Source organism: Phaseolus vulgaris, chromosome 3, assembly GCF_051622355.1.
Source record: "Phaseolus vulgaris cultivar YP4 chromosome 3, ASM5162235v1, whole genome shotgun sequence".
NCBI lineage: Eukaryota > Viridiplantae > Streptophyta > Magnoliopsida > Fabales > Fabaceae > Phaseolus > Phaseolus vulgaris.
This window is the reverse complement of record NC_143500.1, coordinates 10,487,734-10,559,822: the sequence shown is the minus strand read 5'-3', so window position 1 is coordinate 10,559,822 and position 72,089 is coordinate 10,487,734. Positions and strand designations below refer to the sequence as shown.

The window sequence follows — 72,089 nt, the reverse complement described above, 5'->3', positions numbered from 1 at the left end:
GTGCCTCTCGTCGAGGATCCTATTCTTTGGTAAGGCTCCTATATCTCGTTAATACCTTTGAATATTGTCTATTTTATCAGTATTTACTAAATTTTCTTTGTGGGTAAAGATTTTGATTACAAGAAGCTTTTTTCTAAGGTTGGTGCTGACTTCCAAAAACCTTAAAAAAAGATGAAGGGTGAAACAATTACGAGTGATGAATGTTCGCTAGTTGTTATTAAGAAGAAAATTGTTACATGTACAACAATTGTCGACCCTTTGTTGCCCTATAAGCTTAAAAATATGAACATTTTGTAACAAGTTCGCAAAGAGGTACGAATTCTAAAAGAAAATTAATTAATTTTCTTTTTGTGAGAACTTTATGAAGTTTTGAGTTATAATAAGAACTCAAATATGATCTTATTAGGGTAACCTATGGTAATCAACCCCATGATTTATTAAAGTTGGTGATGACTAATACTTAATTTAAGTTTCTACGTCTTCCTCGAACTGGAGACAAGTTAGGTGAGACTCGAAGTCAAGTCCCTTGAGAAATGTTCAAAGAAGCTTTAACCATTATACCAATCAAATTTTGTTGTCATGTTATGATTATTATATATACTTATTAGTATGATTATCAATATTAATATAATTAAATATTATTAATATTATTAATATAATTAAATATAATTAATATTATTTATTATTATTATTTATGAATATTAATTATGATTTTATAATTATTTATATTATTATAATATTTTTAATATTATATGTATATGATCATTATGATAATAGTTGGTAGGTAATAGAAATCTGTAGGTGATAGTTCGTAGGTAATAGAGATTCGTGGGTAATAGTTGGTATGTAATAGAGATTAGTGGGTAAAAGTTGTTAGGTAATAAGATTCGTTAGTAATAGTCGGTAGGTAATGTTGAATTTACCTACGAATTCAGATATGTGAATTAAAATTCGTAGATAATACTGATTTTTTTTAGTGAAATATCAACTTATGGATTATCAAATCACAAAAAAATTAAATAAAGAAGCAAAAATACTAACACTAAATGAAAGACATATATAAAAAATAAACAATACTAATTACGTGAGACTTTAGCTAGTTACATCTAACCTAACAAAATAGGTTAACTCATCATTGTCACGAAGATCCCAAAAAGCAAAGATGAACAATGGAGGAGGATGAAAAATGAAAGGGAAGAAAGGAGAACTCCAAACATAAGACCTTTAAACCTATTTTAAGAAAATGAAGTTATGAGTATATAATAATAATAATAATAATAATAATAATAATAATAATAATAATAATAATAATAATAATTAGAGATTTAAAAAAAAAGAAATCTTTCTAAAATGAACAAACAAATTAAATAATTGCATAAGTAAAATAAAATTTCAAGACTAAAGTTAGTATGAACACGTTTCAACTTCATTGTACATATACTATATCGTCACTAATTTATTTTTATTATTGAAATTATTTATTTATCAATAGAGAATAAAATAAATAAAATTGGAATATCAGGAAAAGATGCTTCAACCTTTATATAAAATATAATTAATTATAGACTAGTTGATATAATCTTCATTCTCAATCTTACAAAGACGAATGTACTAACGATTAAAGCAATCTCCCATAATCATATCCCACTGGTGTAGAAACACACAACGAGTGCGACTATTTTGAATATATAAATGTGGTTATATAGCCGCATTTGATCAACACACACTTGTAAATCGAAGAGATACAAATGCGGTTATATAGCCGCATTTATAAATACCATTTACAAGTGCGGCTATTTCTTTTAGCCGCACTTGTATATGCTTTAAATTAAAAAAAATAATAAATATGTTTAAATGTAACCCACAATGTACAAATTATTTATAAATAATATACAAATTATAATACATAAAAAATAAATTCAAAATATTAAAGAAAAATTTTAAAAATTTAAAACAGAACACTAACCTTGTGTGTGAACCAACGTTGGTGGTGAAGAGTGGCAGGGGAGCGCCAACAACGACGACGACAACGGAAGCGGTGGCAGAGAAACGAAGCAGCAATGAAGATGAGAATGTCAATGGAACAGTTCGACCACAATGCAAGGAGAAAAAACAAATATAAGGAAAACGAAAAAATTGTATACATAGTGAAGATGCAGAGGAAGAAAGCGATTCAAGAAACTCACAATGTCATAAATTAATGAAGATGCAGAAGAAGAGATGAACTGCAAACGTACGCAAGCGCAGGAACAGTGAAAACGAAAGGTAAAGTGGAGAAGAAAATATGAAAGTGGTGTTGTACTATTCAAATTTTAGGGTAAAAAAGGATTTACAAATGCGATTATTTGTATAACCGCACTTGTAAATAAAAACGTTTGATTTACAAATGCGATTATACAAATAGCTGCATTTGTAAATCAAATTAATTTAAAAAATGCCACTGCGTTTTTTACGAATGCATTTGAGCGCAAAACCACACTTAATAAAGAGTATTATTTTCATATTTTGTACTAGTGCACATAATGATTATTGAAAGCATGAAATTCTTAATATCTTTAAGTCATTGTTAAAAGCATGAACTTCTTAAGATTGTATAATGACTGATTAAATATAATGACAAAATCTCATTGCATCAACAATCTGCATTTTCATTTACTTAGGTATTTGGGAGGGGAAAATGAGATGCAATTAAATTTACAAAGTAAATCAACGGATTAAAATATTTTTTTTGTTTCTAATAAAAAGAAAAGATGTTTTTAATTTATAATTACGATGTAACTAAAAAAAATTATATCAACAATAAATTAATCAATTTATTCATTCTTTAAGGAAATAAAATCTCTTCTTTGTTTTAAAGATAAAAAAAAAAGCATCCCAAAACAGTACTTTTGATGCAAACATCAAGTTCTATGCATCGATTCCATGTCTTAAAAGTAAAATTTATCACAAGCTATGACTAATACGAAAATATTGAATCAGGAAATTAAAAAGGGTTAATGTTCCTACTAAATCCATTCATGTTTACAAAGAACCCAATCAAGTTTTGTCTATAAGGTAAGAATGTTTTTCGCCTTGTAGTTTCATTCCTCCTTTTATTCATTATGTAAACCTTCTCGTGAGGTGAAAACGTTGTTTTGCATTTGCTGGTTTTTCCTTTCTTTGTAACAGCGTTGTCTTTGTTCGTCTTAGTGGACCTCAATGGCATTACCCTTGAAGGATTGAAGTGAACAAACGTGTCTTTGCCATCACTATTGCTTCGAAGCCTAAAGCTTTCTCGTAATCTCCACGTCTTCGAGAAACCTGTGGATTTGCTTTTCTTGCATTTCTTGTTCGAAGCCTCGATTTCAACCACTACGTGATTCTGCGAAACGTCACTGCATGATCCTTTCAACATCTCCTTTGATTGAGTGCAAGATTTGTCAAGTTGTTGAACAACAAAAAGCCTCCTCAACGGTGGTTGAAGAGAGAACGTGTTGTTGTCATGGACGATGGGTGAAACAATACACTGTTCGAAATTAGTGGATGCTGTTCGAATCATTCCATTTTCAAAGATCTCATCCGAAAATGGAAGTGCTATTTGGTCATCAAAGGGAGCAAAACTGAACTCTTCTTCTTCGAAACTTTCTTCATTCTCGAAATGGATTTGATTTTCACTGGTTGAATATGGATCGAGTATTGGCGGAATGGGAACAAAGTCGTTGGATTTTGGTAATGAATGAGACAATCGGAGAACAGATAGAACCTGCATTATTGATGTCTTGAACCTTGAGGTTCTATTTTCCATATTTTTTGCTTTAGTTTGAGCTTATGAATGCGAAATGAGATGAAGTTAATAATGGAAGTTATAAAATGAAAAAGGAAAGGAGATTTATTTATATAAGTGATGTAACAAGAGGTTATTTTTAGCATTTAAATAAGAACTGCAATTTGTTTATGGGTTTTAGGGAGATGTTTCTGAGAGCAAATGTGAGGGAAGCCATTGTAAATGTAGTTGGGTAATAACTTTTCATCGTTTATTTTGTTTATATAACAAATAGATTGTAATATTTTGTAAGAGTAACGATATCTTAATACCAATTATATTCCTTTATTATTCCAATATGATTATCCATTTGACAGTTAAACAAATTATTATTTTATTATAATATAATATTTTATTTGAGCAGTTGTAAATTACTTTCCTTCTTTACTCACATTTTGCTGAAGTTATGCCATGCAATTAACCTATACATTACAATAACAACCTAACCAAAAGAGGAAAGTCTTGTTGCTACTCACAAAGAATTCGAATGAAATTTGTTTCTTAAATATAAAGTTTTACGCATTAGTTTAAAATGAAAGAGATCCATAATTGGAATAACCTAGGTTGGATATACAATAAATACTGAAAAGTTTATACCATGTTAAAGTGTAAACGTTGTAAAGTAATGTGAAAATATAAAAGAGTGTGTGTGTAATATTTGTTTACTTTTATGGTCACTTTTTTATTAATTAAATTGATAAATCTTTGTTAATTAAAAGAATAATCTTTGCTAAAAAATAATACGTTTTTAATTAAAAGGATTAACGTATTGAAAAAGTGAAAAAAAAGAGTGTGTGTGTAATGTGTTCCATTTGTCTTTATGGTCACTTCTGTTCAAGCGTTTTACATGATTTCTTCCTTTTGATGTAAAAAGTGTAACATTATACTTTAAAATAAAAATCACTAATTTGCATCTTTGACTAATACTGAAAATGATTAGAGGTATTGTATGCAGGTCTCAACGCCTTTGGAAAACCAAAAATATTGATTTCAAAAGGAAATGATTAAAAGTTGTGTCTAATACCATTTAAGATTAGTAGGATTAACTTGAAATAGTAATGATTATTAACTTTTGTTTAATTTTTTATGGATGAACAAAAACTCTAAGAACCTTAAATTTAATTTAAGATGATTAATTATATAAGTGTAAATTTTTTCTTCTAAAAAATAACAAGAATTAAACACACAACACAAATTCATGGAATCAAAAACTATTGACCATCAATGATGTAATTTTTAGAGATTTTTCTTCATATGACACTATTTTTACTTTTATTTCCTTATTTAATATTTTTTTTGTTTTATTTTCTATCATCCTTTTATTTTTATTTTCCTATTTAGCACATTTTTTTTTAGAGAGGTTGATTTATGACTTTTCAAAGTGGTGCAATTTAGAATCAAAATATCGATTTGGGCAAAAATAAGTTATTATTGATTTGGTCAAGTCGTGTGGGAGGGAAACAATTTGAAAGAATAAGTCGTGGAGGTGCCAAAGGATTTCTGTGTTGGGCGAGGTCAAAGATGAAGTTGTGCTCATGGTCCACAATTGTTTTTAAGGTTGTATAGAAATTGTATTACAACTACACGACTTTGCTTAATCTTTTATTTAAAGTCATGCTAACGTGACAAAACTTCATTGTAAAATAATACATTTGAAGTTGTGTTACCCATGCACGACTTCAGTTGTATTATTTACACTGAAGTTGTGTCATGCACAACTTCAATTTGGGTTAATTTGTTTATGTATTTTAAAAAAAATAGGTTGAGCTTTTTTTTTTAAAAAAAAAAAGAATAAAGATTTGGATTTTTTATAGAGTTTATGGTTGAATGATTTGATGACACGAAGTGGTTAGGTTTTTTGAAATATATTATTTGTGTAATTAAGTTGTCTTTTGTTCCCGTATGCCAATATAGTCCTACATCGCTCAAGAGTCGAGGTCAAGGGCAGTTTATATACTCCCTCCTCTCTCAACCCATCGAGGCGTCTTTTAAGGACAAAACCGTGACGGAGCACCAACCTCCAAAGCGGACAATACCTCGGATGCGGTGATTGACCCTAGCGATGCTACCCAACGAACTTGAGGTCGGAACAATGACACCCACCGTGGGGCCGAAGAGGCTCCTTAGCCCCTCAGCTAGGCGGAATCCACTTCCCTTAGACCTCGACTGAGGGTTTGTTCCCGTATGCCAATATAGTCCCACATCGCTCAGGAGTCGAGACCAAGGGTAGTTTATATACTCCCTCCTCCCTCAACCCACCGAGACGTCTTTTAAGGACAAAATCATGACGGAGCACCGACCTCCAAAATGAACAATACCTCAAATGTAGTGAATGACCATAAAATATCCTAAACTGAAATTGTTCATGAATGACACAACTTTAGTGTAAAATAATAAATGAAGTGGTACATAAATGACACAACTTTAATTAATAGATTAGTAAAGTCGTTCGAGTGGCACATAACTTCTATACAACCTTTAAAAAGATTGAGGAGGATGAACACAAATTCATCTTTGACCCCGCTCACTGCATAAATCAGTAATAGTTTTTTTTATCCGAATCGGTAATATTGATTCTAAATTGCAACATTTTGATTGAAAAGCTTTGACTTACTCCTCCATATTATAATGACAACCTAACTAAAATTGCAACATACTTAGTCAACTTCCTAATTTCTTCTCACTGAATATGTGAATGATTTTTTCCCCCTCAATTATAAACATTCATGCAATGATTTCCATGAAAGAAAGCCATAATTGGAAAAACCTAGGTCAAAGATACCATAAATACTCAAAAGTTTATACCCAATCATAGAAATCATAATGTTGTGAATAATATGAAAATATTAATTTAAATTTGAAAAATAAATTTTCTTATTCAACTTTTAAAATAGTAGAAAAATTAATAATTTATAACCAAATTAGATATCAACAAATACTTAAAAAAAAGTGGTAAATGAGATAGTATGTGTTATGTTTGCCTTAGTAGTTGCTTCTATTCAATTTTTTCCTATTGATGCAAAATGTTTAAGATTATAGTTTCAAATAAAAACCATTAATTTGCATATTCAAAATAGTAACCATAATGACTAGTAGTGTTAGATGTAGATCTCAATGCCTTCGGTACAAAAAATTGATTTCAAAAGGAAAAGCTTGAAAATTTTAATTCTCAAAACCATTAATGAAATATAGACTTCCGATATGTAATTTTTAAATATACGTTAAGAATATTATTAATGTATGATTTTCAAACCTATTACAAGAAAAAGAAGTTGAGTTCGTATATAAAGTGAGATTAATAGTGATTAAAAAAAGAACAGTTTGAATAATTTTTTTTCTATACAATGAATGAAAAAGTTAAATTATTACCTGTATAAAAAAATAAAGAGATAAACTTAGAATAAAAATTACAGTGAACATGTTTTCATCTCAAATTTGTTCAAGAGTGAATATAGTCTCTATTTAATAGTTACATGAGTGCACTCATCTTAGAAGTATTTATTTGTTAGTTGTCTTAAAAGCTTTAATTTAATAATAATTTAATCAAAAGATATTAAATAATATAATATTTCTAATACACTTACATAAATGCATGCAATTTTTATAATTATTTTGATGTAATTTTTAACTATATAATTTTATCTTTTATTCAACTTAAAATTTAAATAAAATAATTTCATTATTAATAAATTACATAATAAACAATCTACTTAACTAAAGTTAATTATATAACCCACAACTAAAAGAATACTTAACATATAATATCTGATCTAATTTCATTAGCCTGTTCCGCATAAGAATTAACCCGCATAAGAAATATTTTTTTAAAAAATAAGTAAAAAATAAATTTTAAATAAATAAATTTTTTATTTAGATGCATTTGATAAATGGTCTTAAAATATTATTCTCACAATACATGTGTAATAAAATATGAGTAAAAATTCTAGAATGTAAAATATGAGACTGCATGAAGAAAATATAGGAGTGCAGAAAAAAATATAAATTTTTAAATTATGTGAATCATGCGGGTCAGCCTGCCTCGCTCCCGCACTTGACTCGCACAGATTGCGGGTTATGCAGAACGTACCTAAGCGAACCAGCGGATTGGAATAGACCGTCTGTCCCGCATTTTCTCAGCGGACCGTGGACCGGTCCACATGACCTGGTTTGCTTTGTCATTCCTATAAAAATTTTATATTCTATTTTTTATATATATATTTAATTAGTATAAAGGGACTATATAGTTAAAGAATACAAATTCCTAACATATATATAACTATTTATATTTTGCAAGCTGTCATAAGTTTAAAAAAACATAAATATCAATACTTTCAGAAAATTTAAATTATATTCAAAAAGTAAATTTTTTATCCAAAACAATTAAAATAGATGAAAAAATCTTTATTTGTAAACAACCTAAAAAAACCTTTATTTTAGAATTGAAAAATAATTATTGTACAAAAATTAAATAAGCCATAATTTTCACACTATGCCAATTATAATTTATAATTTTAGCTTCTATTTTTTTTTCAAGTGTGATTAAACAATATTATCATAATCCAGCTGGTTATTATCGTAATGAAAAAAATAAATATGCTTATGCATGTGTATCAAACTTTTCTTTTATGATAATAAAAAATATAATTATTAAATTAAATATTATGATAGTTATTAAAATAAAAAATAATTAATTGAATTTATATAAAAATTATAAAAATAAATATTTTTTATTAAATTTTATAATAATAAATTATTTATGATGGATATATTTTTTAACAATAATAAAAATCACTTAAATGAGTTGTATTGTATCAATAAAGATAAGATCCATAATATAGTATGTGTAGACTAAAAAGTGGTAAAAAAAATCATCTTTTATTATTAGTTATAGATAACTTTATTTAATAGATATTGTGCAATAATCACTTTTGGTGCTTAAGTTGGATAAAATTTATTCCCTGGCATGGTGGTAGTTTGGTGCCTGAATTCCTAAAAATAACTTGGATCAATTTGCTCTTACACCCAAAATTTGTAATTATGATTGGCATTGGATTTTAACTTTCTTTCATTGTTCTTTGTTTTTGAATTTTGAATTTTACAATGTATGGAGACCCCATGAAAATGTATCCAACACACAGAGATATAAGAAAGTAAAATAGTAAATGTTAATAAAAGGAATCTAATGATTGTTCGGTTATGGGTTGCTTTCAATGCAACTTGTTGAAAATGGTTATATTGTATTACTAGCCACGGTTAGTTAGTCAAAAACTGCTTCTGCTCTTGTTCACTGGCAGGTACAAGATTCCCACTGTCAGAGATATGCTACTGATAACAATGATACGCCACTCTGCAATTGATAAGAAATTGTCTGGTACCATGTGCTTCAATTTGGAAGATTGTTATAAAGGTGACACGAAATGGTCCATGTAACAAAAACATAAGTCTCAAGAAAAGTTGCATTCTTAGGTGAAAATGAGTGGTTTGGGTGTAGTAGAGTGGCTTAGACCCCTTGTTGAGACCAATATTTGGGACTATGTAGTTGTTTGGAAATATGGGGATGATCCAACCAGGTACTTTTAAAGATGCCATTTTTGCTCTCATTATATTTTTCACAATTTTTCATCCATGTGGGAATCAGATGTTTTATGCATTTTGATCCCTGTGCAGGTTTATTGAGTGGATAGGTTGCTGTTGCAGAGGAAGTTGCAGCGTGAACCTTGGTGTTATGTCCAAAGAGGAAAAGGGTGAAGTATGTCACTTAGCTCCCATTTGCAGGGATAAGTATCTTCAGCATCATGTTAGAACAAAGGCTTGTGAGGCTCTTGCTCAGCTTCCTTTTGCATTGTCTCTCTATTCCGGGTCTCTCTCTCACTCATTCTGACTGTTATAACTTGTGATCATCTCTCTATGTTTTTGTGTGCGTCTGTTGTAATTATACACACACTATGTACACTACACATGTATATAAGAGTATGAATCTATGGTAATTTCAGTTTTCTGTTTATAAATTTTGGCCAAGGTAAGGAAACACTAATCATAATTATCTGCCGCAGTGTGCATGGAGAGGTTGCCATATCACAACAATCAAGATGGCTTACCAAGGTATTCATTATTTTCTACCTGTTAAAAGTTTATGATCTTATGTTTTTTTCTTAACTTGGTCACTTTCATTATAGCTTGAAACTTGGTCCCATTAGACAGTAGATACGGTTTTACATTTGTGAAGTCCTTGTAAAGCCACAACAACAGTAGTATCTCTTATCTTTTATGATGGCTATTGCAAATTTTGTTCTTCCCTTAAAATATATCACAACCCTGATAAAATTTTATGCCGAAACAATCACCTTCTTCTCAAAATAACTACATAAAATGTGTCAAGGATACTAGCAGATAAATTGGCCATTGGTTGTCAATTTGTCATGGATATTTGCAGATATATGACATTTTAACCGAGACAGTTAATGGTTTGCTCACCATAAATAATAAGATCATAAACTAAAAATCTCACTGTTTTTGACAGGATTCAATTGGAACCCAAGTTTTGATCCCTATTGTTGGTGGTCTTATTGAGCTCTTCACTGAAAAGCTGGTAGAATATAAATTTTGATACTTGTTGACAACACCTCAGATTGAAAACTCTTGTGTTAATAAAGTATCCATCTTTGTCAGATTCCAATGGATATGAATATCATAGAACTCATAACAGCACATGGCTGTGTCTCTTTAAAGCAAGAAGCCATATCTGCACAGAGCTACACCTGTCTCAACATCATCGAACATCTGCCATTAACGGAACAGTACTCACATAGGTGGCTACCACACATGTCAGCAACTTTAACTCCTAGTATCCATCAGCCTGCAACAAAACAGTGCACCTCCCATCCTAGCATTGAAGGACCCCCCAGTGGGTCTAATCCTTCAATTGAAGAACCATCATTTGATTCAAAATTTGTTGGTTTGATTCCAGATGAGCATCTTAAACAATCAGCTAAAATGTCTCCCATCCCCAAAACTAAAATGTCCAAGTACAATAAAACTTCAGGGAAACAGCAGAGAGGTTTGAGTTCTCATTGCAGCGATGGGGAAGAAGATAAATCAAAACTGGTCAAGGAGCCTCAGAAGGAAGGGTACCAAGCCAAAAATCTTGTCACAGAGAGGAATAGGAGGAAAAAGATTAAAAATGGGCTTTTTACTCTGCGGTCTCTAGTCCCAAAGATAACCAAGGTAGATAAACCTGCATAACTTAAAAAGGAATATTTCTAATGGTTGTCATCCTCAATTTTGACTAGTATCTGACCCATCAAATTTTGGCAGATGGACAGAGCTGCAATTCTTGCAGACGCAGTTGACTATATAAAGGAATTACAAACTCAAATGAAAGAACTCAAAGATGAGGTCAGGGCTTTGGAAGTACAGGACCGTGAGAAGAACACACCACAACCGAGGAAAGCAGCTGTGAATGAACAAGAAGGAACCAGAAGTAGCACTCTTAATCAAAGTTCTTCTGACTGCACTAAAAAGATGCCGATGGAGGTAGAAAGACTTTCCATAACTTACTGTTTTCTCCTAATCTTAGATAAAACTAAATTTCTATACGTCCTGTCAGTGACTTGATATAATTTGCTAACCTGTTAGAAGGTTCAAGTAGAAGTGCACCACATTAGCAAGAAAGATTTCTTAGTTAAGTTATACTGTGAGCAGAAGCAAGGTAGATTCTCAAAGTTGATGGAAGCTATACATTCAATTGGACTGCAGGTGGCTAGTGCCAATATAATGACATTTGATGCTAAAGTCCTGAACATTCTGACGGTTAAGGTAAGAATATAAGAATTCATAGAAAAGCCCATTACTTTGCTTAATATATGGATCCCCATAAGCTAATGTTTTTGGTAATTTGGTTCAGGACTCCCAGTTCCACTCCAAACACTTATCACATTACAGTTTGGGTTTATAAATTAGACATGGATCTACAACTACTATCTTAATTTCAAAGAGGAATGAGACAAATATGGGAGGGACTAAAGAGTAGAAAAGATTTAATTCATGGGAAAAAATGTAACCTGCATCATTTTGAAAAATTAGGTCGATTAGAACTATAGAACTATTATTATCTGAAAGCATTCATCCTTCTATCTCACCACCTTAATTGCAGTCTCTCATAGTTCCCCTTCACTACATTAGTTCATAGGATACCCTTTATAATGCAATGATGAGATTAAATTTTGTTCTACAGGCAACCAATAAGGATATTCACCCAACTAAACTGAAAGAGTATTTAATACAGAAGACAAGTGATGATAGACAAAGTAGGTAACAAGCTCAGCAAAATGGTGGGGATATGAATGAGTTCAAGAAAGAAAGAGCACCCTCTCAAAGTTTGCACACCTGGTACATGGAAATTTTATTTATCGGTTGAGAAATAAAGCACTTGAATGACAAATATCAGCAAAGCCATTAATTCAGAGCACAGGTTGAAAGTTCACTTGTTAACTAAGGACTTAGTTATTATTGTCTGTAAATAAATAACGTGAAGTTGCACTGGAAGCATAAATTGTATTTCCAAATTTTGTTGGCAACGGCAATAGCAATTTACAAATTCTTGACTATGATTATCCCACAAAGGTATATTATGTATGTAGTAACGAGTCATATTTTCAAGATAGTGGTAGCTCATATGCTTGCAGAAATATTTTCAATTTCCAAATACTGTAAATTTTGACTAGTTGTTTTTAAATACTATCTTAGCACAAATGTGCAGGAAGAAACCAACATGAATAAGAAACATCTACTGATAGTTATTATTAAACTTATCCTTTTACAAGCTGCCAACATCCCCCCATATTAAAAAAGGGGGAAACAAAATAGAACAAAAATTAGAGAGAGAAAAGGGTTTAGTGAAGCTCCTATACAGGAATGGATACAGGCCACAGTTCAAATTCATGTAAAACCAGAAACATTCACTACTTGTGGTATGATGATCATGCAATGTCATGGTCCCTTAGGAGAATTGGGAAACTAATTGAGTTAAAAGCAGCCTCTAACTCCATTATGTCCATGCTCATTATTCATCAGTGGACTGCTATGTGTACTTTCCCTCGATCACTGTTTTCATTCAGTACTGTTCCTATGTTCTAGGTTCTGACTCGCCACTAGAACTATACCGAATCAATTCTTGTTGGGATCCTCTCGAGGTCTGTCTTGAAAGACTGTATTCTCTACTATCAAAATCAGAATCAACAAAGGTGCCATTTGCCAACCTTTTGAATAGCATTATTTCTTTATCATACTGGCCAGAATCATAATTTGTGCTCTGACCATATTTCACCCCGTTAGATAGATCAGAACTTTCATCAACAGTATCCAAGGCTCTTACCACCTAACAACCACCATGATAAACATTAGTAAATATGGTCGATGTATCAAATGTTCAAAAGAACAAAAACTCAACATCACATTAACGTTTCATGCATTACAACTGTCATAACCTTAGGTGTAGAATCTAATAGTACATGGCTTAAACGAGGTGAGATAGAATTGTTAGAAAGATGGACATGTTAAATGAAAACAAGCACAAACTTAAACAGTAGAGGGAGGCACAACATAGCTGTTTCGTATTGTTATCACCTGAACCATACGAGGCCGTTTAGGAGCTGAGTGGCGAACACAAGCTGCAGCTGCCTCAACCATTCTGGACATTTCACTCTCCACAAACTGGTTTTCGAGTCTTGGATCTACCAGTTCACTAAAATTACGTGTCTCCATTGCACGAATGAGAAGTGGACGAGCCTGTAGACAGAGGACAATCTCATAAGAAATAGAATAACCAGAGTCATCAGTAAATTGTGACAAATCACATAGTGTGGACTGTTATAATTAGTAAATTCATTCCTAAACATATGACTGCTTTTTTATAATACGGTCTCTAGTACTCTTCATAAGTAAGGGAAGGAACAAGAGAAATGAGTGTTTCATGCTCTATAGGGATTACACCTATTTGTATTGGCTCATATATGTTTTAGAACAATTAATTTTGTGGAAATATTGTTTTTTTCTAAGTTTTTTTTTCAAGAAATTAATAAAAGTACGTTTTTTCATAATAAAAAGAATAAAATGCTTTTTTGTAACTCCAGAAACAGAAATTCTATACAAAACTTTAATCTTCCGGAATTTGAGATAACACTCTCTCAGCAAGAACACACAAAAACAGAAACGAGAGAGAAACAACACCAGAAGTTTCACATGGTTCAGTTAGAGCAATGCACTCTAATCTACATCCATGGCTGCCAGTATTATTGACATCAGTTTCCCTTTTTTGAATACAACCACTCTTCAACTCAGTTTCAGGTTTTACACTCACTGTACAAGAGAAACCAGAGATAGGGAAGAGAGTGGGATCTATATATAAACATTTTATGAAAAAAAAAGTGCAAGATTACATTTAAAAAATAAGTAGAAGGTATCTTCTTACCCACTCAACCAAACTCTCATCTCCAATTGGCTGAGTTTGATCAACGGGTTTCCTTCCCGTAACAAGCTCAAGAAGGACAACCCCAAATGAGTAAACATCTGATCTGTCCGTTAATTTTCCACTTGTTGCATATTCTGGAGCCATGTACCTGCAAATTCAAGCCAGAAACGAGTTGGTGTTATCATTGAATTGGGTGGATTCCAGATAAGGCATTTCCTAGTAGAACAAAACCTTCAAATTTCAAAACCATGTTTTTATTTTATTTTATTTTTCTTACAAGTATCACTCTTCGGATACAAATAAACAAAGTACATTTGGACACTAAATATAAGCATCTATTCCATGGATATTCAAATCTTGGTTGGTACTAATCCCTTTCACTAAATTCAACCGGTTGTGAATAAAATGTTTTCAAAACTTTCCAAATCAGTTGCATTTAACTAGAAATCAACCTTTTCTCTAGAGTAACACCAATGAATGGTGAAGTTGTAATCACTAACCAACAAAATCAACTGAGGAGGATTTTTTCCACGAGGTGAAGGACCAAAACCCAAATTTTGATGAAATATTTAGGGCAAGGTATTTTTCAAGCAAATTTTGTCTCTTCATAATAGAAATGTATTTCATTTGACGGCAAGTCTCATCTCAATCCCCCATGATTATATACATACATTAGTATCATTTGTTTATGTTAAGGAATAGGAAACACACCCAAAGGTCCCCATAACCCTAGTTGATACATGGGTATTGGCAGCATCAGATAGCCTAGCAAGCCCAAAGTCTGCAACCTATATCAGAACAAGGGAATTAGCGTCCCAACTTTGCACTTAGAGAGAATTAATGTGTCACGATTAACAAGTTAATTTCATAATAGCTCAAGCCAACAAAATGTATGCATACCTTTGCCTCAAAAGCATCATCCAAGAGTATGTTTGCTGACTTAATATCTCGGTGAATTATCTTTTGGCTGCCTAGAGATAGATAAAATACTTTAGTTATTCATAGAAATGAAAAATTGATATTGACAAAGTATGAAATAAAAGAGGCCCATTAGTGGATTGAAGGCAGTTAATTCCCTTGTTATGCACACAAAAAGGTTAAATATGCTTCCTCTTCTAAAGTTCTACTTTGTATCTGTTAGAATTTGTATAGTTGTAAACTTCCCACCTAAAATTTAGCTCTGCTTCTATTTTTCACCACATTGGTGCTTGGAGATTATGTTAAAAAAGGCAAAGCATAGTCAATATTATAGTCTCCTTAAAATAATAAAGCATAAATAGATATAGTTACTCAGTAGTAAGACAGATTTTTTTGAAGCATGAAATGATCTTGATAACGTTAGCATGATTTTAAAGTACTTTTGTATGGTAACTTGTAATTTAGGACAGTTCTCTGCTTCAGATAAAATTTCTACATCGTGCATCCCTTATCTTCTGGTAACTTTCATTATACATCACAGGCAAGGTTTAGGGATGAGAGGATAACAACATAATTAAGAACAATAATAAATTGGTAGCCGAGAATGACATGAAAAAGGGGTTGCTAGAAATGTCTTCAGATAACAGAAAATTATGACTCAGATGACAATGATATCAGATATATTCAACTGTGTATCATGCCATTGCTCACACTTCTTTCTACACATCACTTGAAAACCTACACACTTCATTTAATCAGTTTAGCTGAGCCCACTTAAACCATTAGGGTCCCCCTCAAATTAAACAAAGCTGGAAGAATATATAGTTCCTATTTACATAAACTTCTCTATACATAAGTACTTATAACATGAAGATAAGTGCAGATATACTTACAGTCCTCATGAAGATATGCCAGGCCCTTTGCAGCGCCTATTGCAATCTTTAGCCTTTTGAACCAATCCAACACTGGCATTCCCCTTCCTTTAATAATACACATAATGAGAACCAAATGAAACACAGAGAAAACATGAACTCCATCATTATATTTTTCAATGAAAAATCTAGGGAAACTCACGTTACCATGCAAGTGATGATGGAGTGTTCCATTAGGAACATACTCATAGATAAGGATTCTTTGCTGTTCGGATACGCAATAACCAACTAATGACACCAAATATCGATGATGTACTCGGCTAATGATCTCCACTTCAGCCTTGAATTCCCTTTCTCCCTGCCCACCGCCAGCCCTAAGCTGTTTTACTGCAACTCCTGTTCCATCTGGCAGCAAACCTTTGTAAACACACCCAAATCCTCCTTCTCCTATAACATTTTGACTAGAAAATGAGTTTGTTATTTCCATAACCATTTCATAGGTAAAAATTATCGGAGCACTTTTGAGCTGGGGTGAGTTTAAAGGAGATCCAAAATGCTTCACGTTCGCATTCCCATTTCCAATGGTGTTTACAAGGGAAGGCTGCTGTTCATAGTAATGCCCATTAGCACCTGATGGCCAAAACAATCAGCATCAAATGTAGGAACGCCATGAATAAGTAAAGAGGAATGCTGATTGGTATGCAAAGTCTTAGTAAAGGACATGCAAGTGGAATCTCTCTCTCTCTCAAAACCATCTTTCCCTACTCATTGGTGTTGTTATATTAGAAAAAAAATCTGCATTTTATCTTCATTAATCAGATTCAACATTAGTTAAGATAAAACATGACAACTCTTACAAAGAACGGCAGCAACAACACCTGTTAAATTGAATCATTTTTATCCCGACTACAAATATTTTACCTGATTTGACTTGAATATCAAGGGGTGGCATGTAGGGTGCACCATTAGCATCATCTCTTGGTTTCTTCCTCTTAAACACCAAAGCAAAGGCTACAGCTACTGCTACAGCAACGAAGGCAAAAGCTAAAAGTCCGGCGACTGCATAGGCAGCATGTTTTTCTGAATTATCACCGGGCGCGGGAGGAGAAACCGTTGAGTTTTCTTGGGAAATAACGCCACGCTTGACCTGGGGGCTTGATCCTGTTGCTTGTGAGTTCCAAGAGCTTCCCGTTGTTGAGTCATTGGAGACTGCATCACGCAAACTATTCGTAGAAGGGTTATCAAGGGGAGGTGGAGCATGGAACTGTGGTGATGGTGGTGGCGAATTTTTACGTGGTGATGGGGAGGAATTATCATTTCGCGATGGCAGTATATATGACAGCATCGAAAAAGGTGGTGGCGGGGAAGGGGGTGGCGAAGGGGGTGGCGGGGAACGTGGGGATGAAGGTGGTGGCGGGGAATATGAGGGCGAAGGTCGTGGCGGGGAAGGTAGGGGCGGGGAAGGTAGGGGCGGGGAAGGTGGGGGCGGGGAAGGTGGGGGCGGGGAAGGTGCGGGCGAAGGTGATGGTAGTGAAGATGGCAATGGCGAGGGTGGTGGAGGCGATTGTAACAGTGGAAGTGGCGGTGGTGCACTTGAATCTTTAGATGGTGGTGATGGTGGTGATGGACTTGAATATTTAGATGACGGTGATGGACTTAAATTTTTAGATGATGGCCGTGATGATGATGGACTTTTAGATGTCGGCGACGGCGATGGCGAGGTGGATGGAGGTTTTGAAGGAGGGGGCGGTGACGGTGGTGAGTCAGACGGAGGACTCTCTGGAGAATCTGAATCCGGGGAATCTGAATCCGGAGATTCTGAATCTGGGGAATCTGGAGAATCTGGAGACTCTGAATCCGGAGATTCTGAATCTGGAGACTCTGAATCCGGAGAATCAGAAGACTTTGGTGATGGAGCAGAATCCTTGTCTTGAAGATGTTTTTTTTTGTTTTTATCTTGCTTAGGTGAGGGAGAAGAAGAAGCATCGTCCATTTTGGTTTGTTTTGTACTCATCTTAATATCTATCTATCTATCTATATACAATATGTGTGTGTATTTTCAGAATGGCAAGAAAATTGAAACCCCTTCTCTTCCCTTCTTCTCAGGAAAACGGAGGTGAAGTGAACGAAATCGAAACAGGTTCTGGAAAACCAAACTTAGGTTTTGAGAATACGAAGAGGAAACAAGAACATGGATTGTGCTATGGTGCAACATTGAAAGGTGAACCTGGATTCGTCGAACTGCGCAAGTTCTGCGAAGAATTGCCAGCTCGATGCAACGCATTGAGATGGATGAGAGAGAGAGAAAAATGTTGGCCATTAGAAAATCATCCATCATGAGCCCTACTATCTCTCTGTTGCATGGTTTTTTAGGAAAAGAGACAATTAGATTGTGTTGTTTCGTATTTACGTAGATTCTTGTTTCCGTGGTTCCATGTGTTTTTCTTCTCCCTCAATCTCGGGTTACCGCGCAATTTTAAATCACTTCATTCACATATCTCTTATTTGACTCCAGTCCATCAGCATTATAAACACAAATTTTGTATTCAATGTTTATCATTGCTGAAAAATATTAATAAAGCTCATTAAGTTTAGAGTGGAATGTGGCGGTTGATAAAATACTAAGCAATTCAAATAAGAACTATCGATTACATGATGCTCTAAATTCAAGTATATTCATTTTAGAAATCAACTTAAGCGTAACTTAATCTTATAAAATTGAATTTAAGATGAGGTTTACACTTACAATATGAAATGTTTTTATCAAGTCAGTGTGGAATCTTTAACACATCTCCCTCTTCTCGAGACGGTCAACTCGTGCATAAGACTATATATTATGGATGATCCAATAGTGACCTCATAAGCACAACAAACTCTCGTTAGAATATGCTTAAAATGGTTATGATGTCATATTATAAAAACAACTGAGATGAACAAAAGAGAAAAAGGAAGACAAATGATATGAGAAATAATATTTCTTCTATTCTCTTTTTCTTACTTAAATCAAAGCAAAGAGTCTTAAATATATAAAAGTAGTACACTCATTTTAGGTCTAGTTAAAGAGACAAAATGTAAAATAAAGAGTCAATAAATGTTAGAATAAGAAAAGAAAACATGCTAGACATATATACAAAGAGAAACAACTGAGAGTTAGAAAAGATAAAATTAATTTTAACTTCCTTCTAGAAGTCTTGTATACGTATCCTTTGTTAGCCCTCGCAAGTTGGGGAACAAATATTGATGACCCAACTTGGAACAAATACTCTTGAAAGATTAAGGACTTAAGGCTTTAATATAAATGCCAGGCAATTGCTCTGTGGTATAAATGAGAAGCAAAAATGTATGAGACCCTTCTTCAATTATTCCCTAACAATGTGACAATTTATTTCAATGTGTTTTGTTCGAAACGCTGGATTTGTTGCAATGTATCTTGTTGAGTCATTTTCGGAGAATAAAAGAGATTGTTGCTCAAAAGAAACTTTGAAATCTTGAAGAAGATAAGTTAGTCATTGAAGTTCACATGTAACAGTGTCGTTGCCCTGTATTCAGCTTCGTGGGAACTCTTTAATATTGTTCATTACTTCTTTGATTGCCAAGATATGAGGGAATTCCCAATATACACACTAAAACCAGTCACTGGTTGTCTTGAATCATTACAGGTGCCCCCATCACTATCATAAAAGGTTTTTGTAGCGTCCCGGGAGGTTGGTAGGAATTAGGCCAACCTGCTTAGCCAATCTTGCAATTAGGTCGACCGACTTGATGACCCATGACATGGTGGGTCAAGCTCAAATTTGTTAATACACGCCAAGGGGATTGGGAGAAGGAATCCACGTCAAGTCCAATCAACGTAACTTTCACATAGCTTGGCCATGAGCTGACACCTGAAGCGGAGTCCCAAAAAACTAAGCTTGGTTAGTGTTTGACTAATGTGTGCCACCAAGGAAGTTCGCTCGAAAACAAGTGTCGATGTGTATCGACGTGTGCCGACGTATGTTGCCAAGGAAGTTCACTCGGAAACAAGTGTCAACGTGTGCCGACGTGCACCGACGTGTGTCGCCAAGGAACTTCGCTCAGAAAAGCAAGAAAGCGCTTAAGCCTTTGTGCCTCGTTGACTCCACTCAAGGCTGGGGGTTGTGTACTGTCCTGTATCTAGTAGGCATTTTGCCGAGCTCACTGAAGGCCCATACGGGAAGAGCAACAACACGAGCTGCTGACATGGGCCATAAACTGACCTCACAGACCTAAAAGCACAGCCATTTGGGCCTCAGCCCAGTACCACATGACACTAGCAATAAACGAACCGCTTAAGGAAAGCTTAACGTTTTTTCCTGCTCACACATGTCCCCGATAACGTAATAAATATTGATACCATGTCCCCGATAACGTAATAAATATTACCTTCAATATCCCTGATTATGTTGTTTACATGCTCCGATTTATATACATGATATTCAAATTTTATGGAAAGTTACCGTAATATGACACATTAACGCTTGGAAGAACCAGAGTAAAAGATCCAATCCCATGAAGGCTTATAAATATACAACTACTCATAGGGAGTAACTCAACTTGCATTTTTGCAGTATATTTCACTATATACACTATATTTTGTGTTCTCACTGACTTGACCCTCGGAGTGTAATCACAGATGGAGCCCCCTCGTCCCTAGAAGATCGGCTTGCTACAGCCCGGAGACAATTACTAACGCCTCATCCAGTTTGTCGACCGAGTAGCAGAAGGGAAATCGAGAAGAGCTCATTCGTACTCCGACCGACTTCGAGCCGACGAAAACATTTGGCCCCACCGTGGGGTTGGGTAAAACTGTTCCCACAACCAACTTCATTACAGAGCAAGAACCAAAAACCAAGATCACGAGGACCAGACAAACACCGATGCCAGAGGGCGGAGAAGCGGTCACTTTACAACAAGTAGTAGAAGCCATGCAAATTTTGCAGCGCAAAAATGAAGAGTCAAGAAGGCAAGCTCAAAAGTTCCTAGAAGAGCAAGAACACCTCTGTGCGGAATCTCTGACTGAGCATCAAAGGCTAAGGGACGAATTCCTGACTGAGCAGTAGAGGCTAAGGGATAACGCCGAGACCTTGAGGCAAATGATGGAGGAAGCCCCCAGAAGGAACGAAGACTTACAAAAAGTCAATGAAGATCTAAGGAGGACATTTCAAGAACAACCAAGACAGGTGTCTGACGGTTCAGCCGGAAGAAGGAGAAGGGCGGATCCCTGACCATTCAGCTAGGCCATCATGGATGAGCCCATCCCGCAGCCCACTGTAATGCCCAAAATGCCCCCTTCTCGGGGATTGAAGATCCGGAAACCCACCTCGAGGTTTTCCAAGCCCAGATGCTGATTTCAAGGGGCTCGAACGCGATTAGGTGCAAAATGTTGCTAGCAACTTTTACTGGAATGGCCTTGAGATGGTTTAGTAGAGTCCTGGACGGAGCGATAAACTCATTCTAGGAGTTTTCCCATCTGTTCGAGGAGCAATTCACGGCCAACATCGTTAGACCACCGAGGATTTCCAACCTTTTTTACATCAAGCAGAAGGAGGGTGAGTCGCTGAAGAAGTAGCTAAACCGTTTTTACAAAGTATCAGTATGCTTCCAGAACCCTTAGGACGATATGGTGGTGGACGCGTTCGTAAAAGGTTTGCGGGCGAATCCTTTCAGCGACTCCCTACTCAGAGAGAGACCGATGTCAATGACGGAAGTCAAGAAACGAGTCTCAATTCACACAATAACCGAAGAGGCCATCCGACAAAAGAAGTCGAATGAGTAGCAAAACGAAGGGAGATACAAGGAGCGGATTCGAGAAGCTCAACCGAGATTGACCGAGACAACTGTCAAGCAGTTAGATAATAGGTACGTGCCCTATGTGGCCCAAAAGGATGACAGACGAAGAGATACACCGCGATTACCACCGCCTCCACCCTCCCTACCATAGACAGTGAAATCATCCCACGGACTTGGAATGCTTCAAATCGAAAATTTACTTCAGTTAATTGTTTAATGTTTTCCATCTATATATACTCTTGTAATAGCAGTTCGACACTCTTTTCTCTTGAGTTTTTTGGAATTTTTCTCAAGGGTTTTTAATTAGGTTGTCTTTCTCCTAATAAAAGTTGTTTGTTTTCCAAATTTTGGCAGATAACTTAACAAACCAGAGTTTCTTAATCTGGTCACTACAATAACGAACTTGAGTAGTTCGGTCAACACCAAACCAGAGCTTTTAAATCTGGTCACTACAATAACGAACCTGAGCATTTTGATCAACACTAAACCAGAGCTTTTAAATCTGGTCACTACAATAACAAACCTGAGCAGTTCGATTGGCACCAAGCCAAAGTTTCTTAATCTGATCACTACAATAACGAACATGAGCAGTTCGGTGGGCAACAAACTAGAGTTTCTTAATCTGGTCACTACAATAATGAACCTGAGCAGTTCGGTCGACACTAAACCAGAGATTTTAAACCTGGTCACTACAATAATAAGCCTGAGCAATTTGGTCAACACCAAGGCAGAGTTTCTTAATCTGATCACTACAATAACGAATCTGAGCAGTTTGGTTGACACCAACCCAAAGTTTTAAATCTAGTTGCCATTATTTCGAACTTGAGTAGTTCGATAAAAAAAAACCTAGAGTTTTAAATTTGGTTGTCTCCGCTCGGACCCGAGAAGCCCGCGATCAACAAACAACTTGGAACAAAAACTAATTGCCCCTACATCGGATTCGGGAGTCCGCGATCAATAGTAGCTTCGAAGCAACTTAGAATCAGCTCAGAACCAAACTACCCGACCGAACCCACGCCCTTGTCAAAGGATAGGCCATTTATTTCTTAAAAATATAATATTTTTCAAAGGTAGATACAACAAGCGGTCGAGCTTAACCGCAAACGACTTCGACAAATGCTCGCACACATGTGTCAACCAAAGTTTAGGTTTGATTTTTAACTTGACCTTCCTCACATAAAAACTTATACTACTCTTCAAGGAAAATGTATCGGTCAGACTTAGCCACAAATGTTTTTGACAATCCTTTCACCTCGATTGCTCGGCTCAAGGCTGGCGGGTTGTGTACCGTCACAAAAGTGCTAGGGATATGGCAGATCAAACCCACCGACCTATTATGCTCCTATGTAGAGGTGAAATACAAGCATCCGCGTACCATCCCAGGGGGTTGGTAGGACTTGGGCTGAGTTGCTTAGTTTATCTTGTCGCTCATCGGACCGACCGATTTGATGGCCAAACAGAACAATGGGAATCAGCCTTTGCGCCTAGGGAGCTCGGCTCAAGGCTGGGGGGTTGTGTAGCGTCTCGAGAGGTTGGTAGGAATTAGGCCAACCTGCTTAGCCAATCTTGCAACTAGGTCGACCGACCTGATGACCCAAGACATGGTGGGATTAGGAGAACGAATCCACGTCGGCTCAACATTTTTAATACGTGCCAAGGGGATTGAGAGAATGAATCCAAGTCAAGGTCGATTAGCGTAACTTTCACATAGCTTGGCCATGAGCTGACACCTGAAGTAGAGTCCCAAAAAACTAAGCTTGGTCGGTGTTTGACTGATGTGTGCCACCAAGGAAGTTGGCTCGGAAACAAGTGTCAATGTCCATCGACGTGTGACGAAGTATGTTGACGTGTGCCAACGTATGCTGACGTGTGCCGACGTATGTTGCCATGGAAGTTCGCTCGAAAACGAGTGTCAACATGTATCGACGTGTGTTGGCATATGCCGATGCACGTCGCCAAGGAAGTTCGCTCGGAAACGTGTGTCAACTAGTGCCAACGTATGCCGACGTGCGTTGACGTGCATCGATGTGTGTCGCCAAGGAAGTTCGCTCGAAAAAGCAAAAAAGGACTTAAGCCTTTGCGCCTCGTTGACTCGACTCAAGGCTGGGGGGTTGTGTATCGTCATGTATTTGGTAGGCATTTTTTCGAGCTCACTGAAGGCCCATACAGGAAGAGCAACAACACGAGCTGCTGACATGGGCCATAAGCCGACCTCACAGACCTAAAAGCACGACCATTTGGGTCTCAGCCCAGTACCACATGACACTAGCAATAAACGACCCGCTTAAGGAAAGATATTTGGATGTTGTTTTTGGTAGTAAGATGTTTGTGTATCACTAATACAAATTTGGTTAATGTAAGTATATTTTCCTTAACTTTTAATAAATTTGAATATGTTCAATACATTATTCTAAACCCTTTTAAGTGTTCAAGGTATTTTGCATCGCCTCAACACTAATAGGAAAAATGTCTATGTATATACATCCATTAACTATTGACCACATTATCATTCAAATTATTAAGAATAAAATTAGAGAAATTAAAACTTATTTATAGATACATTTTAAATTAGAGGGCGAAATGTGGATTTAGCATCTTACTTTCATAAATATACATTGTTTAGTTGTTATTAATATTATTTTAACTTATAAGTGTCCCTAATAGGTTATAGTTAATAATATACTTACTATGTTATATAATTTAATAATAATAAATTTAATGATTACAGTTCTAATGTACATTTTCACAACAGAGCAATGAAAGCATTTGAAGTTGCAAGACTTCCACAAGTGTTTAGGAAGAAGCTAAATTAAATTACACAAGTTATTATAACTTGTTTTATTCATATTCAAATGTAATATATAAAAATAAAATTTATATTATCATTATTTGTATTTAATTTGTATGCTCAAATCAATTGAGGGAGTTGAGTGTGTATTATTGTGTTGAGACAGATACAATCATATTTTTAAACATTTGTGATTTATGGAGAGAGTTAATATACAATTAACTAAATTTAAATGTTGACTATGAATTAGGTGCTATGAATTAGTCTCTCGACTAAAGATCAACTTTCATAAATCAAGACTAGCAGGTATTACTGTTGACAGGAGCAACCTTGAAATTTATGCAAAATCTCTAAATTGTTTTCCTATGAAGATCCCTTTTAAATACTTGGGGCTAGAAATAGGGGGCAACCCAAGGAAGAAGCGATTTTGGGAACTAGTTGTCAACAAGATAAGTACTAGACTGAGTACTTGGAGAGGTAGACATCTTTCTCTGGCCGGTAGACAAACCACTCTTTGGAGGATCCTATTAGATAGAGTTCCAACAAGAATTAATCTTATTCGAAGAGGTGTGTCAGTTAGCTCCCCAGTTTGTGCGTTATGCCAAGCTTCGGAAGAAATGGCAACACATTTGTTCTTCGACTGTACTTTTGCCCAAAGACTATGGTCACTATGTTTTAGATGGATTTGTATTGTTTTAGCACAACATAATGACCTGAAATATCACTTTGAGAATTTTCACTTAGTGCATCTCACTTGTAAGCAGAATCCAGTATGGAAAGGTATGTAGGTGGCTATTGTAAGGTGTATTTGGGAACATAGAAACGCGGTTATCTTTAAACAAGGGGTTCCAGATGCTGAAGAAATCTTTCACTCGACCCAATTGCTATCTTGGTTATGGCAGAAATATAGGGTAAAATCCTATAATTATGCTTTTTCATATTGGCTTATGTATCCTAACCAATGCTTAAGTAGCAACGGCTGATAAGAAGCATTAGAGGAGTTGGTTGGTGTTATTGGGGGAGATGTTTGTGCGTGTTTGGGGTCAAGCTGGTGTTTTTTCACAGCAGGGGAAGTGTTATGGTGTTGCTGTTGTTAAGTTTCTCCAATACTTATGTGTGTTCTCTTTTGCATAAGTAAACAAACCAACACAAACTAAGCATAAAAAAAGTAGTTGTTGGATCAATCTGTGTATTGGAGAAGGGTATTTCCCCTCTTTAGATCGTTTTGTTATTGGGAACTATGTGGAAGGGGGCTTCTGTTGAGGGTGTGGAGATAGCTATTGGATGCTGCTGGGGAGGATGATGTAGCAGGGAAATCAGTGGCAATGTAGACTTTTGACTATGATGCCTTTAAGCTTGGCTTCCAATGCATCACTCAAGGGGTTTAATATGGGCTTTGAACTAAGCTTCAAGGAAGCAGTCACCTTATGATAGAATGAATATAGGGAGATCGGTGGTGGCTATTAGAGTTAGATGGTTCTTGGACAACTTGTTGTGTTTGTGGTTTAGATTGGTCATAATACCTGGTGCTTTTGTCATACTGCTCTTTTCCAATTTATGCAGTTGTAAGATAGGCTGGTTGATGTTGTTGTTTGGAGGTGAAGATTTTTTGGTTTCTAATTGGTAGATGCAGGGTAGACTCAATCATATGCAACGACTGTTTTACCTATGTCTGGAGCTCCAAATGGTGCACCTGAAGGTGTTGTTGACAGGTAAAATCAGGTTGTTTAGTTGCTTTGTTAGGTTGTAGGATTTCTGGTTCTGTTTTAGTTTGGTGTAAAATAGGGAGCAACAACTTTTTTAGTTGTTTAGCGTTTGGGTATGTTGTAAGTTGTGAGCCCAGCGTTGGACTTGGTTGGGCTTTTTTTATGTTAGGTGTGCAGGAGTGCCTCTGTAGCATTTATATACGGGTTAAGACATTCCTGAAGAGATCCCTTTTAATTCAATTAATTATTTGCTGATAAAAAAAACTAAATTTAAATGTGAACTTTAATTTATTAATCAAATAAATTTTTGATTATGTAAATATTTAGTGATTTATCTCCACTGGACAATGAAGTATTACAAGAAAATAAAAAACAATAAATGTAATTTCTTTTAAGTAGTTAAGTAATCATGATAGGATCAAAATTTTGTAGTTAATAATCGTTTTGTAGTTAAACAACATAAACTTTTTAGTACAGTTTAGAACTGTTTTTATATACATCATTACAAAATTATTTGAAAATCTATGTGGAAATCTTGTTTGTGAAACAAGTAAGAAAATGATTAAATGAAACATTTTAAAAAATATTTTTTATATCAGTTACATCTTTTATAGAAATTAACACTTTTTAAGTCGGTTATAGATGTAGAATTGTCAAAGAAAGTAGAATTTTTATTACATTTATTCATTTGATCTTTCTATGTCACCTACATTTAGCTCATCAAAGTAACACATCAAAGACAAATTCAAAGTAAATTTATATTAATTTCATCCATATTTTTTAAGTTATATTCAATTATTTCTTAAGTCACTAATCAAAATTAATTTCAAGATAAATACATAAATCACTTTTGATTATCTTTTCTCTCTAAAATTGAAAATTCTCTCGAGTATTTTAACTTTCAATCCAAAATGAAGAATGCAAAGTTTTTACAATACTCTTAATAAAAACTTGATTACACAAAAAAAAAAAACTAAAATAAAGTGTTATATCACAAGAGCAAACACTTTGTAGTTTGGTGTTTGCTCTTGTAGCATCTTCATCTTTATATAGGCCTTTTAGAGAAGTGATTCATTAGGTAAATTCTTCCTGTGTTTGATAATGTAATCATGAACACTTTGCACAAAATATTTTTGATATTTGATGTTCATTGATATAAATCCAAGAATGCATAGTTGCATTTCCTTTTTCTATTCTCCAGCCGTAACTAAACATAACAGAAAAAACATATGAAAGATAAAATACATAGATTATGTTAGATTTCATATTATTTACACCCTTGAATTATTTTATCATCAATTGATTCTTGAATATCTACGAAAATCTCTTATTTTCTCCTTTATATAATTAGGCGTTAAACCCTATTTATAATATTTAAAATTAATTTGAGCACATTGATTTTCTTAAAAGTATATGCTAATTTTATATATAAAACATAAATTACTATGGTTTTGATTACACACTTTACTTATTATAAGATAATCTTGTACATTATATGAACAATTAGAAAACTAATGCATGTGTAAGTGTATCTTTACAATATGCAATAGGAAAAGGTTTAAACATAATTAAATTTAGTAGTTTGTATTTGTTGACCTCAAAACTTTAGATTGAAAAATATTCTGGAAATATTGTAGTAGTTCTATATGATTATTATTAGATAGTAACGTAGGAGTGAGAATTTTTAGTTTAAAGGCGTTTTAATATTTATTACATGAATCGATCCTAAAATCACGGTATGTGTTATGAACGAGTCTTCCAACGACCACTCATTAACCGTTTTGCACGGAATTCTTTTTTGCTTTTCTTGTCTGGTGGTGAATGATTCTTCTAATTCTCAAGGGTTTTTGTTAAGATTAAAGATATTTATAGTGTTAATATAATTGTATTATATATATATATATATATATATTTAGTTTGTGTTGTTTGTATTTTATAATACTAATGAGAATAGAGGTGCTTCCGCGTTTGTACATCTGCATTATTTATTTTTTATTTTGATTATTATTATTATTATATTATATCTATATTTATTTAAATTAAATATAGATTTATGTGTATTTGTATGTATGAGAGACACATAAAACCTGAGAGACGTAGAAAGAGCATGAAAGTCATCTTATTAGATTTGAAGAAATTTGAGAAAGAAGAGAGATAAATTGAGAAAGAGCGGGGAGAGAGAGAGAAAACTGTGATAAAATCCTAAAAACTCAAAAATTCAAATTAGAAAACAGTAATCATCCGTAAAAATTGAAGAAATAGAGATATATTTCAAAAAATTAAATTAAAAAAACTATTCTACATTCGAAACGGTTTCAAATAACTATTTTAATATGTTTTAGAAAAAAATAAAAAAGACACAATGTCTATAATACAGTAATAAAATTAAATATTGATATAGAGATAAAATAAGAAAAATATTGAAAGCAGTTAAAGAGAGGAATCCTAAAAGTATAGATGTATATTTTGTATAAATTTTATCACAGTTAAATATATTTAAAATAATACTTCTTAACAGTTGATTATCGGTGAAGTTATTATTGGAACAGAATTTTGGAAAAAAAAATCTTGATATTAGTTTTAAGATACAATACTCAGTTCTTTTTATAATAAGATTTTAACATCTTTTAAATGTTTTATATTATTTTATTTATTTTTTATTAATAAAAAAATCATATAGTTCAGTTCAACACAAAATAATGAAAAGCGATTTGCCAACTACAAGACAAAAAGCTAAAGAAACTAATAAAAAAAGGTGCATGATGCTATGATGTAGCAGTAAATATACTATTTAATAATTACTCGAAGTCCTAAACATGTTATATTTTCAGCTTCCAAAATTTCAATGGATGAAAATATATAGATGCTTCTGGGGTGGGTAACAACTAGGCTTCTAACACCCTCTTCATGGGACACAATCCCCAATAACACATCATATTATTTCTCATCTTTTTAAAACATGCTTAAAATAACATCAACTTCTTCTTATTTAAAAACCATCTTAATTTAAAAGTACTAATTTATTATGTTGAAAAAATTGTTACTTTTAACAATGTTTACTCCATGTTGAATTTATTTGAAAAAGAAAAGCTTAAATTCATTTTTATTCTTATAGTTTAGTGAATGTGTAAATCTATCTCATTTAAGAATTTTTTTTATAATTCATTTATCTATAAAAGTTATGTTTTGTTGATTGTATTTGAATAAATTTTGGTAGAATTTTACATTAATCTCTTATTACACAACATGTAATTTGTGATAACAAATTCACTACAATCAATTAATTTTAAATGCAAGAATTGAACTTATCAAATTAATAAAATATAAAAAAAACCATAAATTTTACAAACTATCTAAGCGACCAATTTAAGATTTAATATAAAAAATAATAATTGATTAATCATTACATTGAATCACCAATAGAAAGTTAAGATTCACTCGTAATGTCTAACATAAGAGTATAGTGATTCAACTTATAAAGACAAATATCACAAAAATACAATAATCATATACTATCTTAGTATATGAACAAAAGTCTCATATTCAAAATAAAATGCAAAATATAGGAATAAAATAAATTATTTAAGTTCTCAACTTAAGTCAATATTATAATGTGTTTTGAATTTATTAACTTAACTTACCTAAATTTTTATATAAAACTATAATATTATTGTTTAGTTCAAAGTCTATTAACATTAAGTCGGACATTCAAATGTGTCCTAAATCATAACAAGTTTTTTTTTTTTTATAGGAGAAGAATCCTTGTTGAGACGAGTAACAAATTACTAGAAAATTATTTTTTATACAACAATCTCATATCAACTTTCGAAATAGGGGAAATTAATTCAGAAGGTGAATCCTTGAGTTTTTTAGGAAATCAACGAGTTTTTATACTTAATTTTTACATTCTTATAATGCTTTATAATATTGTAAGTAGCTTCTATACTTAATTTTTACATTTTTAGAATACTTAATAATATTGTTTGCTTGATTTTAAATTTTATTTGACTTTTTTTTATATAAAAAATAACTTTAAATAAGATTGAATGATTTTGGAAATTTTTTATTTGAGAATGTAAATTATTAAAAATCTACTTTTCATGTTAATTATAAATGTTTTTGAATAACTTTAAAATTATATTGGAAAGTTTCTCAAATCTTTATGAATGAATTGCTAGATGAATTAGGTTCAGTTATTGTTTTTACTAAAATAGATTTGCATTCTGGTTACTACCAAATACTTCTAATTCCTGAAAACACACATAAAAGAGTTTTCCGCAATATTGATGGCCACTACGAATTCTTAGTCATGCCATTTGGTTTAACTAACACTCCTTCTACTTTTCAGGTAGCAATGAATGATCTATTGAGACCATTCCTTCGCCGGTTTGTCTTAGCTTTTTTTTATGATATTTTGATTTATAGCCCAAACTTGCAGGATCATATTGTTCATCTAAAAAACTATATTGGCAACATTACAAAATCAAATTTTTTTTGTCAAGCTTTCCAAATGCAGTTTCGCAACCACAAATGTCAGTTACTTAGGTCATATAATTTCTGCTCAAGGAGTCCACCCAGACTCAGATAAGGTCAGGGCCATCCACAAATGGCCTCAGCCACGTTCACTCACAGAATTACAGGGTTTCCTTGGCCTCACCGGATTCTACCAAAAATTCATTAAGCAATACGCCACTCTCACCGCTCCTCTCACCGACTTATTACAGCACCATAATTTACATGGTCTTGGCCCGTGCAACAAGCATTTGAAAATTTAAAATTACACATAGCAAAAGTGCCTACCCTACAACTATCGGACTTCAAGCTTCCTTTTGTGGTAGAAACAGACACTTCCGCGGTGGTCGTAGGTGTTGTCCTCAGTCAATCAAGGTGTCCGCTGACCTTCTTCAGCAAATAGATGAGTCCCAAACTCCAAGCTTCCTCCATTTATGCACGCAAGATGTACGCCATTACAGAATCCATAAAAAATGGCATCAATATCTCATAGGTCAGCATTTCAAGATTATCACAGATTAAAAGAGCCTAAACACACTACTTTCCCAAATCATACAAACCCCCGAGCAACAAAAATGGACAGCAAAATTGCAAGGGTGTGATTTTCATATTTTTTACAAACCTAGGAAGGAGAATGTAGTGGTTGACGCTCTTTCAAGACAAAGTGAGGATCACTCAATCATACTGCTCACTCTATCATCGCCCATTCCTCAGCTTGTTCGTGACCTCCAACATTATCTTGCAACCACAGAAGGTCAGGAAGTGATCCAAGCATGCACTAGCAGTCAAACGTAACCGAGCCTTTTCTCCACTAGCCAGGGGTTATTATTCTTCCGCCACCAGATTTTTGTGCCAGCAGTGAATGACTTCCACCACCGAATCATGACCGAAATCCACACTTCCCCTGTCGGCAGCCATTCCAGCATTAAACCCACTCTTAAGCGCATAGTTACTTCTTTTTATTGGCTGAAATGGACCAGAGATGTCCACTGTTTCGTCCAACAATGCTCCACATGTCAACAAAATAAAATACATGCCAACCAAAACTCAAGGGCTATTACAACCACTACCGATTCCAAAACAGGTATGGGAAGAAATATCAATGGACTTTATAACTCACCTTCCAAGTTCGACCGGGCACTCGGTCATTGGGTTTGTTTACGATAGACTCACAAAATATGCTCACTTCATAGCTATTCCTATGCACTTCACTGCCCAACAGCTAGCCAAGCGTTTTTTTGTGGAGATATGCCGCCTTCATGGACTACCCAAATCCATTGTGTCAGATAAAGACCCCTTGTTCGTGAGTACCTTTTGACAACATTTGTTCAAGGCACAAGGAACAGTGTTAAATTTCAGTTCGTCTTACCACTCTCAAACTGATGGCCAAACAGAGGTGTTAAACCGCGGATTAGAAGCTTACCCGAGATGCTTTGTGGGTAACCAACCTAAGAAGTGGTATCAATATTTGCACTTGTGGCATAATACCACATACCATTTGGCGATCGAAACCTCCCCATTCCATGCGTTATACGGTCGACAACCACCCACCATCATCGACTTCGTTAACATACCAAACGTAGGAACCACCATTCAAGAGACACTGACGAAGCAGACCGTCATGCCCCATGACCTCCGAGATTTGCACCACACACGCCAGCGCATGTGCGACCAAGCCAATCGCCATCGCTACCGGAAACACTCATTAGCTCGGCGCCCTAATCAGAAGTTGGGTCCGCGTTATGCAGGGCCATTCAGAGTCTTCCGTCGCGTCAGATTCGTGGCTTACGAACTCCAGTTACCAGAGTCCGCTCGCGTCCACCCGGTCTTCCATGTTTCACTATTAAGACCATTCAAAGGGTCAGCTGGGGAGCCCCCTTTTCTCTATACTGAATCCACTTATTTTTCCCTTCCATCAGCACTTAACTCAACTCAAAACCCCAGTCAGAAGTATCTGAACTCACCGCACATGGAGACCAATGTGCGCACGCCAAGTGTTCCACTCACAGCTGGCACAGACTTACCCCGCCTTGAGCCTCATGCACACGCGCCCCAAAAGAGCCCTTCCACGTCTCATAATAACCTGAACATGCCTCCTGCAAGAGCCACAGGCTGTGCGCCACGCGTCCCACTCATAGGCGGTGCGGTTGCCCCACGCCTCGAGCCCAGCGCCAACATTCAAAATGCACCAACCACTCCTAACTCTAATTACGCAATGGCTACAACCTTCCACTACCCTAATGCACCTGCGACCCAACCCACCAAGGCTCAAATTAACGTTGCACCCCTGCCAAACCCTAATTCCACAACGGTAAGCCTTTCTCACAACTCTAACGCACCCACGACTCGACCCACCAAGGCCCAAATTCACTTTGCACCCCCGCCAAACCCTAATCCCACAATGGCGCCCCCTCCCCACAACACGAACGTAACCGCAACCCAACCCACAAACCCCAATAACCCAACATCTAATAACCATCCCAACACACCCTTCACGACCCAAATTAACTCTACACCCCCACCCCAACACCAAAGCATCACACCCCAAAACACTAAATATGCACTAGAGCAATTTGCACAAGAGCCCATACTGCCAAAGAGCCCAACTTCAGTTGCACCCCCGCGCCATTCCCAATACACTCCATCCCATAACCAAAACAATGCTCAAGCGGGCCTACCCCAACCCACTTACTCACCAATGGCCCAACTGATCCCAAGGCTCCACTTTGAGGACAAAGTGCTTTCGGGGCCGAATAGTAATGTTAGACTAGGTCCATATACAAGTACAAGACCCAAAAAGCAACCCAATTGGATGAAAGATTTTGTAATAGAATAGAATCATGCCACTACTTGAGAAGTCTGTCATCATCATTATTATTATTATTATTATTATTATTATTATTATTATTATTATTATTATTATTATTATTATTATTATTATTATTATTATTATTATCAATTTAAAATATTTTATTTTCTTAATATTATAAGGCCATGGTCCACTTGTGGGACTAAGCAATATGAATGAAGAGAAAGAAAAAAAAATTGCTAACCCTAATTAGTATTGCATTAGCAAAAGCCTAACAAGTCTCTTGCTTTGAAAGTTGTCTCTCTTATTTTTAGTGTGAGAAATATTATGGAAATCAATTTCTCTTACTCAATTGTTGTTCACTTTCAATAAGAATTGAAGAGATTGTTCCATCAAAACTCTATCTCGTCGTTCAAAGATTATCCTCCCTCCACTTTGCTTCATATTAGAGGCATCATTTATTGATAAAATCCATCTTCACTCGTCATTGGATCCAACAAAAGCAGTACCTGAATCTTTACAGCTCCTCTGATATCGATGAACCACTTCACTTCTACTCACTGCATCAAAGTTTTGTAGAACATTCTTACAAGTCTTCATTATTAAGTTTTTGTAAAACTTATCTGATTAAGATATTAATCATTACTATAATTATATATATCTGAAAATAATAACGTAATTACCTTAAAAGTCACAACTACAATGAACGTCACCTTTCCAATATCTATATCAAGATTTGACTTTTTGAAAGACCTTGCTGGCAAGGTATATTTATCATTACTTCCCTTCAACTTCTTACACTAAAATCACTATAATATAAAGTTGCAAAAACTTATTTTTCTCAATTTTAAATGAGATAAAGAGGTGAGATAAATATTTTAAAAGGTTCTAAACTTTCCAATTAACTAAATAACGTATATGTTATTGTTCTTACAAGGACCAAGAACACTAGAATCAGGTTGACAAGATTAACTCTTATACAAATCTTCCGAATTTTGGGCTGGACTCTCTCGGTCTCTTCTTGGGCTGGATACTCTGGTCTTCTCCTCACATTGGGTGCTCTAGGCTTCTCCTCAAGGTAGATGCTCTCGGCTTCTCTTTCAACTAGATGCTCTCGGCTTCTCCTTCAGCTAAGTGCTCTCGGCTTCTCCTTCAGCTAAGTGCTCTCGGCTTCTCCTTCAACTAGGTGCTCTCGGCTTCTTCTCCTCACAGGTGGGTGTGTGTACCTGCAAGGCGCTCCGATGCCAAAGTCAGATATAGTTTTATGTTCATCAGATAAATTGAATCTTGCTTACCTCTTGAGTTGAACCTCTATTTATAAGGATCTCTTATTGGGCTTAAGAGTTACTTGGGTCTTTTCTTTTTGCACCTAACATTTTGAAAACACACACATGTATATTTGGGCTCATCTTATGGGCTTTGCTATAATCACTAATTTAATTTTACTTATTTACTTTTTATATTTAACCTTTCGGTTGAGACTTTCGGTCGAGACTTTCGGTACAACCTTTCGGTTGACCTTTCGGCCTAGACAGTACACTAGCCCCCCAGGCATGAGGATTTGAAAAAGACGTTATGCCTAATGAAAAGGACAATTTTTGTATTTAATACCTTTCGTATCAAAGTATTGCCTTGTTTCGTGTACTTTTCTTGATTATGCCGATTGACATGACGAGTTATAATTGTGATATCGTAACGCTTCGTTTGGAAGAGTTTTTTGTTTTTATTGATTCAGAAAGATTGAACTGAATACTCTCAAAAGGTATAATGTCTTCTTCAAGCTCTGTTTCCATTTCTGATGAATTTACAGAATTTTTGGACATGAGTAACGAGGCTATCAGGAAATTTATTGAGATGAATGAGGATATTCATTCAATTGTTTCATCTGCCATCATTTCTGTTGTGAAGAATAAAGCTAGTAGTGATATGAGTTCAAGTGAAGAAGCTATATATCTTGAAGTTGAATAAAGAGTTGGTTGAATCCAGCAAGAGTCTTGAATAACATAATTTTTTCTCTTTTTTTTTTTGAAGATGTGTTTATCTTTCGAATTTCCTTTTGGCCTATAACTTGTTGAAAATTGATAACAATTGTTTGAAGGCGTTTACCTTTCGGATTTCCTTTCGGCCTATAACTTGTTGAAAATTGATAATTGTTTGAAGGCGTTTACATGTCGGATTTTGTGCATACTAGTCCCAATGCTTCTTCTCGTGACATGTTCTCGTAGGCTACTTTTCCTTCTCTTACAAATTCGGTGATTGAGCTTGCTAGTCGGACTTTACTAATTGGCAAAGCAATAAGAGAAGAGACTAAGGATGTTGTTTCTTCTTTTGAACTTGAAAAATTGAAAAAGGAAGCAACTGAATCAAATGAGAAGATCAGATCCTTAACTTCCCAAGTTGAAGAGTTGTCTAAGGCTAAGGATTGTTATGAAGCCGAGAAAGAGTCTTTGAAGGATGAGGTTACTGAGTTAACGGCTCATAAGTTATCTCTTGACGATGAGATTCAACGATTGAAAGGAAACTTCGCTGATCTTTCTGCTGCGAAGAAAGCTGAAGCTGATAATAATCTTCGTTTAGAATCTGTGATAAACTAGTTGAATTCGAGGGTTACTCGAGCTAAGGGTTATGTTGTTCAGCAACACAAGTTGGGTTTTGAAAAACCTCTCCAGCAAGCCGAGTATTTTTAAAAGATCCCATTGGATGCTGGAAATTTCGACGTGGGCAAAGATTTTTATAATGACGAACTGATGCCCATCAGTGAAATTCCTTATGATGAAGATGAAGATGAAGATGGTGGCGTTGATGATGATAGGCATGTCGGCGCCAAATAGCTTGTTTTAGTTTGTTGTTTTGTAAGAACTCCCAAGTAAAGTTCCAGGGTTCTTAACATGTTTTGTCCCAGCCACTTGATGGTTATTTTGGATGTATAACATCAAGTTATATATAATATTCTATTTACTTTGCACGTATCCCAATTATTTGCTAGTGAATAATCTTTATTTATCACAAATGTGCATGAAAGATAAAGTGAAGATGTGATTGTCCACGTTCACCGCACCATATATCACCTAATACAACCAACGTGTCGGATCCTAGCTTTCGGTTTTAGTATTTCTCCAACCTAAAATAAATACATCTCGCCTTTTCGGTTTCAGTATTCGGCTTAGTATTTGGCTAACTATGCTTAAAAGATATATCTTAGTTTAACTCATCTAATATAACAAACATGTTTGACCTCATCTTTCGGCATCATCAATATTTGGCATTAGTTTTCGATAATTTTTGATGCACTTTGCCCAACTAAAAAAGAATCTTTGACCACGAGAACTGCATATAATATTCTTTGGAAAAAAGTTTAAGTGAAAGCAGTTTATGCCGAAAGATTTACATGAAATAGTTCCTTTGGAAAGTTTTAGGTTCGTCGTGAAACCACCTTTTGAACTTAATATAATTGTTTATTGTTTTCTTTTAATTCAAGTCATTTTTTGTTACTAATTAAATATCATTTTAGACCTCTCGGCCTAACCAACTTGTTATTTGTTTGAAATATTTAATGTTATTTTTCGGTTACCCATAAATATTATCACAGACTTCTCAATCTTGTTCTTTCGGTTATGTGATCCGATTGATTAATTTTGTTTTTCGGTTACGAGCAAATGCTATCATAGACTTCTCGGTCTTAACTTCTCGGTGCCAACCTAACCTTTCGGTCATCTGACTTAAATGATTTAAATGTTATCTTTCGATCATAAGCTATTATTTACTTATTATTGACATGAAATTCGGAAGAAGTTATTTTGGATGTATAGCATCAAACCATATATAATATTTTACTTACTTAGCACAAAACTTAATCGCTTGCTAGTGAATAACATTATTTAACATAAGTATGCAAAAAAGATAAAATTAGATGATCTAATATAACCAATTTATCCGGTTCCACCTTTTGGATTTTAGTATTCGATTTTAACTGATTTATTTTTCCAACCTATGATAAATTCATCTTATCCTTTCGGTTTTCAAGTATAAAATTATTTAAATACTTTGCAACCTGGACCTTTCGATTTTTGAGTTTGAACCGAAAATAATTGTCTATGAACTTCCTAATTAAAGTTCTCGGTTTTTCTAGTTGGAGACCAATTTTGACTATTTTTATAGGTTTGAACTTTTGGACTTGATACTGATACGCCAATGTTTATTTAGACTTCTCGGTTTTGTCATGAGACCTTTCGGTTTTGCATTAGAACCTTTCGGTTTTTTTGATAAAACCTCTCGGTTTTTGTTTTGTGCCATGCAAAAAATGAGACATTTCGGTTTTTGATAAAACCTATCGGTTTTTGTTTTCTGCCATGCAAAAAATGAGACCCCTCGGTTTTGTATTGGAACCTTTCGGTTTTTTGATAAGACCTCTCGGTTTTTGTATTAGAACCTTTCGGTTTTTTATAATACCTCTGTTTTGTATTGGAACCTTTCGGTTTTTTTATAAGAGCTCTCGGTTTTTGTTTTCTGCCATGTAAAAAATGAGACCTCTCGGTTTTTGTATTAGAACCTTTCGGTTTTTTGATAAGAGCTCTCGGTTTTTGTTTTCTGCCATGCAAAAAATGAGACCTCTCGGTTTTGTATTGGAACCTTTCGGTTTTTTTATAAGACCTCTCGGTTTTTGTTTTCTGCCATGCAAAAAATGAGACATCTCGGTTTTGTATTGGAACCTTTCGGTTTTTTATAAGACCTCTCGGTTTTTGTTTTCTGGCATGCAAAAATGAGACCTCTCGGTTTTTGTATTAGAACCTTTCGGTTTTTTTATAAGACCTCTCGGTTTTTGTTTGCCAACCTTTCGGACTATAACTTTTCGACTTCTTAAATAAGAACTCTGTTGATTGAGATTTGATTTGAATGAAACACACTCGAGAGAGGGATTTCACCTGGAGTGAAAGCATCTTGATCCGAGAAGCTTGAAGAACGAGATACACTCTCGGGAGGGATTTCACCTGGAGTGAAAACATCCTGGACCGAGAGGTTTGAAGTACGAGATACACTCTCGGGAGGGATTTCACTTGAAGTGAAAGCATCCAGGACCGAGAGGTTTGAAGAACGAGATACACTCTCGGGAGGGATTTCACCTGGAGTGAAAACATCCTGGACCGAGAGGTTTGAAGTACGAGATACACTCTCGAGAGGGATTTCACTTGAAGTGAAAGCATTCAGGATCGAGAGGTTTGAAGAACGAGATACACTCTCGGGAGGGATTTCACCTGGAGTGAAAACATCCTGGACCGAGAGGTTTGAAGTACGAGATACACTCGGGAGGAATTTCACTTAAAGTGAAAGCATTCAGGACCGAGAGGTTTGAAGAATGAGATACACTCTCGGGAGGGATTTCACCTGGAGTGAAAACATCCTGGACCGAGAGGTTTGAAGTACGAGATACACTCTCGGGAGGGATTTCACTTGAAGTGAAAGCATCTAGGACCGAGAGGTTTGAAGAACGAGATACACTCTCGGGAGGGATTTCACCTAGAGTGAAAACATCCTGGACCGAGAGGTTTGAAGTACGAGATACACTCTCGGGAGGGATTTCACTTGAAATGAAAACATCCAGGACCGAGAGGTTTGAAGAACGAGATACACTCTCGGGAGGGATTTCACTTGAAGTGAAAGCATCCAGGACCGAGAGGTTTGAAGAATGCGAAGCATTGATGGATTTAACAGTTTGACTCTTCATATGAATAACTTCTTCATTAAGTGTTTCAATCTTGAATAAGACTTTCTTTATACATGAAAAATCATCCTTGACCGAAAGGTTTTACATACAATGATGTGTTTAACTGCCTTGGACTTTGTCTGCTCCTTATCCCTCCATCTGTAACAAAGCGTTTCAACTGCCCAACTTGAATCAATTCTTCAATTCTATCTTTCAAAGCTACACATTCTTCTGTATGACGACCATGATTCTTGTGGTATTGGCAATGTTTACGCTGATATGCTCTTTTTGAAGTTCTTTCCTTCTTTGGTGGTGGGATTATCTTTACTGCCATTGCTTATTGTAAAATTCTTGCTCCATTACTACTCAACGGTGTATATTGCTGAAACTTTTGGCTACGAAATTATTCTCTTCCTTTTCTAAACGAATGTCATCCTTCTTTTTCACTTATCTTCTTATCATTTCCATCCGCCCTCGAAATTCTCTCAACTCTTCCATCTGCATAAACTTTGATGCATTTTGTCTTAACTCATCAAGATTGGTTGCTAGTTTTTTGCAAAGACTGTCGGCAAATGGTCCCGGTTTCAGTGTTGTAATCATATGATGCATTGTGACTTTCGGACTGAGATTGCGGATACTTAGTGCTACCTTTCCAAACCGCTCCATAAATGTTCTTAGGGATTCTCCCTTTTCTTGCCTTATATTCACTAAGGCAATTGATGTCAAATGATGTGGTCGGCTTGTAGCAAAATGAGCTCCAAACTTTTTTACTAAAGTGTTGAAACAATCAATGGATAACGGTGGCAACTGAGTAAACCAACTCAGAGCCCTTCCCTTCAAATCTTTTCTCATTATGTACCCTTTGGTGGATATGTGTTCTTGGTTGAACAGTTTCAAATGATGTGTTTAAAATCGTCTCTTCATTCAACTTCCTTTTCATGTACGCATTCTCCGCCCTTAACATACTTAACTTTTCTTCATTTCTTTTCTTTAGTGTTTCGAACTCTCTTTGTAACTGCATGAGCACAGCCATTGACATGGAATTTTGATTATCTCTTTGCTCCCCAGATTGCTCTCCACCTTGTTCTTCTCTTTGATTCATCTTGTCTTCAACCTTTTTCAGCTACTTCTCGGCCCCACGGTGGGCACCAAAATGTTCTTACAAGGACCAAGAACACTAGAATCAGGTTGACAAGATTAACTCTTATACAAATCTTCCGAACTTTGGGCTGGACTCTCTCGGTCTCTTCTTGGGCTGGATACTCTGGTCTTCTCCTCACATTGGGTGCTCTAGGCTTCTCCTCAAGGTAGATGCTCTCGGCTTCTCTTTTAACTAGATGCTCTCGGCTTCTCCTTCAGCTAAGTGCTCTCGGCTTCTCCTTCAGCTAAGTGCTCTCGGCTTCTCCTTCAACTAGGTGCTCTCGGCTTCTTCTCCTCACAGGTGGGTGTGTGTACCTGCAAGGCGCTCCGATGCCAAAGTCAGATATAGTTTTATGTTCATCAGATAAATTGAATCTTGCTTACCTCTTGAGTTGAACCTCTATTTATAAGGATCTCTTATTGGGCTTAAGAGTTACTTGGGTCTTTTCTTTTTGCACCTAACATTTTGAAAACACACACATGTATATTTGGGCCCATCTTATGGGCTTTGCTATAATCACTAATTTAATTTTACTTATTTACTTTTTATATTTAACCTTTCGGTTGAGACTTTCGGTACAACCTTTCGATCGAGACTTTCGGTACAACCTTTCGGTTGACCTTTCGGCCTAGACAATACAATTATATTACTATATTTAATTAAATTATTACTTGATAAAATTTTAATTTCTAAATTGTAATAAAAATGAAACTAAAGAGTTTTAGCAGGCAAAGAAGCATGAAGGGTTGTTGCAAGGTAAAGGGGTGAGTGACACCGTGCAAAAAGATATATTAACAAAAGTAATATAATATCTCTTTTCTACATCAGATTTTATGATTAACCAAATGTTATTTTGTATTAGAACACTTTATTAGCCAGTCTTATAACTAAGGTAGAAAATAGATCAATTCCTTCTTCTTCTTTTTTTTTATAAAAATGCTTTGAGCTATGGAGACACCTCATGTAACATCAATTATTTGTCATCACATGAAAAAATTATTATTAAAAAAAGAAAAAAGAAAGAAAATACAAAAATATGGGGGACTATGACCAAAACTCATATATTAACAAAAACGATACATAGGTAGATTATACCTATTAATAAAGAATTCTAACTAGAGACTAGATGAAAGCCTATTATACCAATGAAATTATTCTTTATGAATAAATCTTAAATTAGTCAACTTATTAGTACATGCATTCCCTTCACGAAAAATATGAGTAACCCTAAACTTGATTTTTCCACAGTAATTAAGACAAGTATTTCATCGATTCTGAAGCATCCAACGAACATTTGTCCTAGTAATAAACGCAGCACAAACCAAGACAGAATCACATTTCAACCAGACATTAGTAAGTCTCATCTTTTGAGCTTCCTCCATAGCATGTATAACCCCATAAAACTCAGTAACTAGAGCAGTTTGAACTTCAAGGAACGTAGAGAAAGCTCCAATAAATTTCCTCATTCTCCCACCGAAAATATCTCCACAAGTAGCAAGACTAGGATACCCCTAATAGCCCCATCGGTATTAATTGGTGAAGGAAACTCCCATCTAGATGAAGAACTTTACCAGTACAATATTCCTTCTTTAATTTATCTGTATGATATCATTATAAACCTTGTAAACTGTTTCTTTAGGAGATTTCATATAGAAAAAATTGATGATATATATATATATATATTTTAATAGAAATCTGGCTTTATAAATTAGTTTTATAAAATTAAATTAAATTTAAAAATATTTTTAAAAAAATATTTGTAAAGAAACATCATCTTATCTTTCAAACCACGTCACAACAATTTTATTTCAATGGATATAATTTTTGGATGTAAAAGTTAAACATGTACAATATTTAATTAAAGATATTGTTTCATTGGTGCCTTTAACATTGAGTTGAATAAATTAAATTACCTGGTCAGAACTGAGAAGTCTTATTTCTTTTCATAACTTTATTAAAATCTAAGATGAAATTTCTGGAAATAATAAAAAAATAACCCTTTTCATCATGGTTTGACAAAATTAGATTTGATTATTTCTACATGAGGCAATTATGTACTTGGCTATGTTTTCTTTTTCATTAACTCTTTCTTGAGATCCTACATAGAATATTATAGGTTTGGTTACAGTTTAAATTGGCATCACCAAGCACAAGGAACATTAACCAATTCATAATTCTTTTATCTTCTCTTGTGATATTCTTAGCGCGTCTCTCTAGATATATGATAGAAAAAAAATAATAAATTATTAAAGTAATATATTTAAAATGTTAATAATTTGTGTTACCTATTTTGGTTTAAAGTTTAAATGACCTCAAACCAAGCATACAAGTTGAGTTCTCTTATTCATTATGACCATGTATTTATATGTCCTACTTAGTTATCAATTATTTTATAAATTTCTACTAATATAATTTAATCTTTGAAATTCTCCTCAACTAATTTCAAGTACCACACATAGATATAGTGTTATGTTTTATCTTCTAAATCTTTACTAATATCATTTAATCTTTAAAATTCTCCTCAAATGATTTCAAGTACCACAGAGAGATGTAATGTTATCTCTTATCTTCTAAATCTTAATTAATAATATTAATAGGTCTTATATCTGACTTTTTAGATAAATCATATTCCCTTTTAATACGAGATAACAATACACGACCATCCAACCTCAAGCCGAGTATAGGAGATGAAGAGGTTTATCTAGCAAAAAATCAAGAAAAAATTATGATGTAGGTTGTGCCTAATTGGTTTAAGACCTTATTTTCCCTTATTGCCTTGATTACATGTCTCTTTAGTCTTTAATCAAAATTTGTCTTACTTACATTAGAAAAAAAACAATTAAGAAAGAATGTTAATCATATAGCTAATTGGACTCAAAAATAAAATTAAATGAATATTTATTAGGGAAGAAAGACTTTAGCTTCTAAACATACCAATTTGGATATAAAATATGGAGGCGAATTTGATCAGTAGTATTCAACCAGCCAAGCTCGCGGCTGATCATAGTCAGCAGTTTTATTACACCAGCCAAGTTAGGAGATCAGGTTGATCATAATCAGCGGTTTTATTACACCAACCAAGTTGGGAGTTGAGTTAAACATACTTAGCAATTTTATTACACCAACTGATCTGGGATTTGAGCTGAACATAATCAACAACTATATTACACCAGTGGAGTTAGGAACCGAGTTGAACATAGTCAACAGTTTTATTACACCAATTGTGTTGGGATTCGAGCTGAACATGATCAGTGATTTTATTACATCAATCGAGTTGAGAGTTGAGTTAAACATAGTATGTGATTTTATTACACCAGTCAAGCTAGGATACGAGTTGAACATAATCAATAGTTTTATTAAACCAGTCGAGTTGGGAGTCGAGTTAAACATAGTCAGCGGTTTTATGACACTACTCAAGCTAGGAGTCGAGCTAAACATAGTCACCCAATATGGGAGTTTCATGCTCTATAGTAATCAAAGGACAAGGAATTGGGATTGGTTCAGTTGATAAAGACAGTTCTTCATAGTCTCTCAGATGACCTTCCTTCGCTAGCTTGGCGAGTTGAGCCTTCAATACTTATCATCTCTTAGTATCATGTCCATGAATATGATGAAATTTGCACCATGAGTTACTAAGATGTCCGAGAACACGATCCGTTGTTTTAGAAAATCATAAATAATGAGCTACCTTATCATCTTCAAGTATTTGATTTGGAGAAATGGTAAAGGTTAGACAATGCAGTATTTTCTTGTCCTCCCATGACCTTTGGGCTACGTAAGGCATATATTGTCAGCTGGTGCACCTACCTTGCTAATCATCTTCTTGTTTCTGCCTCCAATTTTTAGTATTATCCTTGCACGTGATGGACGTTTTTCTTTTGATCTCTTACGCCATATTACTTCCTCGACTTCTATGTAAGACAATGCTCTGCTTAGAATTTCAATCATAGAATCGACCCTAATCCGAATAAGGGACTCACTAAAGGGGTTGGCCCACAATCCTTTAATGAAAACATCAACAAACATGTTTTCATTCGGCTAATGTATGCGAATTGAGATGTTGTAAAAGTGATTAAGATAATTGTTTAGAGGATCACCTTCCTGTTGCTTAATATCAAAAAGATCGAAAATTCTTGGGGTTTGACTTTATTGGCTGCAAACCTTTCCACAAACATTCAGGAAAAAATCTAGAAAGAGTTTATGACTCCATCGAGAACTCCACTTAACCATTGGAATGTAATGCCCGTGAATTTCCTGACGAACATTTTGCATCGTACAACATCCGAGCCACCTGACTTTAGTATTTGAGCATGGAAAGCTTTTAAGTGGATCTATGAATCTCCTGATCTTGAAAACGGTGCGATCTTGGGCACCATGTAGTGAGGCAATACTTGTTCTTCCATGATCGCCCTTGAGAAGGGTTGCGGATCTGCTTGAGTGTGTATCGTATAAGGATTTGCCCTACTGCCTTTGGTTGACCTCTGTCTGCACATGGCATGTCGCAGTTATTCATTGACCTTTTGTAACTCCTCATGTGCTCTCATGACTTCCTCCATTAAATGGCGTTACATCTTCGCTTCTTCCTACTGTCGTTTGTGCTCGACACGAGTCTCTTCTCTTTGTTGTTGTTGCTCAACATGGGCTTCTTAACATAATCGTTCTCGTTCAACTTGAGTTTCTTCTGCTTGGTGTTTGGCCTCTGTATTTTCATGCTGCAGTGCCCGTATGGTGTCCAAAATTTGATGCAAAGTAGGAACATGGTCTTCATCTCCAAGTTGAATTTGTTGTCTTTAATTTCTCATGATGCTGTAGTTATTTCTAAAAAAAAATATTTATTATTATGTAGATGTAGGAAAAGTTTTACCTAAATCCACGATGGGCATCAATCTTCTGGTTCAAAATTTAAATGACTTCAAACCAGCATACAAGTTGAGTTATCTTGTTCACCATGATCGATGTTTTCAAAAGTCCTAGTTAGTTATCAATTATCTTCTAAATCTTAACTAATATCATTTAACCTTTAAAATTCTCCTCAACTGATTTCAATTACCACAAAGAGATATATTGTTATCTCTTATCTTCTAAATCTTAATTAATATTATTTAATCCTTAAAATTCTCCTCAACTAATTTTAAGTACCACACAAATATATTCCTTTATTTTTTGCTAAGGTTATATGTGATTTTATTGAATCCCCCCTTAATAATTAATAGGCCTTGTATTAGACTCTTTATATAAATCATATTCCTTTTTAATTGGAGATAACCATACACTACCCTTTTAAATACACATTAATTTTTTTAACTTAATAAAGTTAATTATCCATAAATTGAACATTTTAATCTCTACATTGACTTAAAAGAAAGTTTAAGTAGGTTTATGGTCTTAAAACATGTAACTATTTTTTTTAGTTTTTTTATTTTATTTTCTTAACTCTATCAATCTTTATTATAATGCTTGTTCTCATTTATTATTCTTTGTGTTTTCAATTTGATCCCTAATAGAGTCTCTTGAATTTGACCCTAGAGTATGATGGCAGAGTCCCCAACCACACATAAGCACATAATAAGGAGGATGAAGACCTAGAGGTTGTTTATGAGTTTATTTTCAAATATGGATCTAATTGGATTTTTGTTGGCCCAATCAAGAGGACGACTCTAGGATGAAGGAATGTACAAACATATCCAAGAAGACATCCAACTCATCAAAACATAAACTACAACATTGGTCAGAAGAACACGTGAAGAACAACACGGAAATGAAGAACACACAAAAATAAAATGAAGAGAAGACACTTATCTCTTGAAGAACCAAAGCTCTAGATACCAAATGATGGTGTTGCCTTCATTCCGATTTGATTTCTTTGAATTTTGGTGAACTTGTTCGGAAACTCAATGGAAGTGGCAGACAAGGATGACTCCAATGAAGCTATGGTTTCCTTGAAGGTGCATGAGAAGTAGGGAGAGTGATTGGTTTGGGCATATCACTTGAAAAAAGTGAAGAAGAAGAAGAAGAGCAAGGTGTCTATCCTAGAGAGTCTAGACAAGGGAGTGAGGTCTTGTGGGTTATTTTGGATCTTTTGTCCTCTATCAGACATAAATTTAGCCAAATTACGATGGATTAACCTAGTGTATGGGTCAATGTCTTAACTCCAAGATCTATAGATGGTATTTTAGTGGTAACTCGTTATTTTTAAAAATCTGATGTAACCTGTTTGTTGTAAGGGGTAGATTATGTGTATTAGATATCTACAAGGTTAAGTAATTCTATTTATTTAATTTTTTCTTTACTAATAAAAAAAATATTGATTGACTTATTTTTATCAAGTATATAGAAAAATAAAGATTTTATTTTTTTATAATAAAAATTTGTATTTATGAAAAATAAAATAAAAAATTATTTGTTTTATAATGACTAAAAATATATTTAAAGTTTTATTATTTATTTATTCATGAAAATAGGAAAAATGATTTCTAATAGATCCGTATATAAAATAAATTTCTCAATTGCAGGGAAAAATTATATTATTTATTTATTTGTTTTTAAAGAAGTAAAATTTATATCATAAAATAAATAAATCAATAATAAACAAGTATAAAGAAAGATAGTCTCACAGATTAATTGTTTTGGATAAATTTTAAAATTTAATTAATATAAAATGATCATATATATATATATATATTTGTTTTTATTCACTGTCTCTTCTATTAAACTAGCAAAAGAAAATCTTTTCACCTTTTTCTTATTTATTTTTCTTTATGTTTATGTTTGACTCCTCATTCCTAAGTTGATTCACACAAAGCTTGTGCATTCTCGTGAATTTTCACATCAGTGATTAATTTCTTTAGGAAAATATCACATAAATTTTTAAACAATTACATATATGATGCTCGAAAAAAATCATATTTTAAATCTCAGCTTTATTTTTATGTTTAAGAATAATAAAAATCGTGTTTAAAACTTGATTTCGTCTAAAAACTATCTTCAGTTAAAATCTTCTTTTCTAAATGAGACTTCAAACTATTGTCTAAGTGACCTAAAACTGTAAAAACACAATTGTGTTTTAAAACGAAGGATAAAAATATTCATTCTTGGATTCTCAAGTTTTGAAGTGTTTAAAAAAAATAGTTTAACGTCGTAATTTCTTTATGTTCTTCCTTCATAAATAGGGTGCTGATGTAGATGGTTCACATCCCAATTCCTGTAACCTCTCTGAGAAAACATTCATACATTCATTAATGAAAATGTATTGCTATTGGAACTTTAATAATTATTTTTTTCTGTCCATGGTGGAAAGTGAAGGAGAGGCAAGTAGAAAAAAAATATCAAATAAGTGACAAATAACAAATTTTCACCTTTCTTTGAGTTTAACATATCTTAATTTTAAATATAAAAAAATATAAAAAATGTAAAAATAAAAAAAAAACTCACCTCTTTATAGTAAATATATGAGCAACTTTATAAATATACAATTACTTAGTATTTATTTATTTATTTATTTTATCCAAAATATTTTTTATGTTACTTTCTCTTCAAACTAACAATTATATTTTTTCACATTATTTAATTTTACCATATAATGAATTACTTAGATATGTTATTTAAATTATTTTTCAATTAAAATTTGACAGTGTGTTATTCTATATTATTATATTTTGGAAGAAACCTTAAACTACATTTATACTCTTATGTTGATAAGAAGTAATGCACTTAATAAAAATGTAAATTATACACATAAAATTATAAATCTTATTAAACAACAACACTAATTATACTTTATATTAGTGGATTTTAATTATATTATTGTAAGTTTTGTCTTTGTATTTTATACTCTCTCTCTGTTTCGTAATAAATATAATTTGATGTTCTTTTAGATATAAGAAGAATAATAAATATACCATTTATGGTAGTAATTTACTAAAATAATCTTATTAATTCAATAAATGTATTATTTTAATTGAGACCAAGAGAGAAATTAGGAAAAAATAATACTGAAGGTATGAAGATATATTAATTTAGAATTTTTTAGAGGGTCTACTACTCATTATGCAAGTGGAAGGAATAATATTTTGTTTATGATAATATAATATAATTTAAGACAAACGAGAATATATATATATATATATATATATATATATATATAAAATTTTGGGAGTAAATTAATACCAACCATATTACTCTCAATATTAAAGAATGAATATCAAATTTTGACATGAATTAGAAAATAATAAACATATTATTGTTGATACAATTTTATTATGATAATATTATTCTCTTCATAAATATATTATTGTTATAAATGTAATTTATTAAAGGAAAACTAAAGATGAATAATTAATATTAAGTGAAAATAAAAACATCAATAAATTTATTTTTAAGAGATTAAAATCGTGATAATTTTGAGATAAAAATAAGTATCAGATACAAATAAAATTAGCATTACATTAGTTCGAATAAACATGTTTTCAGGTCATTTAAATAAGATTTCAAATTCAAAATTATAAATAAAATTTGTGACCAAGAAAAAAAACTTTGTTGAAAATGATAAAACCGTTTTTTTTTTCAATATTAACTGTTATCACCGGCTCGAAGTCGGTCGGAGTATGGATGAGTTCTTCTCGGATTCCTTTTTGATGGTCGGTCAGCTAGTGGATGAGGTGCTTAGGAATGACCTCCAGGTTTCAGCAAACCGATCTTCTGGGGATGAGGAGGGCTCCACCTGAGATTACACTCCAACGCTCAAGTCAGTGAGAGCACAAAATATAATGTGTATGGTAAAATATACTGCAAAGATGCCCGTTAGATACTCCCTGTAGGTGGTTGTCTATTTATAAACATACATGAGCTTGGATTTCTGACATTGGTCTTTCCTGGCATTAATGTATCATTTCATAGTAACTTTCTATAAAATCTGGATATAAAGTATATAAATCGGAATAGTTAAACAATGTAATCAGGGATACTGCGGATAATATTTATTACATTATCAGGGATATAACATTTATATTCATTACGCTATCGGAAATATGATATTTATATTTATTACGCTATCGGGAATATGCGTGTGTAGGAAAAACGTTATACTTTCCTTTAGTGGATTTTGTCCCTTGTTGGCGTTGCGCAATACTAAGCCAAGGCCAAAACAGGTTGTGTTTTTGGGCCTGTTAGGTCGGTTCGCGACCCATGCCAAGTTCTCACATCGTCACTTCCCCTAGATGGGCCCTTAGTGAGCTCGACCAAATACCTACCCGATTTGGGACAGGACACAGCCCCTCAGCCTTGGGCCGAGCCTACGAGGCGCAAAGGCTAAAGCGTTATTGGGCTATCCGAGCGAACTACCATTATGGATAGGTCGGCAAATTTCCTAGCTATGTGATGGATAGTGGTCCGTCCACATTTCACTTCGCGTGGGTCTGTGAGAAAATCGGTAAGCTTCTTGGCTCACCATGAGTGTGAGTATGTGGAGAGGTTGGCATACTACCTGGCTCACCATGAGTGTGAGTATGTGGAGAGGTCGACAAACTACCTGGCTTACTATGAGTGTGAGTATGTGGAGAGGTCGGCAAACTTCCTAGCTCACCATGAGTGTGAGTGTGTGGAGAGGTCGGCAAAGTTCCTGGCTTACCATTGGTGTGGGTTTGTGAGAAAATCGGCAAACTTCCTGGCTCACCATGAGGGTACACAACCCCCTAGCTTTGAGTCGAATTAACGAGGCGAAAAGGCTTGAAACGTTGATCCTGCAGACTAGGATATCGAGCCGCCTGGCAAGTTGGCCCACTCGGCCTAAACCCTGGCAGATCTGTCACGTCGACCTAATTCCTGACATTGACTCATTTTTCAAAAGGAAATAGTTTATTAAAAATTCAGGGTCCAAACCCTAGAAGGTCGGCCACGTCGGCCCAACTCCTGGCAGTCTCGGGCCGGTACACAATTCCCCAGCCTTGAGTTGAATTAACGAGGCGAAAAGGCTTGGAACGTTGATCCTGCAGACTTGGAAACCGAAACGCCTGGCAGATCGGTCAACTTGGGCTAGACCCTTGTAGGTCGGCCACATCGACCTAATTCCTAGCATTAACTCATTTTCAAAAGGAATAACTTATTAAAAATTCAGGGTCAACCACGTCGGCCCAATTCCTGACAGTCTAAGGTTCGTGGTTAAACTAGCCAAGTTGACAACTCTAATGCTTGGTCTTGGTCAGACTACTCGTGCTCGTTATATGCGCTACCAGTTTGAATTCTGGTGTCAGATTTCAACCGAACTACTGGTTCGTTATGTACGCTACCAGATTGAATTTTGGTATCAGATTTTGACTGAACTGCTCGGGTTCGTTATGTACGCTACCAGATTGAATTTTGGTGTCAGATTTAGATCGAACTATTCAAGTTCGCTGTGCAAAATACCGAACTGCTCGGGTTCATTATTGTAGCGACCAGATTAAAAACTCTGGTTAGTGGCGACCGAACTACTCAGGTTTGTTGTGCAAAATACCGAACTGCTCGGGTTCGTTATGCAGATTACCGAACTGCTCAGGTTCGTTGTGCAAAATACCGAACTGCTTGGGTTCGTTATTGTAGGGACCAGATTAAAAACTCTGGTTAGTGGCGACCGCACTACTCAGGTTCGTTGTGCAAAATACCGAACTGCTCGGGTTCGTTATGCAGATTACCGAATTGCTCAGGTTCGTTGTGCAAAATACCGAACTGCTCGAGTTCGTTATTGTAGCGACCAGATTAAAAACTCTGGTTAGTGGCGATCGAACTACTCAGGTTCGTTATTGTAGCGACCAGATTAAAAACTCTGGTTAGTGGCGACCGAACTACTCAGGTTCGTTATTGTAGTGACCAAATTAAAAACTCATTATTTTTCGATCTAACTACTCAGGTCCGAAGTGACGACAACCAAATTTAAATGATCATAATCATAATAGATCCAAATAACAACCATTATGTTTGCTCTTTTCAGGATAAAATCTCAACAGATTTAAATAACGATAATTATAATAGATCTAAATAACAACAATTATATTGGGACAACAATAATTTTGATCGCACGGGGTGATAATAATATTCTCTGGTCGTGCAAGGCGATAATGAGTCGGTAGGATTCTTGTTGAATAGTATAAATAAGCAAGAATATATAATTGTAAAGTACCCTCCTTAGATTCCACGTGTTTTCAATACTCCAACGTTCAAGTGGGTAAGAGCAAACAATATGTCACTGAAATATATATTACATAAAACAATACTTACCTTATTTTTGGGATTCATGTTCTATTTATAGAGATTTGTCTAATCTCTTCCAATTCGTCTTTTTTTCTTACAAGAATAATCTCTCAATAGATTTAAATGTTGAAATAAGATTTGCAGAATCAATATCAAAATCATGTGTATATCTTAAGTGATTGGTGGTAGTAGGGACAGTTTTACCTGCCCCACGGTGGGCGCCAAATGTTCTCGCCGACTCGAAGTCGGTCGGAGTATGGATGAGCTCTTCTCGGATTCCTTTTTGGTGGTCGGTCAGCTAATGGATGAGGTGCTTAGGAATGACCTCCAGGTTTCAGCAAACCGATCTTCTGGGGATGAGGGGGGCTCCACCTGCGATTACACTCCAACGCTCAAGTCAGTGAGAGCACAAAATATAATGTGTATGGTAAAATATAATGCAAAGATGCCCGTTCGATACTCCCTGTAGGTGGTTGTCTATTTATAAACATACATGAGCTTGGATTTCTGACATTGGTCTTTCCTGGCATTAATGTATCATTTCATAGTAACTTTCTATAAAATCTGGATATAAAGTATATAAATCGGAATAGTTAAACAATGTAATCAGGGATACTGGGGATAATATTTATTACGTTATCAGGGATATAACATTTATATTCATTACGCTATCGGGAATATGATATTTATATTTATTACGCTATCGGGAATATGCGTGTGTAGGAAAAACGTTATACTTTCCTTTAGTGGATTTTGTCCCTTGTTGGCGTTGCGCAATACTAAGCCAAGGCCAAAACAGGTTGTGTTTTTGGGCTGTTAGGTCGGTTCGCGACCCATGCCAAGTTCTCACATCGTCACTTCCCCTAGATGGGCCTTTAGTGAGCTCGGCCAAATACCTACTCGATTCGGGACAGAAAATTAACTATTAATAAAATCAATAAATACTTTGCAATAAATTAGTACAGAAAAATAAACAAATAAGAGAAATACAATCACAATAGCTAATTATTTGATAGTAAACACATTTTCTTTATCACAATCATTTTATATAGTAAATGGTATGACCTTTTATCATCATTATCAAGTGAGAAATGGAAATTATAAAATACGAAAACTATTGCCAGATAAATATAATTAAATGATTTATTAATTAATGGATTTGTTCATCTATGCCATGTCAATTAGAGTTCTTAAATTAATTTTTTTTTAATGAATCAGAATTTTGAAATATAATAAATGTAACATCCCAAAAATACCTATAATTATTACAATACATGTTATACATATTTATATAAAGCTTAGAGTTTTCCTAATACATGAATAATACTTATAGAAATACAAACATTTACAATTCATAGCTCAAAACAAACTCTAAAGCCTTTCAAACTCTCTTGGACATGTATGATCATCTGCTCGTGTACATAATATAGTCATCGCATTTCAAACACAACAAGAAAAACAAGGGTAAGCTAGTAAAAATAAAATTTTATAATATACACAATTAAATCAAAAGAGAAAACCAAAATACATAAATCAATTTCTCAATTATTCAATCTTCTTCAAATTCCAACATAAAAATCACATAGATCTCACATGGATCTACACATCCAGGATATTCAACAAACAACAATTAAGCTGAATACAACTCAAGTCGTGCATCTCATATGTTACGGTGTGCAGGAACTCTCCCATCAGCTTCTCACCACCTGATATCTTAGTTTATATTACTTAAATCATCAGTGAAGCTCGACGATCTTTATTACCACATATGCATCAATACTTAATACACAACATACATCAATCCATACATTATCCCAAATGTATGAATTCAATTTTTTACCATTTTCATCATACAATATCATTCAAAATGCAATCCACAATATTCAAAATCCTATTTAACATCAAAAAAACACTTAAGTACTAAACCATCAAAATCTAATATTTCTACAAGTTTAAATAATATATAAACAAACAACACAATATATAAACACAAAACATCCCAACAAGAGAAATTAAATATTGGGATCACGTCCCCTCCACATCCAAATCTTCTAGCCTAGGGTGCTATTAAAAATTAAAATTAGTTTCCTTTACCTGAAATTCCTTATTCTGATGGAAATTCTACCTCAAGAGAACCACTCCAAAAATTTAGGAACTGTCCTGTCCCGAATCGGGTAGGTATTTGGCCGAGCTCACTAAGGGCCCATCTAGGGGAAGTGACGATGTGAGAACTTGGCATGGGTCGCGAACCGACCTAACAGGCCCAAAAACACAACATGTTTTGGCCTTGGCTTAGTATTGTGCAACGCCAACAAGGGACAAAATCCACTAAAGGAAAGTATAACGTTTTTCCTACACATGCATATTCTCGATAGCGTAATAAATATAAATATCATATTTCCGATAGCGTAATGAATATAAATGTTATATCCCTGATAACGTAATAAATATTATCCCCAGTATCCCTAATTACATTGTTTAACTATTCCGATTTATATACTTTATATCCAGATTTTATAGAAAGTTACTATGAAATGATACATTAATGCCAGGAAAGACCAATGTCAGAAATCCAAGCTCATGTATGTTTATAAATAGACAACCACCTACAGGGAGTATCGAACAGGCATCTTTGCAGTATATTTTACCATACACATTATATTTTGTGCTCTCACTGACTTGAGCGTTTGAGTGTAATCGCAGGTGGAGCCCCCCTCATCCCCAGAAGATCGGTTTGCTGAAACCTGGAGGTCATTCCTAAGCACCTCATCCACTAGCTGACAGACCACCAAAAAGGAATCCGAGTAGAGCTCATCCATACTCCGATCGACTTCGAGCCGGCGAGAACAGGAACCTAGATCAAGTTATCCAAAAATTACAAAATTTTAGTTTGAGCTTAATCAAATTGAGAGAAACACTTTTCTCAACTGCCCCACTAATACATAGAGAATAATGGAACTTTAGAGTAAAAATGAATTTACTCTGTTTGAAAATCTGATCGGATAGAAATGTACTCTGACTCTTCAGCTACAACATAACATGATTAGATTTTGGAATAGATGAGAAAAAATGAAGAGAGAAGGGAGAAGAGTGAAAGGGAGAGAGAAAGTTAGTGTCTGTGGTTTTTTTTTTCTTCTTTCACATTTTAGGGTACCTTACAATAAATGTGTAAATAATATTTCTATTATAATTAAAATAATTTTAATTTAGTCAATTTTACTGGCTAGTTATAATATATATATATATATATATATATTTATTGAAAAATACATATACAATATATTTAGATTGCTTTCCACTTTTATCATATTTATAAGTAGGTAATACAATATGTTAGTCTAATCTATTTTTGTTTGAGCAGTCATTCTCACTCAAAACTAATGGAAATCTTAGTCTTTTTCTCGTTTCTTTTATAATTTTAATATATATATATATATAGATATATATTTAAAAGCATATTTAATTATGTAAATATTTTCTAAAATTTAAATGATTTAATTAAAGTTTCTAATTTAATAAATTTAAAAAATTATGATATTTTCATATTAAATTACTTTATTATAATTAATAACTAAAACTTAATTTATAATTGGTAATCATTTAAGTTACAATAATATTACATATTTACATTCTTTAAATACTATAATATAAAAAATTATTATTTTTTAAATAACTTTGTGTTTAAATTTTTAATTTAAAAAAGGGAGCGGTGGCCCCAGCCTTTGCCTCGTCTCTTACCACCAACCTAACATAGCGGATTGATAAAATGAAAACACCAGCACGTTCAACTAAATAATGGCTAGCTGGAAGGCCAACAACTCACTTTCTTATCCATTTTCAATAAACAAATATGATTTTTTTATATGTCAACCTTCCTTAAAATTTGAACTTAGTTTTAGTGACTTTTTATGTAGTATCACATTGAAATTTGAATTTATATTGGTGGCTTTCTATGTAGTATCACATTCGCTAATTATAAGATATGAAACCAATGCTAAGTAGAATTTTGAAATCAATCATGAGTACAAGACGAGGAGCTAGAGAGAGTAAAGGAAGATGAGAAGTGTTAAAAAAAGGAAAAAAGAAATTAAAAAAAAAAACTAGGAATGAACATGAGCAATATACCATTTCTTTTTTAAATTACATAAATAAACATATTTTTTTATTGGACTTTAAGCCTAAATTAAAAAATAACTTTAAACTTAATTTAACCTTATAAAATCGATTTATAAGGTGAGGGTTGTACTCACTTATATATTATGAAATGTCTCGATGATGTGAAAAGGATCTGGTAAAGTCAACAAACTCTCACTAGAATAGACTCTATGCAAGATCTCAAACACATTTTCCTCACGCCGAGACTATATAATGGGTAGTCTGATAACAGTCCGATAGCGGTGACCTGATCAACTCAACAAACTTTCAGTATGATAGACTTATATGACTTTGATATCATATTAAAAAGTAAATTTTAAGCTTAACTCAACATTATAAGATAAAATTTGCACTCACTTATATACTATGAAATATTTTTATTTCTAGTCGATGTGAGATTTCAAATAAAATTAAATTCTTTTATTATTTACTAGAAATTATGGCAAGTGAGTAATGTGATTTACTAACCAAAACAAAATGGACCAGTATTTATCATAATATCCTACTAATTTATTTCAATTGTTAAAATTAGTCATTAAATAATTTTTTTCTTCTCATACATGTTGATTCATCCTACTCCTTCTAATTTTTTAAGATGAAGAATTTACATATCATATGCCACACATTATAAGAATGAATAATAAAAAGAACTAAATTAATTCAATTATAACTTCATAAATATTCAGTATAAGGTGACTTATTTTTATTACTTTCTCTCAAAAAGATAAATCTTAAACCCTAACTTCTAAATCTTAAATCTTAAACAAAAATTTGTAGTTTCCATGCAAGGCAGTTATAATCAAAACCGACAGTTATAATCAAAACCGTTCTTCTAATTATAAAACTGACTATGCAGATTAAATACACAGGTTTTCTTGTCTAGTAAACGTAATTTTATTAATTAAGCATTTAAAATTATCATTAAAATCACATTTTGAGAGGATTGAACATTTTTCTCACAGTACAACAAGCATAGCCAATTTTTTCTTTATTTTTCTTAAATAGTTGTTTTGGAATCTTATTTTATTAGAATTAGAACTATAAATATCTGTATATATATATACATATATATATATATATAACAGATATCATTTTTTATAAATTACTATATTTTATTTTTAAATTATTCTTATTTATTTTAAAATTTGAAAAAGTCTATATTTGAAACTTCTGAAGTTCTTCCTATCGCTGTCTTTTCCGTTATAGCAATTGGTCCTAATGTAATTAAACATTTTTTAACTGTTATATAACTTATTGTAGTGGCACAATAAAATAAAAAACGCATGCCGACTTGCGTGTGACTGTTAAATTTTTCTAATTGGGAGGAAGAAGAGAAATATACAAAGCTACAAAGCTTCCAATTTAGACTATTTTATATTTTGGCGTTTTGTATTTTTTTAGAAAATATTATTTCTAAACTCATACATATAAGTAAAATTAACTATTTTTTTATATTTATTAAGAATAATAATTAGATCCATGTAATATTTTTATTTCATAACAAGCGCATTTTTAAATTGTTCTTAGATTGGAAATATTTTAAAAAGTAAATAGAAGAAATCTTCTAAGTAAAAGCATTAAATAGAAGTTTGAAAATTAAAATTTGTTTGTATTTTGTGAGCATAGCATTATTAATACTGTGGACACAGCAGGCATCGGTGGCACAATTCTGCTCCCCTTCGTAGCTTCTTCAACCGCGTCAAACAAAAACCTCATGCATCATTCCTCTATATAAACTCACACCCCTACTTCCCCTATCACACTCTCTTTTCTCTTCACAAATACAAAAAGGTAATTCGTAGCACTACTCAGATCAGATGCACTGAGATTCGATTCGATTCTCTTTTTTCTTTCTGTTCCAGATTCATCACCATTCATATTTTCCTTCTCAAATCCAATTACTATTTAATTTTATAATCACTCCTTCCACCAATTTAACCTCTCACATCTGCATGCAGTGGAACAATTTCTCAGGTTTTTATGTTTCCATTTCAGTTAATTGGATCTGTCGCAGGACCAAGAAATGGCCGGAGAAACATACCAGGAAGCCATTGCAGCGTTGACCAAGCTTATAAGGTGAATTAAGGAACTGTGTCTGACCTCTCTTACTTTGTTTCTCACCGCCGCTTCTCTGTTATGCGTTAATTAATTAATTACGACAAAAAAAAAGTAACATCATTCGCATCGGTTGGCGTCGGTTTCCGCCGTTACCAAACAAAATCGCGTTTGTTTTGTTTGGACGATGAGGTGGTCGCAGTGGGCCCAGCTCTGACACGTAAGTTCTGACTTTTCTTTTTCTGTCTCGGCAGCGAGAAAGCCGACCTCGGTGACGTCGCCGCCGCAAAGATCAAGAAGCTGACGACGGAGCTGACGAGCGACGCGTCGAAGCCGTTTAACCCGGATGAGAGGATCCGAATCGGGTTCGACCACTTCAAGAACGAGAAATTCCAGTGAGTCTATGCTATGGTCTTCTCCCACTATTTCGTTTTAATTAGTATTCAGATATTTTTTTTCAATTTTTGTGAAATGCCCTCAGTGCCCCTTCTGGGGACTTCAAATGTTCTATGGATGAAGAAGTGAAAGGTTATTAAGTTTTGTGCACTTATCTTATCAGCAAAAACTTCTGTTTCCATCGAATTCATTCCGTGTGGGCCCACCTCGGTTACAACCTCAAAAATGCCGAGAGACAGTCTTTATGGTTTCTTTTTTCTTCTTCTTAATTTAAGTGTGATAATGGAGTACAGAAGTTGACCCTTAATTATTATAAAATAGCATCTATTCATCTTTTAACAAGCCTTTCATATAATTAAATCTGGCCAATTATATTAAGTAATGTTAGAATAATACTACTTTCTTTTCTAACTAAATTATTAGTGATACTTGGCTTTTTTTTTATGAGAACTGATTTATATATATATTTTTCTTTGCAGAGGTGTTTTTAATTGAAGTGATGCAATAAATAATACATTTATTTTAAGAGTTTGCAAACATTTCATTAATGTTAGTAATAGTTAAACAAACGCTCTTATAAATTAAAGACATAGTTAACGTTATTAATTTAATTTAATTTTTTAATTCCAATGTTTTAAAATTTGAATTTGAATTTTAGAAAGCACTAGTAAAAATTGTTTATTTAAGCTTAAATTACTTAACAAAAAATGATGTAGTGGATGACAAATTTTGCCAACCATGTCTTGTAAATGGTCAACAAAGCAAATAAAATATATGTTTCAATGATTGCGAATCATTTACTTTTCTAAAAGGAAAATAAGTACATTTAGCACCTAATTGGAAAATTAATTATTGGTGTTGTAATATGTTTAAATTTATTATGCATTTGTATCATTTGAATCGCAATTATTAATATTTTTTTAATAAAATATAAATTATTACAGTTTACCTTAAAAATGTATATACTTACTCTAATTAGAGATGTAGCGCAAAATATGAACTGTGCTGTCCTTGTACATTAGAAAAAGTTGATTTTGTTTTTGCTTTCTCAAACTTCTTTGCTGGTAAATTAGTCAATTTAGACATTTTATTTTGTTTTGGAATTTAACTAGTAAGAAATTACACTTTTACTAGGTGGCTTGTTTTCCTCAATTAATTATTATTATTATTGCATTGACTAAATAGTTATATATTATTATTTCAGGAAGAATCCGGAATTATATGGGGAACTTGCCAAAGGCCAGAGTCCTAAGGTCAGCCACATTATTTGACTCAGCAATAACTTGGTTTTCATAGTTGTCCTTTGGGTGACCATAGGGTCAATAGACTTTCTCTAATTTAGAATAAAAACAAACTTCATATTCAGAATAAATTTTATTTTAGTTTATTAAAGTTATAATATTAGACTTGCAGCAAAAATAAAAATATAGAATATAAAAAAGCAAACTGAGAAGACTGTTTTAAAACTTCAATTACGTAACAGAAAAGGTTTAATGAAGTACGTTGTGTTTTTCCCTAATTTGCCATCAATACTAGCATGCGTGAACAATTATTCTACTATGTCATCACATTAGTCTAATTATTATTTTTATGCATGTAGTTATGACTTTCGATATTAAAAATATAAAGTTTCCATCGCAATTTTATATTACTTGAATATACTAATGTTCTATTACGCATTGACCCAATATTCTTAACAAAAAAATACTGTTTGACTTAATTGTTTTTAGGCTTGTCTTTTGGAAAATTTTAAAAATAAAAATATTTTCTTAATAAAAAATAAACTCATGTGTAACTTCGTGCATATAAATTTTGAAGTCAAGTTTACTAACAAATTCTCAATTGGATAAAAAAAAATGTTAATTACTTGTCATAATAATGTTGCATTTCCCACACTTGCAGTTTCTGGTGTTTGCTTGCTCAGACTCAAGAGTTTGCCCTTCCCATATTCTGGATTTTCAACCGGGTGAAGCGTTTGTGGTCCGAAATATAGCCAACATGGTTCCACCGTATGACAAGGTTTTCTTTGTTGTCAATTAAATGTTTGATTTATGTCATGTAACACAACAAAAGAATTCAAACGTACAGTGAAGGAATGTCATAAACATAAACCTCAGTTCAACCCTTAAGTTTGACTTTGCCTTTTTGTTGTTTTGTTTCAGACGAAGTATTCAGGAACAGGGGCAGCCATTGAATATGCAGTGCAGCATTTAAAGGTACATAGCCATTCACTTTCTCTATAATAAGTTAGGTGGGTCAAGCATGTGAAAAGTACAACTTTTGGTGGGGGAAAATGGCCTTTGCTTCACTATTTATTTGGAGCCACATGCATCTTGTTTTCCCTCTATCACATGAAAGAACTGTTTTATGTTAGGAAAATGGTCCAAAAAACATTTTCGGATAAACATAATAAAGAGTTAAAAATATGGTTTAGTTGATAGATATTGGTAATACTTACATTATCAATATATTGCTTTCAGGTATTCTTCAATGAGCTATTTTATTATATAATTTGTCTCTGTAAAATGATATATAAATAGTTGTATCATTATCACTTCCTTTCTCTCTGGAACAGTATAGAAAAAGTAAAACATTCTTTATTTGATGAATGCTTTGCATTGGAACATGCTTTATTATAAAATTTGCAAGTCTCATTTTGTTTAATGGGTCTCAGTTAACTAATAATAAAAAAACATTAGGGAATCTGAAAGTCGCACTCTCTTATATATATTTTTTCTAGTGTGTACCTTTTTTCAAATTAGGTGGTTCTGGTGATACTGTAACCCCGGTACCTTCCACTCACCACACCTTCCATTCAGAATGATGAAGAAAATAAGGAAGAGAAAGTGAGAAAATGGATAGAATAGTGTTGGTGGATGAACGGAATGTCTTTGTTTAAAACTAGAATAGGCTTCTACTTGTTTCTTTCCTTATGGTGGTTCTAAAGGGAAAAGTGTTGCAGGTGGAGAATATTGTGGTCATTGGACACAGCTGCTGTGGAGGGATAAAGGGCCTCATGTCCATCCCAGATGATGGGACCACTGCAAGGTATACCTTATTATTGCTTCATCTCATAAAACAAAGATTAAATAATATTTTGCCAAAAGGATCACTACTTAAAGTACTTATCTTATCTCTTTATCTTATATAAGTATAACCACAAACTAGAATACATGTCCATGAGAAAAAGTACACATTTGAAAATTTTAATCTATTTTGATAACTTCATAGGACTTCTAACTAAGTTGGTGGTTCAGTGACACTTTAGGCACATGTCATTAGGCACATGTCAGGCTCCAAAACAGCAGATAAACAGTTCTAATTCCCAGTTGATTTCATCTTCTGAACTAAGATAAAGTAAACTTCCTTAATAACCTTGTAAATCATTTATTTCCTCTGTGATGATACAGTGAATTCATAGAGAATTGGGTCCAAATTTGTACCCAGGCAAAGTCGAAGGTTAAAACTGAAGCAAGTGCACTAGAATTTTCGGAGCAGTGTACCAACTGCGAGAAGGCAAGTAAATTTTATTGCTGTATCCCACACCAGTTTGTTATTTGGGGGCATAATTTTTTGTAAGTTGTGTAATGCATGTTAGAGCACAAGAGCTTAAACTTATTGGCACTGAAATTTTGTTTGGAATGCAGGAAGCTGTAAATGTATCAGTTGGGAACCTTTTGACTTATCCATTTGTGAGAGATTGTGTTGTGAATGAAACACTAGCTTTGAAAGGTGCACATTACAACTTCGTTAAGGGTACCTTTGAGCTGTGGGATCTGGACTTCAAAATCTCCAACTCTGTGTCTGTTTAAGACCACTGAAGCACTAAACCAAAGGGTTCTTAACCCTGGCATGCATGTTGATGTACATGATCTTCCCTTTGCAACTGTTTCATAAGTGTATAAGAGTCCCCTTTCCCTGCTTGTTTCCCTCACATCCTCACAAAAAGAAGCCAACACTCTGCTAAAATAATGGTCTTAGTCTGAAGATCAATTCAATAAGTTCTGTTTTGCATCGTTTTATGTTACATAGTCGCTATTCTTTAGTCAAACTTCAGAGCTGATCTAGCCATTAAAATTGAGCAATGGATTGCATTTAGTATCATATGTTTTGTACACTTGTTCTTTAAGGTTTTTTCTATCGTGTGCTGCACAAGTATTTAATTCTAATTTTTTAATTAACTTGACTTCTCAATTAATGAATGTTATTATCTTTTTTATTAATTAATTATAAGAAAGTAAGCCCATAAATTAAATAGGAAGGAGTAGTTTTTTCAACTTTACATTCTAAATATTTTTTTCTTAATACATTATCCGTCTTACTTTCATTCCAACTCTTTCATAAATTTAGGTAATTTTAATTGTATCTATATTAATATTTTTATTAAATAGTTAAAAAAAAAATTTCAATTGAGTATCTATTATCTAATTTTGTATGTTAACAATGACATCACTCTTGTCTCTTGTCATATAATCTTGCTTATTTATCTCTATTTTTTAAAAATATGAACTTTTGTGATGAATATACAAAATTATGTTATTAAGATCGCAAGTGATTTTGAATTTTCTAATTGAAAACATGTTAGATAATAACATCGTTATGTTTTTCTATTTCTATGACTTCCACGTCAACACCTACAACGATCAAGGAATCATTATCGTCATTGTTATTGATGTAGATGACAACGATAGTGAAGCAAGTAAATAAGATGGTAATACATACTAACATTCACACCTAATCACGAATGTGGTTAATAATCAATAAATGTTAATATAGCATAAAAATGGAAAAATATAAATTTTATTAATAAAATAATTAAATTATAGTAGATGCAAATACTAGATTTAGTTCAGAACTTTTGTTTAGTGATTAGAGATATCCAGTGAAATTGTTTGGACATCTTTTTCCAGCATGATAAAATGTGTGATAATAAGTACAAAGTTTTGGACGACTTTGTTTTCTTATTTGTTTGGATATTGGACAATTTAATTAGAAGTTTTTTGCATTTCAAAATTTTAACACAATATTAGCATGATATATGTTTCAAATCTCCAAATACTTGTTTTAACATGCAGACTGATTATTTGAATCTTGTTGTGGATGTTTACATATACACCAAGTATACATGAACATGATAAGCAAAATTTCTAAAACTTCTTTCCATTACACTGAAATTTGTTCAATCTAACCGCGAAGCTTTTAGCTAGTTGCACTTTTGTTGAATTTAATTTATCATCTTCTACTCTAGAAATTTTGTGTTGGATCTATAAAATAAAAGAATCTGTTTATCTTTGATTACACATCATTCTTATTTGATTGCTACTTTGAAGTAGAATGATAAATTTTAATCATTTATCAACTTTCTTCCGTCTATTAGGGGTTCCAAAAGAGGTCAATTTAGTCTGTTTTGACTTGACTTGTCAAATATAGAATAGGATGAATGAAATCTTATCTCACTTACCTGTTTTTTCAATTTTTTATTATTATTATTATATATAGAACACACTTAATCATATAATATATTTTTAATTTTTAATTAATTAATCAATGTCTCTAATTAGATAAATTAAAATAATTATTATTTTTATATATTATATTACTCCATTATAATTAATAATTGAAATTTAATATATAAATGTTAAAAATTGAAGTTACAGTTATATATTTTCAATAATATAATAAAAAATTGTATTTTAAATTATTTTTATTTTATATTTTAATTAAAATAAGTGCATTGGTGGGACAAGCCAGATCGGATGAAACACCAATCAAACCCTATTTTTTACCATATAATAAATTGGCAGATATCCTTCAGATCATCCATCTTCCCACACAAGTCTACTTATTGGTCAGAGTCTCATTCAAACATTTATTCATTAGAATTTCATCTCATCTATACAATTATATTAAATAAATTATTTATTACTTATATATTTAATAAACAAAACAAAATAATTTAAATTCTTTTGAATATTAAAAATTTATTAATTGAGTAAGTATGTGTAATTTTTTTGTAATTATTATTATTACTTGTAAATATATCTAATATTAATTTTTATTAACAATCATAATTTTACATTAAATAAAAATAATTATTCATAAAACCACTTTAAATAACATCATTAATATTAATTCTCATTAAAAAAATCATTAATAAATTTAAATATTATTTTTCTTAATTATATTAAATAGATTAATTTCTAGTTATATTTATTAAAATAAAATGAAAATTCTTTTAAACATTTAGAAAAACTGGTGATAAAATAAGGTGAGCCGCTTTCTAGGAGGTAAAATCAAGAAAAGAAATATAAAGGTTTATTTAAGTTTCAAGTACATCACAAATTTAAATATTTTTAGTTGAGTCTTTATTAAAAAAAATCATTTTATTAAGTGTCCAATTTATTTTTAATTTTAGTCTAACATGCAAATTAATTATATGGTTGTAAATAGTTTGAAACTATTTAGTTAACAATTGAATGTTAGGTTGGGACAGTTGAGAGGTTCACACTATAAATTTGATAGTGTTGACTTTAGAAATTAAGATGAGAGTTTTCTCTTCTGTTATTGTGTAGTGAAATAAACCTTTTTCTTGAAGTGAATGTTACTTAATTCATCTATCAATCTAGGATTATAGTGTATTTCTTTAGATTTCCTACCTAATTCCACTATGATTTGCTTTTTCCTTTTGTTCTTCCAATTGATTTGGAATTGGTGCTAATGGATCAAATATGAGCTTCACCATTCAACAAGAAGAGTGCTACATTTATATAGAATATGAAGTTGACTAGACATAGCAAAATTGTCTAACCCTTTTGTCAGATTCAGGGGATGGGGTGTATAACAACCTTTCCAGTGGCTCGATTGGTTTCAAGGTAGGAGAAGGCTTCAGCAAGCTGGTCAAAGGGAAATGGACCTTTGGGGTCTACAATTGGTTTCACCTTTCCACTCTCTAAGTAAGGGTTTAGTTTCCTAAGAACAGCTCCATTGGAAGTAACTACAAATCTGAAACCAGGTGGGGTAACCGCACCTGTGAGTGCCACCACACTGCCACCTTCTTTCACAGCCTTCACTGCCCTGTCACATTGCCCTGCAAATCACATTCAAGGAATGAAAAACTTTCAACAATGAATTGTACCAATTAGTGTAGGGAAAGTGGAAGGCAATTGTAACAAATTTTCCCTTCAAAATTAAGAATGATATCTTAACAAATTTCCACTATTTCATCTGCTATGCTGACAACAGTTTCCTTATCTTGAGAGGTTTTAACCAACATTTGATAATCAGTTGCCATTATTAGATATGATTATCTGATGAAATAGGAGGTGGATAGAGTTTTACCAATGGCATCAAAGACTACATCAAATTTTTCTGACAAATCTTCAAAGTTTTCTTTTGTGTAGTCAATAGCCAAATCAGCTCCCAGACTTTTCAACAGGTCCAAATTTCTAGTGCTTGAAGTGGCAGCAACTCTTGAAGCTCCAAAGACTTGCTTAGCTAGCTGTTGGTCGTTGAAGATAAGGATAAAGTATATAAGTTCAGCGTATGAATTTTCTCATAGCATTTTCAAATTTTACTATTTTTCCATATACTAGAGATCTTAAAGCATTCCCTACGTCAAGTAAATTATGCTTTCCTATTTTACTCGTGTGTGTGTTTACATAATGCATTAAGATAACTCCAAAGGAAAAAGGCATAATTTGAACTCTGAAGTATTCAAACAATTGCAACTGCCGTAAGACTGCAGGCAAACCTTTTAACCAAGACAGTTTTCCAAATAAACTTTGAGCTGAATTATTTTTGTTGGAAAATGTCAAAATGGGTAGTTTGTTAGCAAGCATTGCCCTTTATCAATAAGCACACTCTTAAACTTTGTACTTTCCAAACACGAATGACTAGCTGATACTAAGATCAGCCATACCAGATAGGGTGTAAAGTGATGTATTATCAAGAAAATGCTAAGAACTGAGCTAGTTGAAGCCTTAGTCAGTACATGATTTGATTTAGAATCTGGTTCATTGTTTAAGTGGCAAAATCTGTGACATTTGAAATCTAAAAGTTATGTGATATATGTTAAAGAAGGGAGAAACTTAACAATGATCTTAACAATGATGTTATTGATGTGTTTATTTGAATGGTGATAGAAGTAATTTGGAGGGTAAATTACCTGAATGACTAGGCTTCCAACTCCTCCAGAACCATTTAGAACAAGAATAGATTTACCAGGAGAAAATGCAGTCCTCTCCAAACCCTCATGAGCAGTCTCAATTGCTAGAGGAAGAGCAGCAGCCTGAGCAAAGTCCAAATTCTTAGGTTTTAGTGCCAATAGTTTCTCCTCAACAGCTGTATACTCAGCCAAAGACCCGAATTGCTTAGGCCCTTCTAATGCTTTCTCACTTAGATCTCCATAAACTTCATCACCCACTTTAAAGTCCTTCACTTCACTACCAACCTTCACCACCACACCCGCAACATCATAGCCCGGAACAGTCTATGGACAAACAAAACAAAACCAAATTTCATTTCATTACTTAGTTTCTCAAATAACCTGAAACTTTTCTTTCCTTTCCATCAATCACTATAGCCTCTCCTTCATTGCTAAATAACATCTTCGGTTATAACAAACTTAAATTTCACACCCTTTTCATGTACTAGAAGAAAAAGTTGAATCAGGATGCCAACTTTCATTTGCACTGTAAGAATAAAATAACCATGCTACTAATTAATGAGTTGAATCTAAATCCTTTCCATTTTGTAATCTTGACTAATAATAAATCTGATATTTTAGTATAGGATCACTGTTAAAAATCCCTGCTAACATGATTTTATTTCATGTTTTCTGTTTCCCACTAGACCATGAATTCACTCCAATTCTCACATTCATAATACACACACACACAGAGAAGAGAGAATAGAAAATGACCGGAAGAGGAGAATCAGTGGCCTTAAACTTTCCCTGCCTTCTCTTGCCATCAACAGGGTTAAGAGCAGCAGCAGCAACTTTGACAAGGACCTGATCCTCTTTCACATCAGGCACAGCAACATTGGAGTCCAGCTTCAAAACATCCACACCCCCATATTCCCCATACACCCATGCCTTCATCTGAGAAGGCACAGGTGTGAGTTTCACAGCCTCAGAAGAAGCAGGTGCAGTAGCCTGAGCCTTCACCAACACTCTTGCAGGCCTTGCTGAAAAGGGAGCTTTGAGTGATCTAACTGGGGTTCTGTTTTCCCGGAAAGTGAAGGAAAATCTGAGAGAAAGTGGTGAAGTGGAAGGGAGTGAAGAAGGAAGGGAAGTGAGGTGTGAAGTTGTGGTGGAGGGTGAAGCACAGAGAGACATGTTTTGCATATCACTTCACACTTATCTATGCCTCAACCAACCACCCTTTGGTTCGGTTATATCGTTAGTGTTTTGTTTAGTACATTAGCTTCACACACACTTGTTCCACACCACCCAATTGTTGCTTAAAATCACAACTCTCAAAAGGTTGAAAATTCTTTTTTTTTATATAATCATATTATAATTCTTAATATTATTTTTTAATATTTTTCTATATCAATTAATTTCATACTTATTTTTATTATATATATTTATTTTTAAATCCATCACATAAAAAAATTATATACAACTTTAAGCACTGTGAAAGTATCATTTTTCCAACGCAAAATACCATTAGGATAAACGACTACAAACATTATGATATAAAAAATTATAAGTATTTAATAAATCTGTTGTTCCAGATCCACATCCACTTTACATAAAAAAAAATTATAGTAAATAAATGATATCTTATAAATTTATTTTATAGAATTAAATGAAATTTAAAATTCACTTCCGATTTTAAAATTAAAAATATTTAACATTCTTGAATCGGTAAGCTTAATTCATAAGGTAAAAAGACTAACTTTTTATTATTTTTAGTAGCATTAAAAAAAAATATGAAGAAAATGAAGTCTAACATTTTTGGATAGAAAATTCTAAAATTTAAGTAAGAAAGATGCCATTAAAAATTAATTTCCTTAATATGAATTGAAGTATCATTAATAAAATATAAAAAAATAAGAAGAAGCACAAATCACATGTATTTTTTTAGCTTACTTTACTTTATATTAAATTTTATTTCCCTAAATTTTAATTATTTATATTTTATTATAAACACTAATTAAAAATAATAAACACTAAATACAGAAATTAAAAGAGAAAATTGAAATTTCACTTAAATTAAATTACAACGATTGAAAATGTACGTAATTAAAGCATGAATGTATATAGAAAAACGGGTAGATTCAGTCAGTGATTACATAATACTCCATGTGCGTGAAAACGACGCCGTGCTAGCAAACTACAAACAGGGAAAACCTCTGGAAAGCTCCACGTCTAATATCAATTTATGTCTCCTTTTTACTTTTTTTTTTGTGGTTGATATTTTGGGAAACATAAAAAATACTCATATCTTAGAAAAATAATATGCCTGAATAATTTTTTTCTGTAAGTCAGGAAATATCAATAACTTCATAAAATATTTACGATCAAATTTATCGAAACTGATTTTAAAGAGTGACAAATTTAGATCTCTATTCATGCAGGAAATTAAAATTATATTTCGAAAGAAAGAAATTTAAAACATTATCACAAGCAATTAAATGAAATTTTCGTTTAATTAATTATAAATCGGTATCATGTATTTTTTTTCCCAAATATATGCTAAAATAACTCTTTACTTAAATACTAGATCTTAAATTCTAAAGAAAAAATTAGAAAGTGATTTTAGAATTGTATTTAAATAAAATTATTTTAATATGTTTGTTAAGCAAAATGACATAGAGAATTGAAAATGTATTTATTTATATTGTGATTAGTAGAGAAGCAAGGAAAGAAGGCGTATTTATACAAGGTTCATGTACATTCATGTAAACTCAACCTTATGCTATACGACTAACATCCTTCCTTAAATTTATGGAAAGTCAACTTTATGCTATACGACTAACATCCTCCCTTAAATTTATGGATGGTTTGATAACAACTACAAGTATAAGTTTATGTAATTTTTTTTTAAAAAAAAGTCTTAAATCGATTTAGTCAATATATCATAACTTGGAACTTAGCAAAAAGATTAACTAAGCGAATGAGTTTCTTCTTGACATAGTCCTAAACAAAGTACAAGTCTAACTTAAAGTGTTTTGTGCGAGAATGTATAACATGGTTTGCACTAAGAAGGACAATACCTAAGTTATCAAAGAATATATTTGGTTGATCTAGTGAATGTGAAGTTCTCCAAAGTTGCATCTATTACAATTGTACTTAGAACTACCTTAAACAATCTTATTCCTTTGAGATTGTCATAACATCGAAGCCTCTTTACTTGTAGTCACCGTCCATCATTTGATAGGCCTCATATATGTCCAATAGTTTGAGTATGCCAATACCAACTTTGTGATATTGCTAAACATAGTTTTCTTTATTACTTTGAGCAAAAACATCCATCAATTATAGTGAAGGTTACTGAGAAATTCTCCATCGTGCTTTTGAGTGACTCAACATATTTAGCAGCCAAAGAGATAACAAGCATAGACTTACCCCTTACCCCTGCATAAGAGTGTAAACATATCCCAAAAGACTTTAGGAGATATTAGTAGGACATAGATATAATAAAAAGCACCACTCATGTAGCTCTCATGTTTTCTACATGTGACCCTGAGACAATTTGATAAGCAGCCTTTGCAGCAATGGGAACCATACTTTCAACCGCCTCAACATTATAATTCATATTATCAGCAATATGAACAGCCTCTGCAGCAATGTGAACCTCACTTTCAGCAGCCTCAACATTATAATCCATATTGTCAACAGTCTTATGAGCAACCTCAACAACAACCATACTATCAGCAAAACTATTTTGATGAAAGTCAAACTTCTTTTCAACCATTTGTGCAAACTGATAATACTCCTCGTAATCCTGAAGAACCAACTTTAGAGGAGTTGATGAGGAAAATGACGGACATTAACACAAAATTTCAAGAATGGGCGGCTAACAAATATCCAATTCAAAAGGAAGAACCAAGGCAAATGAAGGAGATCAACATGAAATATGATCAAGAATGGGCGGCTAGCAAAATTGCAATTCAAAAGGAAGAACCAACTTTAGAGGAGTTGGTGAGGCAGATGGAGAAGATGAACATGAAATATGATCAAGAATGGGAGGCTAAAAAAATTCTAATGCAAAAGGAGGCTGATGTTGTAGCAAGAAGAGAGAAAACTCATCAAATGATTGAAGAGATTGCAAATTATGTTCAAGAGATGAAATCACCTCATGATCCAGATATAACTCTTGATCCAGGCACTGGTGGAATGTCTAACCTTGAAGCACCTACCTCTGCCATAGACACTCTCGAAAAGAAGTGGGGCATATCAACTGTTTTTAAAGTTAATTCGAATGATTTGCATGAAGCTGAGCTTGCTAAACCTAAGATTGCTACACCATTGAATGTTATTGTCCAACCTCTACTGATGGAGGAGAAATCATTGCTAAATCATGAGGGATTAAAAGTTGTGACATGTGAAAATCATTTAGTGCATTACATAAACACTGAGGATGAAAATGTGTTTGAGTTTCTAGGAGATTTTAACTTCTCCAATCCAATTAAATGTACAAATGATGAGATATATGAGTTCTTAGAATGCACTAACTCTTGTGATGCAGGTCTTGATAGAGAAGTTGTTGATGTTGCTATACTTGCCGAATCTACTGAACAAGATTGCTCACTAGCAGATGGCTCTGACATAGTTTTGGAGGTAATACAAAAAGAGGAAGAGCAGATGTTACCCATCTTTCAAGTAGACACTGCCAGTGGAGAAGAAAATGATATTATTCTTCCATCCTTAAAGCTTCAAAGAGTACAACCTCCACTATTTAAAGTGAAACCCATATCACTCATTCCATCATCAACACTGGCTACACCTTCTATCATAGTTGGAACATTTGAAAGCACCCTCTGCCAGCCACCACCACTTTCTAACTTACATTTCATTCCATCTCCCACCCCAACTAGATCGTCTACCCTAACTAGACTGTCTAGCCATAAACCACCACCCTTAGACGATTCCCAAACAGTTAACCATATTAGATCGTCTATATTGAATAAATTTACATCTTCCATCTATACTCTGGACAATACCATCATCCATTCATGGAAGAAACTGTACCATTTCACACGCCCTCCATACCTACCCCAGTTCCATCCACTATTTCAAGGCTTCTTCATCATAATATTTTTACATAGTTTACCAAGGTACTGCATGCTTTGGTTAGACGCTCTAGCTGATAGTGTTTCTACACCACTGTGGATGAAAAGTCTTGGCTTATACTGTAGAGGGGATGGTTGAAACAGCTGCAACTGCCACTTCCCTCAAGCTGAATGAGGGAGTACTTCTTCTCGCACTTTTATCGTACACGTTTATTTATTGATTTTACATTGAGGACAATGTATGATTTAAGTGTGGGGGAGGAGAATCATAGTTTAGGATTTATCTTTTGTTGTTTTATTTTGTTTTTTAATTTATTTGTTTGAATTTCTTTTTGCTTCTGTTAAAATAAATAAGCTTTTTAGGATTGTCTAATGGCTGACATGTTTTATAATTCTTGAAAATCTTGGTTTCTTGATATTTTTTGTTTGGATTTTCTTAAAAATTGATAAATAAGTTGGTTATGAGAAATTTTGGGTTGAATCTTTTGATAAA

General features: G+C 33.5%; 6 protein-coding genes across 9 annotated transcripts; 2 read left to right on the top strand and 4 right to left on the bottom strand.

Annotated features, from left to right (window-relative positions):
* Positions 1 to 2,983: 2,983 nt before the first annotated feature.
* Positions 2,984 to 3,748, bottom strand: LOC137839057 (uncharacterized). The gene has a single exon (XM_068648185.1). It carries the CDS (start codon positions 3,746 to 3,748, stop codon positions 2,984 to 2,986), a length of 765 nt encoding a protein of 254 aa, XP_068504286.1.
* A 5,416-nt stretch (positions 3,749 to 9,164) lies between these two features.
* On the top strand, positions 9,165 to 12,567 carry LOC137806545 (basic helix-loop-helix (bHLH) DNA-binding superfamily protein). Of its 4 annotated transcripts, none has more exons than XM_068606740.2 (8): positions 9,165 to 9,372; positions 9,470 to 9,661; positions 9,856 to 9,904; positions 10,323 to 10,391; positions 10,472 to 11,026; positions 11,117 to 11,335; positions 11,441 to 11,617; positions 12,036 to 12,567. In XM_068606740.2, exons 1-8 carry the CDS (start codon positions 9,275 to 9,277, stop codon positions 12,114 to 12,116), a joined length of 1,440 nt encoding a protein of 479 aa, XP_068462841.1. In that variant the 5' UTR covers positions 9,165 to 9,274; the 3' UTR covers positions 12,117 to 12,567. The 4 variants fall into 4 exon arrangements, with proteins under 4 accessions (XP_068462841.1, XP_068462842.1, XP_068462840.1 ...); XM_068606741.2 differs by having other exon boundaries at positions 11,504 to 11,617; positions 12,036 to 12,378; XM_068606739.2 differs by having other exon boundaries at positions 11,438 to 11,617; positions 12,036 to 12,378.
* Positions 12,568 to 12,573: 6 nt separating this feature from the next.
* On the bottom strand, positions 12,574 to 18,512 carry LOC137806544 (proline-rich receptor-like protein kinase PERK13). The gene is made up of 8 exons (XM_068606738.2): positions 16,982 to 18,512; positions 16,268 to 16,690; positions 16,082 to 16,168; positions 15,171 to 15,241; positions 14,982 to 15,058; positions 14,271 to 14,418; positions 13,427 to 13,588; positions 12,574 to 13,178 (listed from the first exon to the last, which is right to left on the bottom strand). Exons 1-8 carry the CDS (start codon positions 18,072 to 18,074, stop codon positions 12,927 to 12,929), a joined length of 2,313 nt encoding a protein of 770 aa, XP_068462839.1. The 5' UTR covers positions 18,075 to 18,512; the 3' UTR covers positions 12,574 to 12,926.
* A 21,319-nt stretch (positions 18,513 to 39,831) lies between these two features.
* Positions 39,832 to 40,236, bottom strand: LOC137839056 (uncharacterized). Its single transcript, XM_068648184.1, has one exon. It carries the CDS (start codon positions 40,234 to 40,236, stop codon positions 39,832 to 39,834), a length of 405 nt encoding a protein of 134 aa, XP_068504285.1.
* A 16,950-nt stretch (positions 40,237 to 57,186) lies between these two features.
* LOC137806543 (carbonic anhydrase 2) lies at positions 57,187 to 62,458 on the top strand. Its single transcript, XM_068606736.2, has 9 exons — positions 57,187 to 57,694; positions 57,899 to 57,979; positions 58,213 to 58,353; positions 59,559 to 59,607; positions 60,257 to 60,373; positions 60,517 to 60,570; positions 61,317 to 61,402; positions 61,765 to 61,870; positions 62,002 to 62,458. The coding sequence occupies exons 2-9, from the start codon at positions 57,927 to 57,929 to the stop codon at positions 62,164 to 62,166; spliced, it is 771 nt and encodes a 256-aa protein (XP_068462837.1). The 5' UTR covers positions 57,187 to 57,694; positions 57,899 to 57,926; the 3' UTR covers positions 62,167 to 62,458.
* A 2,637-nt stretch (positions 62,459 to 65,095) lies between these two features.
* On the bottom strand, positions 65,096 to 67,829 carry LOC137806542 (NADPH-dependent alkenal/one oxidoreductase, chloroplastic). The gene is made up of 4 exons (XM_068606735.2): positions 67,275 to 67,829; positions 66,519 to 66,842; positions 65,693 to 65,852; positions 65,096 to 65,441 (listed from the first exon to the last, which is right to left on the bottom strand). Exons 1-4 carry the CDS (start codon positions 67,698 to 67,700, stop codon positions 65,176 to 65,178), a joined length of 1,176 nt encoding a protein of 391 aa, XP_068462836.1. The 5' UTR covers positions 67,701 to 67,829; the 3' UTR covers positions 65,096 to 65,175.
* Positions 67,830 to 72,089: the final 4,260 nt, after the last annotated feature.

Bases quoted from the DNA above. Each gene is read 5' to 3' on its own strand.
- LOC137806544 (XM_068606738.2), bottom strand. From the start codon at position 18,074: ATGAGTACAAAACAAACCAAAATGGACGATGCTTCTTCTTCTCCCTCA. The intron at 15,059-15,170 runs GTATGCATACAT...GTTCTGATATAG, and splicing joins ATGATGCTTTTGAGGCAAAG to GTTGCAGACTTTGGGCTTGC. The intron at 14,419-14,981 runs GTGTGTTTCCTA...TTGAATTTGCAG, and splicing joins AGGGTTATGGGGACCTTTGG to GTACATGGCTCCAGAATATG.
- LOC137806545 (XM_068606739.2), top strand. From the start codon at position 9,275: ATGAGTGGTTTGGGTGTAGTAGAGTGGCTTAGACCCCTTGTTGAGACC. The intron at 9,662-9,855 runs GTCTCTCTCTCA...TATCTGCCGCAG, and splicing joins GCATTGTCTCTCTATTCCGG to TGTGCATGGAGAGGTTGCCA. The intron at 11,618-12,035 runs GTAAGAATATAA...TTTGTTCTACAG, and splicing joins TGAACATTCTGACGGTTAAG to GCAACCAATAAGGATATTCA.
- LOC137806542 (XM_068606735.2), bottom strand. From the start codon at position 67,700: ATGCAAAACATGTCTCTCTGTGCTTCACCCTCCACCACAACTTCACAC. The intron at 66,843-67,274 runs GTCATTTTCTAT...GTTTGTCCATAG, and splicing joins CCACTGATTCTCCTCTTCCG to ACTGTTCCGGGCTATGATGT. The intron at 65,442-65,692 runs GTAAAACTCTAT...TGTGATTTGCAG, and splicing joins TGTAGTCTTTGATGCCATTG to GGCAATGTGACAGGGCAGTG.
- LOC137839057 (XM_068648185.1), bottom strand. From the start codon at position 3,748: ATGCAGGTTCTATCTGTTCTCCGATTGTCTCATTCATTACCAAAATCC.
- LOC137806543 (XM_068606736.2), top strand. From the start codon at position 57,927: ATGGCCGGAGAAACATACCAGGAAGCCATTGCAGCGTTGACCAAGCTT. The intron at 61,403-61,764 runs GTATACCTTATT...GTGATGATACAG, and splicing joins GATGATGGGACCACTGCAAG to TGAATTCATAGAGAATTGGG. The intron at 61,871-62,001 runs GCAAGTAAATTT...TTTGGAATGCAG, and splicing joins AGTGTACCAACTGCGAGAAG to GAAGCTGTAAATGTATCAGT.
- LOC137839056 (XM_068648184.1), bottom strand. From the start codon at position 40,236: ATGAGAAAAGATTTGAAGGGAAGGGCTCTGAGTTGGTTTACTCAGTTG.